At 38.2% G+C, this 60,948-nt stretch overlaps 1 protein-coding gene across 1 annotated transcript; it reads right to left on the reverse strand.

The window, feature by feature from the left end:
• Positions 1-38,647: 38,647 nt before the first annotated feature.
• LOC134744010 (hemolymph lipopolysaccharide-binding protein-like) lies at positions 38,648-60,660 on the reverse strand. Its single transcript, XM_063677642.1, has 7 exons — positions 60,538-60,660; positions 59,738-59,854; positions 41,666-41,803; positions 41,019-41,210; positions 40,303-40,436; positions 39,358-39,484; positions 38,648-39,087 (listed from the first exon to the last, which is right to left on the reverse strand). Exons 1-7 carry the CDS (start codon positions 60,581-60,583, stop codon positions 38,894-38,896), a joined length of 948 nt encoding a protein of 315 aa, XP_063533712.1. The 5' UTR covers positions 60,584-60,660; the 3' UTR covers positions 38,648-38,893.
• Between the last annotated feature and the right edge of the window lie 288 nt (positions 60,661-60,948).

Consider the following 60,948-nt stretch of genomic DNA (forward strand, 5'->3'; position numbering starts at 1 on the left):
CGTCCTTAAGGTTCTAAAGGGATTTCACAGTGACATGTCCCATTCAACTCCGTCCTTCAGGTTCTAAAGGGATTTCACAGTGACATGTCCCATTCAACTCCTTCCTTCAGGTTCTAAAGGGATTTCACAGTAACATGTCCCATTCAACTCCGTCCTTAAGGTTCTAAAGGGATTTCACAGTGACATGTCCCATTCAACTCCTTCCTTCAGGTTCTAAAGGGATTTCACAGTGACATGTCCCATTCAACTCCGTCCTTAAGGTTCTAAAGGGATTTCACAGTAACATGTCCCATTCAACTCCGTCCTTAAGGTTCTAAAGGGATTTCACAGTGACATGTCCCATTCAACTCCGTCCTTAAGGTTCTAAAGGGATTTCACAGTGACATGTCCCATTCAACTCCGTCCTTCAGGTTCTAAAGGGATTCCACAGTGACATGACCCTTTTTTCTTTGCTGCAGCTTTACTGCTGCAATAATAATTAATAAAATATCGTGTAAACATTTACTTATTTAGCCAATTCTAATCATCTCGAAATTGATTTAAAGTCCATGACGATCAAAACTAAATAAACAAGTTATTCCTGACAACAGTGCCAACACACGTGCATGCGGTGACTGGCGGGGAGTCGCATGTGACACCAGTGCCAAGCCTCGTTCATGTTGCACGGCTCCACATTAAACTCTGCATCGATTTTCGCAGAGGTGGACGGATGCGGATTTTGACAGTGATGCGGAAGTTGCGCGGTAGACCAAAATGCGTGCTGTCCCTACTCTGCAAGCAATCACAATGCCGCCCTTGCAGTCTTACGGTGCAGCGTAGTAACTACCCTTGCACTTGCACCCTGCACCCGCACCCGCACCCACCCGCAGAATGCGCTTCCTCAATCTGCGACACCCGCGGTTTAATTTAAATAACATTTATTCAATTACATTTTAATTTCAACGACGCGGGAATCCTGCTTTGATTGCTTTATCGCGACGTAGCGGCGACACTTGACATTTTTTACTTTTGATATCAAGATGCACATTTCCACAACTTTGTGTTGCTCTCTCTTTTTCAATGTAAAATGTAAAATATGCTTGAAAATGCCACGTTTTGATGAAATTGTGAGTCAACATAAATATCACATAAACATATATCACTTTTTCGCACGTGTGCAAAAAAGTGATATTTATGTTTTATTTCTTAATTTGTATACTATACTGATGGCAAACAATTAGTGCAACCCCTGATACCTACCATAATGAACACTTGCAACTTCATAAATATCACTTACTTACCAAACCTGCAAAATATCCAGAAACGACTTCGTGTATTTTATAAAGCTTTTTTGTGTTACTTGTATTGTCTAGTAAAAACCCGTTTTCGCTAAAATAAATTTTTGAACAAGTAGTCAAAATTAGTTTTCACCAAGGTATTTCACTGAGGCGACACGGAAAATTAGTTTTAAATTTATTGTTAAACAGGGCAATCTGTTTCCGATATGATACTGATCTGCCAGTGTCAAACGTGACGTTTTTGATTGGCAAAATGTCACTTTTGACACTGACATATGTAGTTCATATCGTAATATTTGACGTATCTTAAAGTTTGAATCTGGTCGTATAGGTTGTGTTTGTTGTAGAGGAGCTACGTGCGGCGCGGCGTAGGCGCTACACCGTAGGCGCCACGGCGTAGGCGCTACACCGTAGGCGCCACGGCGTAGGCGCTACACCGTAGGCAGGTACTGCGTCAACCTTCTAAAATAGGAGGACTCGTTAATGCGGTTCATTTATTCGATAAATGAACTTATCGGAACACCGGAATCCAATACGCTAACGTAAATTAATTAGAATATTAAAATAAAGGAATTTTTTATGTATAAAAGAGGCAATATTATATCAAGAATTTTTAATTTATTATAGAAGAAGAAAAAGAAGAGGAGGGATTTTTTAAATGGGGCACTGAGGGTAACTACAAGACCACAATGGTCTTAGGTGACCTCTTCCAATACATATTTCATATTAATATTTCATATTACCTACAAATTTTGGAAAAAATGTACAGTCAGCGACAAAATCGTTAATCTTGACACAAAAATTGAGGCCATTTCATTCCTTTGTAGTCCATCGCTCTTGTATTTATGGTCCATCGGCAGATTTCCGATACCACCATTTTATAAAAAAAGCCGTGTGTGAGTCGGACTCGCCCACCGAGGGAAACACAAATTTAACTTTTTTTTTAAATGATGGAATAGTTATAGACAACGCTAACCCAAACACACTGGGAGTGTAATTTTTTTATTTTTTTTTTATTAATTATGAAAAATGCCATATATAAAGAGGGGGCAAAATTTCCAAGTCTAGTTACTAGGTCGAGTGGGATATCATTTGAAAGAGCTCGAATTGAACATAACAAGACAATTTTTATTTGTTTTTCATAGAAATAAAAAATTGACTTATGAAGGAAAATGTGAAACATTATCATAAATATTACAGGAAAAAATAATCACACCTCTATCTTGAAAACTTTTTTTTTTAATTATCATAAAACATTTTCTAATTTAATTTGCAATTTAAGCCCATTTGCGGGTGTATGTTATACTTGAAATATCTATAAGATTACACTAAAACTACCTTCTTTCAAATAAACCAAAAATAGTTGAAATCGGTTCACATGAATAGGAATTAAGTATCCCTGAAAACCCAACATACATACAGGTCGTAAATTGACACAAGTCAACCCGCAGCACTCACTACCTACTCAAACTAAAACACCCTGTGTTTCCCTCGTACTCGTACTTCGCGTTCGAATATTTTTGAATTTGAAATCGGAAATCTGCCGCTGGCCACCATGTATATTGTGCATGATGGATAAAATCAAATCAATATCCAATCATGTTCAGATTTAAAAAGTTCCGCACTCCGTCGTTCCATTCAATTTGCATATAACTTGCGTCCCGGAGCGACGGACTGCAACTGCACGGACTACATTTGGACTGTAATCTACTTGAAAAATCGCAGCGCACAGACCTATTTCTATATACTCGTATATTCTCAACATGCGGTGAAATGTGGGTGAAATAGTGTCACTATGTTGTAAATGGACTACGGGCGGGTCATGTTGCGGGCGCTTTCATTAAAATGCGCTTGCAATGGATTCTTATTATATTATACAACAAGGTAGCTGCAATAGCTAGCATATTTTGCATGTCTGCTCCGGGTTAGGGTATGCAAATATTCGAAACTTACAGGTATTCGAATATTTGTTTTTTATGACGAGTTATTTGAATATTTTACTTAATAGTGTAATAATACCGGGATCCCAGTATTGTCTTTAAAATACCGGTATTGAAAAATGCATTTAAAGCCTTTAATGCATCTCATAACGTCGCTCGATGTCGCTAGTCTAAAAGCGTAAGCGCTTCATTCACAAGGCTGTGTGGTGTGTAGCAGAGGCTGACAAAAAGTTGATTGCCTGTTACGTTAGTCGGTCGGCTAACGTTAGCCGTAGTGACGTGCTTTTGACAACGACCTCTTCGACCCGCGCTCGGCTAGCGGACCTCAATATATCTTTTGAGTTTGAAGACCATTATTCATAAAATTCTTAGTTTTCACGGGGATTCATATTTTAGAACATAAGAAATATATTTTATTATATATATCGTTGTCTAAGTAGTAAGTACCTACAACACCAGCCTTATTGAGCTTACTGTGGGAGTCTCACAGTGGGACTGGGTCAATTTGTGTAATAATGTCCTATAATAATTGAATTGGTATTATGGGTCGCTACCGTCCCACTAATTATCTTGTCTTTTTTTACGCCGACATTTTCACGGTGGACCTGAATTATGAAACCTATCAATCAATCAATCAAACTTTTATTGGCTATAATTATATAAAATAAAATAAAAAATAAAATAAAATATCTTTATTTATCAATTAATACAATTTCATATATTAGAAAACTGTTCCTAATAGGCATGGGATATAAGGATATAATTTTTAGAAGTTTAACCCCTGGGAGGAAGGGCAAATTAACACAAACGGAACCCAAACGGCAAAGCTGTGGGATAAACTAAGTAACTATACGGCCAACCCGCGCCCGCGCCCGCGCCCGCGCCCGCGTCGCCGCCGCCGGGCGAGCTGGAACAACCACACTCCAATACTATACCGCTTCTAAACGATCCATGTTTTGCAGACGTAGCTACTCGTAGTCTCTGTAACAGACCATGTATTTAACTAGACGCCGCAAATAATCGTACTTCGTACTGTATGTATTTTTATAAGCTGATCACTGCTCGGTTGTGCTCCAGTTCTGTTCTTACAATGTGCTGTGATTTGTAAACAGTCTTGTGTAGTAAAGACTGTGAGTTGAATATCGTATTTCATTGAAAGCCCTCGTCATCCACGATTGAAGGTTCTGATGCGCTGCCGATAGTAAGATACGCCCACGATTCCGACATCGGAATCTTCGGAATCGGGTATTTACTAGACAAGACTGTTTACAAATCACAGCACATTACATTTCTTATCCAAAGCAAACCAGTGGATTAGACCTAGGAACCGCCAACGTCGTCATCTCCTCCCGTTCGTGCTCATCTTACAATCACATCATTTTCTTATTTATATGGTCAACGAATACTTTTTGTGGGAAGGCCAATCAACGGGTCCTACCAACCTAATTAGCATTCTAACTGTTTTCCGTTACACGTAGTGTCAAGGTTACCAACATACTTAAAAATAAAAACCCTAGGTACTTCCACAATCGACATATCTAATTGAATTTAATTTATTGTTACTACATTATATTCATGAATATTGTATATTTCAGCCTATATATGGTCCACTGCTGGGCTCTCATGCACGAGAGTCACATATCACGACAAAGTATTTTTATTTATTTATTTTTTGAAATTAGAAATTATTTATTTGCATTGATACAGTATGGGGATTACAATACATTAGGTTTACAGTACATGTATCTAGCTTGCATGCAAGCCTGCAAATTTAATGTCAATGAAATTACATACAATAAATTTAAGTCAATATAAAATGTCAAATAGAAATACTTAATTGAAAAAGAGGCATATCACAATACAATTATAAAACTAAGTACTTATCACTAATTTAAATACTGCTGGTATTCGAGATACGACTTTACGCTATAAAAACAACGCTCCCAGAGCCAGTTTGTCAGACTGCGTTTAAAGGCGTTTCCCTCCAGCTGCTTTAGATCCTCCGGGAGATGATTATATTACATGATCAAACGAACTTCAAAGTGAAGTTCGATCAGTATTATATGAGTAAGCTTCATTCGAAGATATAAAAACCAGGTAGTCCTTTAACCTACTAGGCAACTCATCGCATGTTTAAAGTAGGTAGCAAAAACTTTAACTCAAACAGGTCTATCCCTACTTTTCACCTAGCCTTGATGGAGCGCGCGGCTTGCCGCCATTGCTCATTATTTTTAGAGACTTTACTTTCTAAAGCAAAACTTTATTTCCGGGTATAGGGGAGGGAGGGTAGTTATATCTTCGAATGAAGCTTACTCATATAATACTGATCGAACTTCACTTTGAAGTTCGTTTGATCATGTATTATATTTCTCAAGCTTCATTCTTCAGATATAAAAACCAGGTAGATGTTAAGAGTTGAAAGTTTTGCTGCATTCTTTCCCATTATCAATATTATCATAGCATATTTATTTCTGAAAACATATTTGTAGGAATAATTATCTACCATGTACATATGTGTATGTTATACACAAGTTTACTGTTCCAATTGAGTTATATAAGGCATTGTTAAGAGGCACGGGAAAGTTTAGCAATGCAGGTTCAAAAAGGTATACATATATTAGGTATAGCCAGGTTGTATATATATATATATATACTTTTACGTATTAGGATATTTAAACAAAATCTAATTTGTTCTTCATAAAACCTAATTGACTAAGATTCCATACAATTTGTGGTCAACTTTGCATTAAGTTTAATTCGATTTGAAAAAGTTTAATACGAGTAAACTCATAAGACATATGTCCTTTTGTGAAATGTATTAAAATTCACTAGCAGTGCTTGTCCGCGATACGGAATTTTTGAAGGCTCAGAACAGTACACTATTGATGACAAGATTCAGGCTCGTCTAAGTGTAATTATCTACGAAGATAAGACGTAATTTAGTCTAACGATACAACCCAGCGTTACCTCCATACCGGGTGGGATACGCTGTGGCTGTGATGTCTTTCCCCGCGTCTCGACGCTTATGACGCGTAGGCCGTGTGATGTCTGTCTAACGACGACTCATCCTGTTTACGATGATCTCTGAGCAGACGACGACAATGAGAAAATTCAGTTATTAGGCGTGTGCACGCGCAAATCGGCTTACAGCAGCTCCTGATCAACGAATAGTGACACGACGTGCAATGGACAAAGACTCACGCGGCCTAGCGCGTTTCCGAGAGCTTCAACTTAACAAAAAACATGTATTTGCTCGAAACATGTCTAACGTCGTTTTTAAGTCCTTTGATTTACCCAAGAAGAATTATATTTTGATTTTTATCAAATTAAAAAATCCACCACATTCCTGAAATCTAAAAAATATATGAACGTGCATAAATTATGCTTTCTGTTCAGTTATTAAGCATAAAGCATGTCATATGTGTGGCATCACCAAAGGTATTCTAAACAAAAATAATTTATAAGACTAGCAGTCTACTCAGCTTTCGAAGTAATCTTTCAAATAAGATTGTAATTTACTCAAACTCAAATGTTTATTATTGCGCTCATATTACATATAATGAATGGGCCAAGGTCCATTAATGGTAACAGAATATTTATTTATCATTTAATTATATAAACGTACCTATTGTACATATATTCGAGCTATTAAAATGCATAATAATATCCAGTTAAACCTGAGTAGGTAAAATCAGCGTTTAACAAACATCATTAGGAATTAATTTAGTATACATTTATAAATGGCTGCATGTGACGAGTACCTTTAAATAGAATATATAAATGATATGAACCTTTTTTATTTTATATAAATTACTATTATTGACCGCAAGGCGCGATTGACCATATTTTCACAAATATTGGTGTAGCGGCTTCTATTCTCGCAGCGCGAACGGGACAGCACAGCAATCAACCACGCAATCAATGAAATGAAATGAATATCAATCAACAGAAATTCAGATATTAAGCATCAAATCTAAAAACTTATGCCCTCCATTCAAGTATTCGCTCTGCAAGGAACGAAAGACTGTGCGACGTAATGTTGTATATTTATAAAATGTAAACATTAAAGCCGAAATAATAAAAATAAAAAAATTGCCTTTGCTGTATTGCTACTATGGTTGTATTGAGAGTTCAGAAAACAAATATTATATTAAGTGGATTCATCTTAATATTTTAATCCATGACTTGTGTCATGAATGTGCATGTATTGCAAGTGGTGGGTCCCCACCAACTACAGTTACTAAACTTATAATATCAAGGTACATATATTTTAAACTTGGTAAAACGTATTGCATGGTACCATCGTATTGATGATGGCTGAAAGAGTATCGCGACCGACACATGAGAGTTGAACCATAGGTGCATTCGTCATTTATTGATTTTTACGGTTTCTATTAGCTTCTTAATTATGTATTTATATTTTCATGTGCATAATCTGAGGGTGATCCTTTAAAAGATAATCGGAAGGTAATCGTTTTGCAGTTTTGATACAGGTTAATAGGTATTTACCTAGTTACCCATTATTTACGACCATAAAAAAAAATATTAAATATCTGTGAGAGATGCGAACAAATATATTCGTGCGTGTATTTAGCCAAATTGTACCGAAACCGCTTTATCATTAACTCAGTTAGATGGTACTCTAATGGTCACTTTGTCAGGCTTCGGCATGAACTTGTATTTATGAAGAAATAAGCGTAAAACGTGTTTGCGTTTGTTTCTTAGCTTCAGTTGTAAGTTTAGTTTTTTGCATGCCAGATGCTGGTGAAATATGTGTTACTTATGTATAATATTGTCTGACCACCTTTTGTACCATATTTCATGCAAAATAAAGTTATTTTCTTTCTTTCTTTCTTTCATATTCAGTACTCACAAATTGTTTCATTGGGTTTATTAGATAGATAATGATGAATAAACCCATTTTCCTGTAATTCAATTCAGTTAGGTGTCTTTGTTACAATTGGATGATTCAAATTATTTAATTATTCAATATCACTTAAAAAAGTAAAATCATATTTTTAAACAGACACAAGGTACTTAGGTACTGACATCGCCTATGACTTTAAGCGATCACGGTATTATAAATATATTTATATTTTTATGTATCCCATAACAATATTGGCGTACGTATCCCGATAATTTGTATGGTTATATGCATATATAAACATTCAAAAATCGTCACCAAAATATATGCATTGTGCAGGGTATTACCACTTAGTTTATTCCATTTCATTTGTGGTAAAAGAGATTTTATCCAGCGTAAGTTTAGGAATTTCGATCAGATTCACATCACGTGACGTGATGAAGGTACACCTATTTAGCAATTCCCACTTTTAGAGACAAGTTATACTTATGTGGGTAATATAAAACCAATATAGGTACTATTGTATTGTTTCAATTATAAATTTACGAGGTAGTCTCGTGTTTATTCAAATTCAACCTCTGGGCGGATAAAAGTACCGTACTATGGGTTAGGTGTGAGTAAAATTTATTCTGTCACATATAATTGGATATTAAAAATCCAAATATATTTCATATGTAAGGATTTATTTTAAAAGGCAATGTAGTCTTGTGCCGAACATTTCGGCAGCTAGACCGACGTGTCTCTGACACGCACAAATCAAAACTAAACCGCGGAGCGCTGGTGAAAAAATTTAAAAGAAATATTTTTAATTCGAGGGTAGACTTCGAATGTTTTTCAAAATAAAACCCGTAAGGTTTTAGATTACATAAATAGGCCTACATGAATAAAGTATATTTGAACTCAAAAGATAATTTTTTATTGCACATAGAAAAACTTGAACTTGGTGTTTTAAAATGTGCGTGGTTTTGATCGAGAACCGCTATAGATTTATTAAATTGTGTTATGCATTGCTATCGTGTTGACTCACGGCCAACCCCAAGCAAGTTCTATCTTCGTGACGACTCTAGGCCGCCCCCCAGGTTTATAGTTAACAGTCGTGGACTCACGGCCCGCGCGGTACTAAGTAAATGCAAGGTATTAGATCACAAAGTGTAAGTTTTTTACAAAAATAGTTAAAATAGTTACACTTAAGTAAGTATCTGATTTTTCTTCAGGATCTGAAGAATCTATTATCACTCGGCAATTTTACTCGAGTTTCTTCTGTTGGGCCATCTAAAACCAAATAAAAAGAAAGCCTCCCTCGTCTCTTTAACACAACACAATATGATTATTTAGGGCCCTTTGTTTCGTTGCGCGCTGTCCGATCTTAATTAAACCTTTGGTTGGTTCACGACCAACCCCCGGGCGCAATCGGTGTTCGAAGTACGAACAAACTTTCCATCGTGTTGGTTCACGACCAACCCCCAAGATCATTTTTTCCTTCGTGTTGATTCACGACCAACCCCCAGGATGATTTATTCCTTCGTGTTGATTCACGACCAACCCCCAGGATGATTTATTCCTTCGTGTTAGTTCTCGACTAACCTCCAGGATGATGAACAATTTTAATAACAAATATATTTTATATTGCACAACGAATACGAAACGAATAATCCCACAGCTTACATCTCGTATTCTCGTATAAATCGTATAATGACTGCACTAAGTGCACTACGTATAGGCATTTTAAACGACTTTGAAACAAAATTATGATTTTACGTGCGTTCGTTGCCTCGCAAGAATAAAGAATGAGCAATGGCGGCAAGCCGCGCGCTCCATCAAGGCTAGGTGAAAAGTAGGGATAGACCTGTTTGAGTTAAAGTTTTTGCTACCTACTTTAAACATGCGATGAGTTGCCTAGTAGGTTAAAGGACTACCTGGTTTTTATATCTGAAGAATGAAGCTTGAGAAATATAAACGACGATGCACATATTAAAAACATTTTTCTTGTATATCATCTTGCGACTTTGAGGGTGATATAAACGGATTGATTTATTTTATATATTCAGGGTCCAAAGTACCAAAGGGTAAAAACGGGACCCTATTACTAAGACTCCACTGTCCATCTGTCCGTCTGTGAGTCTGTCTGTCTGTCCGTCTGACTGTCATCAGGCTGTATCTCAATTACTGTGATAGCTAGAACGGAACGGAACGGAACCCTCGGTGGGCGAGTCTGACTCGCACTTGGTCGGTTTTTTTTAAGTTGGTATTCGTAATGATATTCTGAAATTTTGTGAGCCACCCCTACTTCGAAAGTGACTTGATAAAAAGAGCTAATAAGCGCTTTACAGCGCTGGCTTGCTCCAATGTGAACCCGCCTAAATTTCGTTTCTTTCAAAAACACTATATTAGGGCGGTGGCGTCTAGTTCCATATCTGGTCTGTGTTGTAACGTTGGGTGCAGCTTGTAAACAAAGAGCACTGCAGGTGCATGGGAGCGCTGATTGCTCAATTAGCGGTTTCTAAAACAACACGGGCCTTCGTTTCGTTTCGTTTGTTTGACGAAGCTACATAAGCAAGAAGCACTACATGAGCTTGTGGCGTCTAGTTCCATATCTGGTCTGTCTAGTATAAAGTTGGGTGCAGTTTGCATACAAAAAGCACTGCAGGTGGTAGCGCTGATTGCTCAATTAGACGTTTGCTCAAACAACACGAAGGCCCGTTTCGTTTGTTTGTCGAAGCTACATCCACAAGAAGCATTGCATGAGCTTGTGGCGTCTAGTTCCATCTCTGGTCTGTGTTGTAACGTCGGGTGCAGTTGTTGGTATACAAAGGGAAGGGCACTGCAGGTGGATGCGCTGATTGCTCAATTACCCGTTTCTCAACAACACGAAGGCTCGTTTCGTTTGTTTGACGAAGCTACAACCGACGGAAGCATGCAACGGCGGCTTTTGAGCGTGATTTTACCCCTTAAGTACCTAGGTACCTATGCAAACTGAGTGGACTCGCTTGGGTCGGGCGGTGCGTTGTAAATTGAAAATACGTATTCAATTTATAAAATCCATTGTACGAATTGGAACTAAGGTAGAGTCATACATTAATCTCCTTGTGCATTCGTGCGAAACGCCGATAGACTGCCAACTTTCCTACTCCGTATAGTTTAAACGTTCCACCTGCGCTCTCAACTGAACTACGGAGTTCAGTGCCTAGTTCCGAGTGCACACTATGCTAGTGGCACTAGCCTGGTGCTGGGGCACTAAAGGGTCGACTCTTTGGAGTCGGAAGGATCGATTTAGTTGAATTGACTAAATCAATAACTAATTTTCACCACACCAGCTGGTAATAGTATCACTTGATTGTTCAAAATCTGATAAGAAAATTTCCATTTTATTCACATGTGAAGCAAAGTAATCAAATGCTAATTTTGAGGTATTTTCTTATGTTTGCGGGTAGAATTGACTTGTTAATGATGGTTTGAATGACAAATTTAAATATTTGTCATTCAAACCATATTCGTTGAAATACATTCATATTGAATCGACTTGCTTTGATTTTGTTTGATATTTTACAGTATGTATTTTCTTCGCGTTGGTGTGGTGAAAATTTTTGTGTTTCACTCGATGGCAACATTTGTTTAACTCTCGTGTCTTGAAACCCTCGCAACGCTCAACATTCCATTTCTCGCTTCTTCTCGAATCTTTTGCTTGTTCGGGTACCTATCAATATTAGCACGAGAGGTCAAACAACAACTTCGTCCCCTTGTAAAACAAATAACTATTAAACTTGCAAAAACTCGACTTTTAGAAAAGACAAAATTATTACAACAACTTACATTATCTATACGCCGCTTGTATTATATATCCTTCATCCCTATCCCTCCCTTCCCTCCCTTGATCCCTTGATTATTGCACTATAAAATCATTTCTTATGTGAGTTATGTGTACACACACACAAGCTAATTGTTGTCCATAGAAGTATGTAACAACTTTTGTTTTTAAATCTGTGTTTGACCCATTTACTCGCCGTCTGAAGACTGGTAGTTGTAGTCGACTAGTATCGTAGTCAATCAGGCTCCGGCCGTCTAGTGCATCCGATGTATGTGCCTTTAGCCTGCCCTGCTACAGGATAATGGGTAAGCAGTAGGTACCGCAAATGGGGATCAACTTCACCGACAGTTTTGATTAAAAGGAGTATAATCCTCGTAGGTAGATGCTGCCAAACATCTGTTAGACTGATTAAAATATTGAAAATATACCAATTTCTAAGCATTTAACAAAAATACTGCAATAGAAAACCTTTTTTGAACTGCTTGCAATTTATTTGATGCGATTAAGTTCTGATTGTTTTCGATTTATGCTTCAATTTATTAAAGTATTTTTGTTTTTATATGCACTCGTCCAAATTTGACAACCCATAACAGCAGGCATAATGTACTTAGTAAGATTCGTGGCCTTTATTTCCAAGACACGCTTTCGCATACATACATACATATATTCACGCCTATTTCCCGGAGGGGTAGGCAGAGACCACGGATTTCCACTTGCTACGATCCTGACATACCTCTTTCGCTTCCTTCACTTTCATAACATTCCTCATACACGCTCGCCGGTTTAGGGTGCTCTTGACCTGACGCTGACCGATGTCGCATCGTACCACGACACGACGTCTATACTAGAATAGTTACAATCCATCAAACACATATTTACATAACCTAGTCAAAAAAATATTTACATACATATAAATAGCCCTCCGGGAAATAGGCGTCATTATATGTTATATGGAAAAAATATTTAATTGACAAAATATATATATATTTTATTATTATTCCCCTATTCCCCTTAGCGATATAAAACCAATTTACCTTATGTCTTAATTCCAATTTTGGTTCCTGAATATTCCAAAAAAAAATTGTATTAAAATAACAACCTGTCGATAGTGCCGAAATCACCCTAATTATTAATTAATAAAAGTCTGCGTTACCCGTCGTACGTATTTAAAACGTGATTATTTTCCAATATTTGCTGAACGATTTAGCCTTCATTCGCTCGTACTTTGCCCACTTATTGGTCAAATCGTAGTAAATCGAGTGGTGCAAAGAAATTTGCGTCCACCTGTGGCCGACGAGCGACGATCATGCAAATCACTTCCATACAGCTCTCTCTATAGAGGCGCACCACAGGCAAATACGAGCTCGCTGAAACTATAATGTAACTAATTTCGTAATTTCACATATACATATACTGCAGGGAATGTCAAAATATACATTTCTTGCGGCATAATAAAAACGGCCGTATCTGTTTTACGTAACTTAGAAGTTTGATTTTTCAGCTTCAAGGGACTGTAGACCTGATTATATTGATACTTTTAAATTAATGTTTCTTGATATGATTTTTTTTTAAATAGTAGACTACGAATTGAAAAGTTGGAATACTAAGGAAAAATTTGAAATGAAAATGTAGAAAAGTAACTGGGATCTAGATTGTTTAGCAGCTCAAGTATACTTTAAACAAAACGGGGTGCTAATAAGCTCCATGCATGAATTTATTTTTATTTTTGGATCCATAATTTATATCGTTGGAACACCGGAAATGATAAAAATACTTTTGTAAACCTTAACATTATTTATTAAAAAATATTTAAAATGTTGAAAATTTTTGAGCGGTTGAAACGCTCATACTTTTTGGCGCGAATTCGACAGAGCGTCATGACGTCACACGTTGGGCGGCCCAACTGACGTTTGCTACTAATGACACTAATCTGTCGAACGCGTGACGTCACGTGGCGTTTCGAGCGTTTCGCTCACTATCTTTTCGCGGGCAAATTTTTGTACTTTTTATTTATAATTTTAAGTAATTAAATGGTAATTTAAAAACGGAAATGCATTTGTAACATGATATAACGGTAACAAACATCCGAATAAAACATATTTCGTTCAAATATAAACTCCATGCATGAGGCTAATTGTTTTATAACCCTATTGTAAAAGAGCCATGAGTGATGACATTCATCGGTGCAAAGAATATTTCCTCGAGCCTCGACTATACTTATATTACTATTACACGTTACACAGTGTTGCTCCACACTTGCACCAAAAAAGTTATAACTGCGGTGTGGATGCACCTTTACAGCTGTGTTTTGTTTCTAATACTGCAATAAGTTTGTGTGGGCAACATACAATTTAATTTTTAACAAGCAGAAACGTCTGCGATCGATGCTATTAAGCTTAGAATAAATTTAAAAGTGGCAAAATTACTGCCTTGGGTGAGACTTGAACTCACGGCCTCTGGATCGATACTCCAGCGCATGGCTCAGTTGGCAGAGCGCTGGAGTATCGATCCAGAGGCCGTGAGTTCAAGTCTCACCCAAGGCAGTAATTTTTCCACTTTTAAATTTATTCTTTCTTTATTCTTTATTGTATTGCAGTCATGTTCATAATACATTAGGTGTTACAGTTTGAGGATGGTAGGTACATGACACCCTGTCAGGGCACTCAATTTTCTTAAGTCTAGGTAAAATTACATGCATCTCATACAAATAGCAATAAAATCTATATTTATAACTTTATATTTTATCGACGTTTATGCAACGTTAAATGTCAAGTTCGTTTAGAGAATAGTAAAATAATAAAATAATTATGCTAAATATTAAATGTCCAGGTTAATTTATAAATAGATTTATTTATATTATAAATAGATTTATTCTAACATACAATTTCATAATACGCAATTCGGTTTAATAAATAATAACTCAAAACACACACGTACACATGTTATGCAAGCCATATCTAGTTTGTATAGAATGCTTTTTTACTCCCTTCTTTTTTTTTGTGTTTCCACTTAGTTATTGCATGTTAATTGTACTTTTGTGGACATCTGTTATTGGCTATGTTTTCTGTTCACTATGATTTGTATTAATTTTTGTATTGCTGTTGATGCCCCAAATAAATAAAATAAAATAAATAATAAATAAAGAACGCGCACAGTCGTTCTATAGGTACAAAATGATGCAGTATGGCGTCAAATATTAAAGCAACGTTGCGGACATAAACAGACAATGTTGTACACCGTGCACTCTGCTGCCCGTTCAAACTAGTACACGGAGAGCTCGCCCCGGGAAATCTTTAACGGTTTTGAGAGCAACAAAACCTCTACATTTAGTTAACTATACTACACCTGACAATGAACTAGAAGCCTGACTAGACTCAACTGTAGGTACCTACATAACTGCGCGCATGTTGAACGCTAAATATTGTTTTAATGCCGCGCAAACGGTTTGACACACTGAATATTATTTTAGCAAATCAAAACTTTTGTTGCCTAATCACATTTTTTTTCATTAGCAGGGAATTGTGTATTGGGTAATATTCAAAGGTGGGGCGCAGTATATTTATTGAGAAGGGATAACTGCTAGAGTAATGCCTGGACCATTTTCAGATGCTCATTTTGTATGGACAGTTTAGTCTTTATCTATTCAGTCGCAGCACCTGGCAGCTGTTTATCGGGAGGTCAGAGAATGCATGCCACTAGAAGCTTCTGGGTTTAATAGAGTATTGATGGTAATTATGTGTATAATTCGAAAATAACATTGCCAGGTTTTTCTGCGAAAACACGTGCCAAGTGATATCTAACGTTATTCATTGTCATCGCCTACTGTGGTTTTTGTGTTTTTCTAATGTTTTTTTTTATAACTGAGACAACTTCGGCCGTTTTTACATACTACTTTGTCATTATTTTTCCAACTGAAAAGCTGCGAAATAGCTGCGAGACGCTCGAGTTTAGTAATAAGAATTCAAGGATAGTATTACAAACTGACTATTAGACAGGTTTCGTTGCTCTTAAAATTGTTAACCATTTTCCGTGGCCAGCTCTTAGTCTACAACATTGCCCGTAATACCCACGAAACGCAAGAGCTTCTAGAAAGTTATCGTTTTAATTTACTTTTCTTAGAACGACGTGGAAACGTCCAGATGTCTGTGATAATTATCTATTGTTAACTTTGTAGCAATAGAAGTGGGATTTTCTCTGATACTGTGATTGCAACTATACCTACATATACTAGTAGTTTCGTAGTTTTATTTTTCAATGCTATCAGAACGAAATGAGATCAATATCGTTTAATCCGAGAAAATGAAGCGATTGGATTTTTCCCCATGTGATTAAAGGATGACGCACTCTAGAACGGTCCGGGTCCGGTCCGGGTCTAGTCTTTCGACACTATGTTTTTTATGACGGTTGTTCGGTGATCACGTGATGCCTTCTATACAACACAGGGTGCCTAGCCAGGTTGCCAATTGTTTTGCGGTACGACAACGTATCGCTATCTGTCTCTCTCGCACTAATATGTAAAATAAATAAACATCAGGGAACATCTTATGATATTACACAGATCAACCTAGCCCCAAATTAAGCAAAGCTTGTACTATGGCTGCTAGTCGACGATATACATACTTATGTATACATATAGATAAATACATACGTATATACATAGAAAACAACCATTACTCAGGAACAAATATTTTTGTGTTCATCACACAAATAAATGCCCTTACCGGGATTTGAATGAATGAATGAATGAAATTATTTAATACAGAAAATATTTCCATATGAGTTTAAAACATTTGATTTGAACCCAGCTCGATTGGCTAGGCATTAGCTAGGCCCGCTGAAGTGTGTCTTAAACTAAACCTCAATTCAAGCAAACAGCTTAACCACACCTGGACGAATTGGTTTCAAAGTCAGAGAATTCATCCTCGATTCCAGGAAGTGGATTAAGTTTAACTGGTATATTATGTAGTGCTTTTTCTGTGTTCCTACTGGTGAGTAAGGTTTTTAGAGTTTATGAAGATACATATATAGTCTTAGCGGTAAGGGACATAGGGAGAGTTTACAAAGATACATATAGTCTTAGCGGTAAGGGACATAGGGAGAGTTTACAAAGATACATATAGTCTTAGCGGTAAGGGACATAGGGAGAGTTTACAAAGATACATATAGTCTTAGCGGTAAGGGACATAGGGAGAGTTTACAAAGATACATATAGTCTTAGCGGTAAGGGACATAGGGAGAGTTTACAAAGATACATATAGTCTTAGTCTGTCGCTCAAACGGTCCCGGTCTGTAGCATCACTCAAAGTTAATCTGAAAAAGCTTTGGCTTTCCCACGAACTGTGATTTGGTTGAGTGCTAATATATATATATATTATTTATATATTATATATATATATATATATTTATTTAATATTTATTTAGTACTATATATTTATGTATGCTAGTACATATTTATTTTATTGCATAATGCAATTGATGTATTTTAGTTATTCGTAGACGTTAATATTGTAGTTTTCCTTCTTAAATATTATTGTACGTTCTGTAAGTTTGTCTATCTATCTAATTCGAATTTTCCACTCATTTACTCTAAGGTTAGCTGGAAGAAATCCCTTATAGGGATAAGCTCGCCTTTGTACCTAAATTTATATGAATTTCATGTTATCAATTTTTGTTTTGTACAATAAAGTGATTTACTACTACTACTACTACTACTTAGCGGTAAGGGACATAGGGAGAGTTTACAAAGATACATATAGTCTTAGCGGTAAGGGACATAGGGAGAGTTTACAAAGATACATATAGTCTTAGCGGTAAGGGACATAGGGAGAGTTTACAAAGATACATATAGTCTTAGCGGTAAGGGACTTAGGGAGAGTTTACAAAGATACATATAGTCTTAGCGGTAAGGGACATAGGGAGAGTTTACGAAGAGAGGTTACAAAGATACATAATAGTCTTAGCGGTAAGGGACATAGGGAGAGTTTACAAAGATACATAGTCTGACGACCGGTCTGGCCTAGTGGGTAGTGACCCTGCCTGTGAAGCCGATGGTCCTGGGTTCGAATCCCGGTAAGGGCATTTATTTGTGTGATGAGCACAGATATTTGCTCCTGAGTCATGGGTGTTTTGTATGTATTTAAGTATTTATATATTATATATATCGTTGTCTGAGTACCCATAACACAAGCCTCCTTGGGCTTACCGTGGGACTTAGTCAATCTGTGTAAGAATGTCCTATAATATTTATTTATTTATATTCTTAGCGGTAAGGGGCATAGGGAGAGTTTACGAAGAGAGGTTACCAAGATACATAATAGTCTTAGCGGTAAGGGACATAGGGAGAGTTTACAAAGATACATAGTCTTAGCGGTAAGGGGCATAGGGAGAGTTTACGAAGAGAGGTTACAAGGATACATAATAGTCTTAGCGGTAAGGGGCATAGGGAGAGTTTACAAAGATACATATAGTCTTAGCGGTAAGGGACATAGGGAGAGTTTACAAAGATACATATAGTCTTAGCGGTAAGGGACATAGGGAGAATTTACGAAGATATACATAGTCTTAGCGGTAAGGGACGTACATAATACATCTTCGAACAGTGAATCTTTGTTTGCCATTTTAAGTGTGGTCAGTAAAAATGTCGCTGTTAGTTAACGTGCTTTAGAAATCGCTATTGACGAGCCTTCATAGACTGCGGTGACCACTTGATATTCGATTACCATTACCGTTTAATACATATAAATGTAAGGTAATTACATGTAGATACGTTTGCCTAGAAATAATAGGAATTAAAATAGCAACACACACACTTGACCAATTCCAATCCTTTAAATCCAGTTGCAATAAGAGTCTTTATCCACTGCCAAAAAACCGCTCCCATACAATTAAAGTTACTCCCTCATTTTAAAATAAATAATTTTAAATAGAGCGAGTAAATATAAGTTTTACATACTGTAAAACAATAGATGTTTTAGATATTCTAAAACAATAGATGTTTTAGATATTCTAAAACAATAGAAGTTTTACATACCTACTTATCTAAAATAATTCTACCCGCTCTATTTTCTTTGTATAACAATTTTTAGCAGCGAAAACTAGTACCAGGCATATTAGATACATGTCGGTATAGTATAGGTGTGTTACTTACGTAAATGTTCGTATTGTTTCAAAACGTCGTTATAAAATGTATTATGTCGTAAGTTTTCCGAATGGTCAATATACTGTCGGCGTTACACTGTTAGTTTATAGAACTAAAAACAATCCTGTACAGGACAAATACAGCATGAGCTGATGATCTACCTGAGACTCTATAGGAGTAGGATTAAGGTTCAGTTTACATTGACAAAATAAGCCCTGTATTTATTGACACGCAATAAAAATGCTCCGAACGGACAATCAACTTCGCAATTAGCGCCTTGAATATTAAAACTATATTTCATTCGCTGTAATTTGAATAATAGCTTTTGTTTTTGTAGTTCAGGAGCCCGATTCGGATTGAACAATTTGTCACGGTTTTGATACGATTCCATTTGAAACGATCATTTATTGATTAAAAATAATTTTCCATGTCATCTCTTAACACTAGCATTTAAAATTTCGTTAACTAAGTGAAAGTGGTGCGTGAGATGCGCGTGCGCGCCAATCACCAAGACGAACGTCAAGGTCGTGTCAAAACAAAAGTACATACTTTAAAATTGGTAAATTAGAATTGAGAGACGATGGAACGAATAGCAAACACAATTCACTTACTATTGGCGGACTTTATTCCCTTGTGATACTCGTAAGGTCAACACTTGCGACAAGATAAAGGATCTTAGCCTAGTCGGTAGTGACCCTGCCTGCGAAGCGGGAGGTCCCGGGTTCGAATCCTCGTAAGAGCATTTATTTGTGTGTTTATCACAAATATTTGTTCCTGAGTTATGGATGTTTTTATGAATATATGTATATTATTAGTATATATTGTCGTCCAGGCTCACAGCAGAAGCCTTCCTGAGCTTACTGTGGGACTAGTTCGATCTGTGTAAAATTGTCCTATAATATCTATTTATTTATTTAAGATCTATTATTCAGTTAAATGTGTCATCGTTGGTAGGTTAGTGGCGAAATTATAGTGTTGCATAACACTACGAAAACATACTGGTGTTCGTAAAGTTTTTATTCTTACTGTATATTAGAGCGCATAAAATTGTTTTACGTTCTAGCGCATAAAGTAGTATATTAGTTCCTGTAGTTGAGAAGTTTATGAGAAGAAAATATGTGTTTTAACTAAGATTAAAATTATTTAGTGAAAATTAAGCTAAATTAGTATCTTCAATGTAGTATTAATAACGATTAGGTTTTTGTGTAAATGTTCAAACTGCTGTAGTGACGGTCAAGAAGAGCATGCGTACAATTATTAACCCGGTTAGCTTGTAACGATGCTAACTACACAACAACACTTACTTACACACAACTAGGGCTGAAAATTCCGGAAAAAATCAAATGTTTTTTCGGGAATTTTACAAAATTTCGTTTTTTTTCGGTTTTTTCCCAGTTCTATTCGTAAAATTAAATGCGTCACACACAATGCCACTGATGAGTGATGACAGTGTCAATGCCATAAACAAACACATTAGACACGCAACCTTAACCTACCTGTTTAAATTCCTAATTAAGTATATTGATAAATATATTGTTTTTTTCGAAAGAAACTTGAAAAAACGAGCCGTTTTGAGATTTTCCCGAAATTTTTCCGGTTTTTTCAACGCTTGTTACGGTTTTGATCATATTTTGATACGACCTTGTACATCGCTCGCGCTGATTGGTGCATGCCAAATGTAGTGAAATTCCTGCTTGAGATGCGCGCGAATCACGTCGTATCAAAACCATGACAAGTTTTTAAATCAGAAATATCTGAATCGGGCTCCTGACTAGTCACAATTTACCAATTTAGCTCAGTTTCCCAACACAAAAGCCTAATTAACAAGCTTCTAATTCTCTGTAGCATGAGCCAAGCCAAATTGTTATGATTATGAAAATTACAAGCAGTTTTCTCTACTAACGTAGTAAAGGCCTTTTAAATAGTGACACCTATCTCATGTCTCTCCTATGTTTACCTGTATGTGGATTCCATTCATTCATCATTCATTCCTTTCGCATCTCTTTAAATTGCGAGACCCATACGCGGCTCTGAGCTTGGCGATATGAAATTCCGCTGTAGATGTCACACCTCTACTAAAAACTAGTATTTTCCCGCTTGGATTGCGTGGGGCACTCGCCTCTCTGATAGGTATTTAGAGTTAAGGTTACATTCTTGTTGCGACTGCAGCAGTTACTAAATAAATAAAAATAAAATAAAATAAAAATCATTTAATTCGGACGATAGTACAATCCATATTTTGTTAGTTACAATTATACTTAAATTACTATGTTAGTACCTAAACTAAGATTTTGGGAGGTCCAGTGCCTAATAAGTGCACTGTCCCATCTCCCTGCCACGACGGCCAGGAGACTGTGGCGGCTGTCGCGCACCCTTCGGAGCGTCGCGGCGCAGCGCTTGCGCAGCGTCGCGTGGAAACCATCCACATGCGCGTCGGCGAACATGCCCGACGCGCTGCAGAATCGCGGCAGACGCAACAGTACCCTGAACGCGTCGTTGTACTGTACACGCATGGCATTCATAGGACGCTGCGTGTACCTCGTCCAGAGGCTGCAGGCGTACAGCGAAGTACAGTACGCTCGAAAAAGTGTTATTTTAACTTGCGCTGTACACCCGCTGAACCTACGGGCGATCATATTAGCCCTAATAGCTAATGCCCTACGTTCGCGTTCAATGTCCGCGTCGTCACGCAAATCGTCGGTGATCAAGTGCCCAAGATATTTGAATGAATATACCCTCCTCAGCTGCTCGCCATTCAAACGAATGGGTGGGACGTATGATGGGCACCTGCTCCCCGCCTTGAAAACCATGTACTCACTTTTCGCGACATTATATCGTAAGTTATGTTTTTGGGCATAAGACTCGCACTTCTCAATTAGTATTCTTATACCGCCGACCGATGGGCTCAGCAGTACCATGTCATCGGCATAACTTATGTTATTAAAGCACACCCTATCTACATGACAACCGACATGAGTACTGCTGAGCTCACCGATCAGGGCATCCATATACAGATTGAACAGCTTGGGGGAGGTCAACCCCCCCTGCCTTACCCCGCACTCGAGTCCGTACTCGTCGGACATCACGTCACCTCAACGCACACTAGTTACTGCTGAAGCATTACTGGGTAATATCTCTGTCAATTTCCTTGAAAAACGGAATTGCTGACGTTGCTGCATTGCTGTCGCGATCAAGTATAAATTCAACTCCGTCACGCAACTTATCTAGGAGGTGGATAGTGACATCATCCATTTTCAACATCGCGCTAGCGACGCTGCAGCAGTAACACTGAAGCAGGAACACTGATGCAGTTGCAATCTGAATATAACCTTTACGAGTTACACCGCTGACTTTGTTTTATTGACTGTAACTTTGTTTTATAGTCGTTCTAAAAAATATACGAGTATTAGCACTCGCGATCGTGCTGATATATTTTAGCATGCCCTACCGACTGCGCCAGATAGTAACTAGCTAACTATTATACCTAAATGGGGTATATTTTAAATAAACACAAGCCCATATTAGACAACTAATTGATTTCAAAACGTTATAGCAATCATAGCCTTAAAAAAATAACATCCGATGTTAATTATAAAATGATATTCTTCTTATGTGCGCAACAGAACCAATTCGGATATTTTTATTTTCACAATAAGTTTTTTACTGCAACAATCTGAGTGTTTCATATAAGGCTCTAAATAAGGGGGGGAAATATACAACCATATACATAAAAGAAAACACTAGCAGTAGGCGTATTCTGCTATTCACGTGATAAAATTAGTGTCACTTTTTAACACCGCGCTTTAAAAGAGACAGACTATAATTATCACGCTGTAGCAGCCCCACGTAAACAACTATGACCATCATCGAAATTAAACCTTCGTGAGACATATTTTAAAATATTTAGACCACAACGGTTACACTCACTTGAATTTTTAGTCGCTATTAGAATAGAATAGAATACTTTATTCGTAAACACACACAGACAATAGACATACATTAAAAAAACATGAAAATAAAGTGTCACGAAATGGCCCCATCTCAGCATGCTGCTGGCGACTTCCAGCGCTGATCTTCCGATGAGACCATCAGGTGAGAATCACGGAAGGTAACAGACAAAAAGAAAGCAACATAAAAGAAAGAGACATAAAATATGGCGAAAAATAAAATTACACATCGTTTACACAAACTAATACAAAAAGAGATACAATATGACGACATAAGAACATAACTATTGGCACTAAACCACCATATTACAGTGTTGCGAGCTCTAGGAAGTATTATAACATACACCGTACGGTGCTGCTTTAACGCCATCTACATGGTTAATGCACTCGCCGTCACTCGCCGTGATGGTGACACATGATCCATTAGCTGTAATGGACGTGGCCGTATGATGGCCACACGTGCTTGATGTGTGTAGATACTTACACGGTAACACGTGTGATGGATTATGCATACGTTACGTGATTAGTTAATACTTACATGACGCAACGCATATTGACACTGGAAATGTATATTTTAAATATTATTGGGGTAACTAGAATAATTTAAAACAGAAAACCACAGACTATCTCAGACACTTTACTCGCACAGTTAAACTATGGAATGCACTGTCGCCCGTGGTATTTACAGACAGTGATATCTCGATGTAATATAACGTTTTCGAAAAAGGAATGTGATATAGCATTACTTTTTGAAGCACTTTTCGTGCATGTCTATGTATGGCTACACATGATCCATTGGCTGTGACGGCCACGCACACATGCTTCATGTGTACTTACACGGTGCAACACATACACATGTAGCAGTAATAAATGACTGTAAGCGGCGGCGGCGGCGGCGGCGGGTGGACTCTATTGGGAAGCTCCGGTAGAGTCCGTCTAAGCTAACTTTGCAGCAACTCGAACAGAACAAAGTGAGGGAGTGTCATTATAAACGACATATTTTCATAGAAATTTGACATTAATGACATTGCCATTGCACTTTGTCATTGCAAATTCCATGCAGAGTTAGCTTGGTCCGACTCTATATTACTTTTAACTTATTAAATATATTAAACCAAGTCACTCACGTATATAAAGTAACGATATAGTATATATTTATTATGTCAGTGTCTCATGGAAGTTTTGTTATTAAAATAACTTTTCCTACTGACTGCGCAGATAAGTAACACTTATAGAAGTACCTATATAGGAACCTAATATGTATTGTTATTAATAAAATCAGCCGACTGGCGAGCACCAGCCTATGATGAGTTTGATGTTGACATTTTTAATTTAACGGGTATATCATGATTCTAGTATTCTCCCATACGAGGAAAAATATAGCTCATAAAACTCTGGTACTACAAGATTTAACGTCACCCAGATAGGTAATGCACTCGCTGTCATTCACCAACACTTCGTAACGGTAAAACCTGATCCATTAGCTGTAATGGACGTAGCTGTGTGACGGATATCACACACACTTGCCTAACGTGCATATATATGCTGCAACACACATACAGAGGTAACAAATGACTACAAGCGCGGCGGCGAGTAGATCGTGAGCTTTGATAAATGTATACATTTCGAACACGAAGCCTGTGAGTTCGGGGCCTGAGGAAACAATACGGTGTGCACTGAGGTTATGTATCTGATAGTCTGCTTACTCGGACCGTCTTTGAAATGTATATAACCTCGTAAGGCCAAATGTGCATTACAATGTATACTCTTTCAATCTAATTAGAACCTGTTATTTATAAACCAAGTAGCATTTCTTTTGTTGAACTGGTTTCTTAGGCAAATGGAATTCATTCCAATTTTTGTAAGTTTAAAGTTAAAGTATAAGTTTATCAAACATATTTTAGATACTTTACGACCTATAGTAATTTTTTTTAAATTAACTTTCCTAAATTGAATAATATAAGACGTTGACCTTATCTGGCGCAGTCGGTAAGATACGCTTAACCTCGTATTCTTTCTTCTTGCTTCTTTGTCCAGCCCATTTCCCAGGTTAGCTGGGGTCGGGCCTCCTCGTACGCTTAACCTCGTATTGTTCACAAAAAAAAAATATTTGACATATTTTTACCCCGCTTTAAATTTACGCTTTAAGGTTACCCTTAACCTCATAACGCTCATTTTACTATTTTTTTATCTAAGTATATTCAATTTTAATTTTAGGTTAAGCGTATGCTACCAACTGGGCCAGATAAGGTCAACATTTTTTATTATCAATTTAAACAAATTAATTTCTAAATTGTTACCATGGTTCATAAAGTATGTGTCTAAAATATGTTTGATAAACTTGTACGTAAGCCTGTCTGTGTGTGTTAGTTTAGTTTAGTGTCGCAACAACTCGACTTTACAGCGTCTACATTTAAATAATTAAACTTTAATTTGCGAAACTACTACTACGAATCATAAATTGAGTTCTCTCTTGAATTTTATTGAAGGTTCCCTAAGAAAACTCCGTCATCTATTGAACTATCCACGTAAATGAGATGAGAGAAAATTTAAATCTCAAACTAAAAATCTTAAAATGATCTGGAATAGAATTGTCACTTCTTGGCTTTATTCATAAATGTTTGTCAAATCTAATAAACTGTTGACAATAATTTGTTCCTATTAGTAATTTTGTCTGTTTACTGAGTTTCATGAATATGGGGGTATGTAAGTCTGTACAGAAGACTCAAGTATTATGCAAGTATAAATGAACATGCTTTAGCGTATAAACTGAGTCTTGTCATAAAGGTGGAATTAAAGATAAACACTGGAATCATTACCAACACCCCGTTCCCACAAGTTCGCGTGTGGTACACGGCGATACCGGTACGTGGTACACGTGTACCGGAATGGTTTATAATTGAACCGTAATGGCTGCCGCGGGAAACATTTGCCAACCAACCAATTAACATACGTGGCGAATATTAGGGGGTAATAACAGTTTCGTCATATTAAGCGACGTACATACAGCGCAGGTACAGCATAGTAGTCTCATCCGCTACTACTAGTTAATATTGTCCTTTGCAATGTTTTATAATGGTTTAAAGATAAAAACAAATTTATGTTTTATCTTTTAAGCTTAAAATATACAAATTGAACTGCAAACTGCAACAAACATTGTATTTAATGATCCTTTGTCATGCTAGTATAATTTAAAATAAAATATGGACGAGTCGGCAGGCGGCCGGCCGGGTGCCGGCGCTGAATCCCGGCTAACTCGATTGTGAATTCGATTCCACGCTCGTTTCAATATTCCCTCCCCTCTCCCCTCTCCCCGGGCTCTGTTCTTATTCCTGTTGATAGTAAAAGCGCGGGCATGTCGAGTTTTTGGTGGGACCTTTCTGATAGTAAGTACTACCACGCCCCACCGAAGGCCTATTTACTGCGAATATTGAAAAACGAAATTACCTTCTCTGCCTCTCCATCGCTCGAATGTGCAATACGTAACGAAATTCCGACGAACGAAGTTCGCCGTATGCCCCCTGTAATGATTTGTCCTTATAATTCATACACTGATACCCTTGCTATGTTAGTAATAGGAATGACTATGTATCCAGTGTAGTAGGGGCAAAGTATCTTACCTTCAACTAAACGTTCTAAACTAAGTATATGACTAATTGTTAAACGTATGTCACGTCACAATATCAACCTCTGTGCATTCCGACCATGTGATGTGATGTGATGTGATGTGATGTGATATCTATTGGTAAATATTTACATTTACAAGTCATTACTAAAATAAAGCATTACAAAACATATTGCAATTATTAAAAATATTTTTTTATATTCCTATATAATTTAGTAGGTACGCGATTGAGCCAATGACCCGTGGCCATCGATGAACTCAGCAATAAGCCATTTCTAATAGTACGGCTTTTAGATTTACATTTCTCAATAATAACTATCGACTCATGATCAAAGTACTGCACGGAGTTCGTGGATTGTGTCTTGATTTAATAAAGTCCTCGTTACACACAACTTGCTTATGTAGCCTCAGGCACGTGCTCGACTGATCACATTTACCTACATTTGACCACAAACTGTTATATTTAACATGCAAATTATTGTGACAGCGGTTGTGCGGATTTCACAGAATATGTAATGCATACTCATATACTTGTATACCTAAGTATATGCCTGCCTATACCATTCGACCATTCCTTGGTAAACTTTAACTCTTACGTATCTATTTTATGAATTAAAAACTGTAATAGATGTCATATATTAAAGAAAAAGTGACGAAGCCCTCTAGTGATGAAGGCCACTTTTTCTTTAATATATGACATCTATTACAGTTTTTAATTTATATATACCTATAGTAGTGTGACTACTTAAAAAAACACAAATCAAAATATTTAATAAAATAATTTTGATTTGTTCCCAAACTTGTTTATTTTATGAATGTTTGTAGTTATTGCTAAATTGTGATTTATCTTGTATAGATTAAGTTTTTATTTTTATATAATACTTTAAGCTATATGTATTACCTAGTATTAGCACAATGTCAAAACTTCAGCGTAGGACGATGGTAATTAAAAATTGGAATTGTCTCAACTGACTCCACAAGACAGGCCTAGCCTAGTGTGGAGATCATAGGTTAATAAAACAATGTATAATTTTTTGGTAAATAAACTATTTTTTTTTTAAATACTTTATGACATTTTAGTCTTAAGTTTATCACGAATAAAACATTTGATTCTGATTCTGATTCTACTTCTGATTCTATGAAAATGCGCGGGTTCGAATCCCGGTAAAAGCATTTATTTGTGATGAGCTGATAGCCTGATGAGCACAGATATTTGTTCCTGAATCATGGGTGTTTGCAGTGTACATTTATAATACCTTTATTTTGTGAAACCACTAAATTTAAAAGGCTATCTTAGAAAAAAGATGTAGTTACCTGACTGGAGATGTTTCGAGAGATTTTAAACAACACTAACAACAGTAACAACTAGAAAGCTTTGTAGAACAAAATAAAACCTTGTAAAAGTTTCTCTTTTGTCAACCTACACAGAGGCAACTGTTCGACTTGGCACAAGTGATCGTAATGTAAAAAAAATGGATCATTTGTTACCTGACAAAAAATAAATTTATATTTGTATAGGCAATTATTGTAGCTACTAGGAGACTCAGTTAAAATAATAAAATAAATAAAAATAAAATATCTTTATTTCAGAACATTCAAAATTCCATACAATATTGTTAGTACCATCGTTATACCTATGTGTTAGTAAATACATTAAAAATAAAAACAAAATAAAAATAAAAATAAAAATAAAAAATAAAAATAAAAACAAAAACAAAAATAAAAACCAATTTAAAACCAATTATCATCTTCCTAGCGTTTGTCCCGTACTGTGACGGGGCCCGCTTTCCTGCTTTTCTCCTTCCACGTCGCTTTATCCTGGAGATCGTCTTCAGCTAACCCACAAGCATTTAAATCTTTGGCGAAGACCTTGCGCCATCGCTGTCTTGGTTTGTCCTTTTCTGCTTGGGCCTGACAAAGCAATGCTAACGACTCTATTACCAAACTCATTTAAAACATTAAACTGTATATAATAAATGTTACTATCTACCAACATAGGCTAGTTTAGTTGGTTTTTAGGAAAAAAAATATATTTTCGGGAATACTTTTCGCCATATAAGCGAGGCACGGTAGCTTTTACATGTAGGGGTGACGTTCTACAATCCGCATTGGGCGACTGTGAATATTTTTGCCAAACCGCAATGGAACGTAAGACGTCACTTAAATTAAGATAACTATTATGTACTAAACCCTCGTATGAGAATATTACCCGCATATGTTACCGTATTTCATAATCTACGTCATATTCATATATTCAGCGTATTAAGCTCTGCATGGTTTCCTAGGATAACGCGGTGGCGTCATATAGCGGCCGTCTCCATACAGAATAATACGGCTAAATATGGGTGACTAAGTATATTGTAAGGAGACGGCCGCTATGTGACGGCACCGGTATCCTAGGAAACTAGAGCATTAGAGACGTCACAGCAGAGCTGTATTTTGAGCTATAGGAGTAGATCGCTCAGGTGATGTCGCTCACGGGCCACGGCACGCCTCCGGCGCGCGTGGACTTTTTCCGAACTTCCCTTTTAATCTCAGGGATCGCGGCCTTGTGTCCTTTTCATTGGTATTGGCATTTAAATTGTTATCTATAAGCGTCAATCATTACGTGGAAAAAACTGATGATTTCTATGCTATTTGGCGTAAGCGAATAGTCTCTGTTGTGTCGGGTTCGGAGCAATCACAACGTATACTCAAGGTCATAGCAGACAGGGTGGATTCTACATGTACCTTCCTGAAATTTTGGATTGAACTAAATGTAAATAAATAAATAATGTAGCAGTAGTTAAGTAACTAACGTAGTCATAAGTCAAACTAACAATTCTATGGATAAAAGCTATCTGAAATAAAGAATTAATAATAATAATTACTATATTACTATACGTAAACGATACATTGGTATGTACCATGAGCCGCTAAAGTGCATGGCGACTTTATCAATGAATTTATTCATAATTACTCCATAAAATTTTGTAGCTCACTGTACCAATTAGTAAGAAGTGGTGTCATCGCTAAAAAGCGGTCTCATTTACATAACCGCTGAAGGAATCAAGAAATTTGAGCATGTGCTTAAATTTTTCCACTGATAAAGACATAAAGTTGCAAAGTAGGAGATCCTCCATGTACCCGCGATATCTAAAACGATAATAACCCAGCCTTATCCCCAAAATATGCAAATATAGCTATTAAGTTAATTGTAAATAACAAATACGGCAACAGAGTGGCATTATCCGGAATGAGCGGAGCGTCAGGCGTCAGGCTCTTATTGCCCATCATGTTATCATATGATAGTGATATTATGATGAGCCCGCGGTGACGACGTGATGGCTTCTATATTTACAGAGACTTATTTTCGCCCGCGACGTTTCCCGTGCTGCGGGCTTAACCTAAGAGCGTTTGTTTTCACATTGTCCAATCCGATATCGGATGTCAGAAGGAAGTAAAATGTTAGATATATGTGTTTCTCTGTATTTATGTATGCATTTAATAAATCATTATTATACAAAAAAAACGATAAATAACGCAAAAAAGGCGGACTAAATGCCAATGGCATATTCTCATGCAGCTGTTTCTGTCATAGGCGCCTTCCGACATCCGATATCGGAAAGGCGTTTCCGATAAATTTATATAGCCATGTCGGAGCCCCCCGTCAGCTGTCGGACCGATAATATTTGTTTGTGTGCGTATGTGTAGGCATAATGCTTATTGTATAGTGTGCGTGACCGCTAAAGACGGCACCCGCGCGCTCCCGCGGCCTCACTACGCGGATGTCGGATCCTACATCCGATATCGGATCGGAAAATGTGAAAACGCTCTAGACGGCAGTAACTAGTATCACGCGAATAAGGTGACAAATGATAAATGATTGTTTAAACGACAGTTTTCATCTATAGGTACTTTATCGTTCCTACTACGACGGTTGTAGACGATAAGACGGAGCCTCCTACATGTGACTTACCTGTGAGGTATTTATTCGCTTCATCTTAAAAGATAACATGCAAAAGGGTTGGGTGTTAAAATAAATATCATCCACAGAGCTTTAAGTTCGTATTGGCCTTAAGCTAGTTAAAAGTTAACATCGTCAGTTTTAGACGATGTTTAACGTGACTTGGCTCTATTAAGTTAAGAATAAGAATAAGAATAAGAATAAGAATAAGAATAAGAATAAGAATAAGAATAAGAATAAGAATAAGAATAAGAATAAGAATAAGAATAAGAATAAGAATAAGAATAAGAATAAGAATAAGAATAAGAATAAGAATAAGAATAAGAATAAGAATAAGAATAAGAATAAGAATAAGAATAAGAATAAGAATAAGAATAAGAATAAGAATAAGAATAAGAATAAGAATAAGAATAAGAATAAGAATAAGAATAAGAATAAGAATAAGAATAAGAATAAGAATAAGAATAAGAATAAGAATAAGAATAAGAATAAGAATAAGAATAAGAATAAGAATAAGAATAAGAATAAGAATAAGAATAAGAATAAGAATAAGAATAAGAATAAGAATAAGAATAAGAATAAGAATAAGAATAAGAATAAGAATAAGAATAAGAATAAGAATAAGAATAAGAATAAGAATAAGAATAAGAATAAGAATAAGAATAAGAATAAGAATAAGAATAAGAATAAGAATAAGAATAAGAATAAGAATAAGAATAAGAATAAGAATAAGAATAAGAATAAGAATAAGAATAAGAATAAGAATAAGAATAAGAATAAGAATAAGAATAAGAATAAGAATAAGAATAAGAATAAGAATAAGAATAAGAATAAGAATAAGAATAAGAATAAGAATAAGAATAAGAATAAGAATAAGAATAAGAATAAGAATAAGAATAAGAATAAGAATAAGAATAAGAATAAGAATAAGAATAAGAATAAGAATAAGAATAAGAATAAGAATAAGAATAAGAATAAGAATAAGAATAAGAATAAGAATAAGAATAAGAATAAGAATAAGAATAAGAATAAGAATAAGAATAAGAATAAGAATAAGAATAAGAATAAGAATAAGAAAACATTTAATGCCACACAACAGAAGAGAAATTACAGGAAACGAATAACATAAAAAATTGGCATGCGCGACAAAAGGAGCGGGCTCAGCATATGCTGCGCCAGCCACTTCACCGGGAATTGACCGCACAGCGCTGATTTTCAGTCCGCCCCCTTACTGAACCACATTGATATGTGCGCGGGATATTATTTTTACAGATATATATATTGTATATGTTAACTAAACTAGGGCCAAATTAAAGTTACCCTGTTTTGGTGTGGGTAAAACTTGGAAGCGAGTTGAGTAACGGTACATGGTACAAGTCAACTAACAGAGTACGCCGCAGTCGTTATTCTACTACAGGGTGGCTCAAAAATACGTTGACAAGGATTTTTTTGGAATATTGTTTTTTTCTTACTTACGGTCTTTTGGTTTAGCATTTATTGATCGAGCGTCTCCGAAGGTCTCCGTTTCAGATTGCAAAATACGTTGGCAAGGATTTTTTTGGAATATTGTTTTTTTCTTACGGTCTTTTACAGAACTGTAAAAGTGAGTCATCCTTTACTTTAGCATTTATTGATCGAGCGTCTCCGAAGGTCTCCGTTTCAGATTGCACAAACACGCTTTCGTATGTCCAGATGTTCTCCTCCGGGCTTAGCACGGTAGCATTTTTATCGCCTGCCACTATGCCTGACACGTTCTAACAGCGAGAGTGGCAGGCATAGTGACAGGTGATAAAAATGCAACCATGCTGACACAGCAGGTCGTGAAGAAGAAAGAATTGTGAATTCGTTTTGATAATGACTTAGCGAAGTAAGTATTATTATAATTTTTTGAGCTTATCGTTCATAGAGCCACTAAAAATAGTAAGCAACGAAAGCTTAAATAAAACTTTTAGTTAGTTACCGTGGACCTAAGGTTATTTGTAGTATAAGGCTGTGCATCAGAACTAAGCTAGCAGCAGTATATAAAGGCGACAGGTGTCGCTTGCAGCCCGCTATATTCATTACACTGATTGCCACCGCTTGCCGACCATGCAGTGAGTCATACTTACCAATCTTCTTCTTCACCAAGCATGCCCACAGTTGAGCACACATTTCTGATATTGTCATCCGGGTAGCCCTATTTGCTGTCCCTATCCCTACTTATGGGTCGCATAGGTACCTATCGAAGAGTATGCGAAGTAACGAAGAAAAAGTTGGAAAGCTGGGCTATAACCACGGAAATCAAAGTTCGCAAATTGCTAGCATTTTTCTCTATTACTCCAGATAAGCCTTAATTAGAGTGATAAAGAAAGATTCCCCCAATTTGCGAACTTCAGTGTTCGCGGTAGGCCCTCTGAAACTAGGCTCCGATGTAATATCAAGGCACATAATTAGGCCGATTGTTATGAAGTAGGTCAAATGTCCAGTTATAGTGGTGAAAAACTCAAGAGTAAAGACGAAACGCCTTGTGAATATAGTCAAGAGAGCCCGCTGTACTCGTAATAAGGACGACGTTCGGCCGACCAGCCCGGTGCAGCCTAAGAAATAGCAACTTACTTAATTAAACCACTGCTAATATTAATTAAGTTCATTCAGTTCTGAACTCAGCTTTAAATCAGTACTGCTGCGTTCTTTAAGGTTTGCATCGATATATTATACTTGTTTTTATTTATTATACTTGTTTTTATTTATTATACTCAGGATGTTTCCTGTCAAGAAATTCAGTTATCTTATCGTTTTGAAGTTATTTCTCTGGAAGTATCAATAAAATTCTCCCTCCCTGTATACATAAATAAATATAATAGGACATTCTGATACAAATTAACTAAGCCCCAAAGTAAGCTCAATAAGGCTTGTGTTGTGGGTACTTAGACAAATATATATAACAAATAAACGTTTATCAATACCTAGATAGAAAACACCCACGTGGTAAATATCTCGCCGGCAAATTGTAGGTGAAAATCCGCCGTTTACAAACGGCGTCATCATTTTACAAAAGATAGTTTATAAAATGACGACGCGGTTTGTAAAATTGCCGAAGGCAAATTGTAAAAAGTCAGCATTTTGTAAAATACGAGTATCTTATCACATTAACAGCGCCGTTTGAAATCTGCCGCGGCATTTTGGTCGAATTAGTTCTTTAATTTACCACGCGTAGTGCTGCTCTCCCTCCCGCGCCTCCGACTTCTTAATTGCTCTCTAGGGGTAGGACAGACAAGACCACGTGGATAGTGGGGTGCTATGATTCGGTTTTGGGTGACCTTGTGAATTCGGTGGCCGTGAGGATGGTGGTGTGGTATAAAAGTTAATATAAATTGATAAAACAGCAAACCATGATCAGTGGTCACCCTCTGACAACCATCACGTTTACGTTGACCCTATTGAGCGCACTAACAATTTGCCTTCGGCAAGTTGTAAACGTTTGTAAAATGACGACGCCGTTAGGAAAATGCCGAATCTTACAGTTTGCCTGCGACATCTATAAGTAAGAAGATCGTGTTGCCACGACACCGGATGCCACAGCTCACGAAGCGGCGACACGGCACTTGCCCCTCCGCTTGTCTCAGAACGGAAATCTAACACAGCTTTGTTGAGGAAAACGTTTTTAAACTAAACAGGGTATTTTATAGGTTTTTTTAGACGGATGGTAGGGCAGGTACTAAAAAAGTCAGAATAGTTAGTATTACTACTATCTTATTTAAAAAATACCAGTCCATGCTATAGGTAATATTAACCTAGGTACCTACCTACTCGTATTCATACTTTAACATTATAATTCGGTGTGCGTAAGGTCTACATTGACGGAAAAATTGCGCCAATAGTCACATTTCAACCCTTTCACAAACTACGCTGCAACCAGTAATAACATATACTCTAATCTATGCCTGCAACTAATAGCTATTTAATTTGAAGGCAAGAACATGTCTGGTCACTTTTTTCGGAAAATGAGATTTTCATTTCAAAATGTAGAGCTTTTAATGAATTATTAGTTATCTTTTGCTACCACTGTAAACACAACTTTTTTTTAGCTAAAAAAGACCGGTCTCGGAATTACCATATATTTTGACATAGTTCCAAATGTTAAAACCGCGATTACTCAAAATGTTACTAAAGTGACTATATAGACATGTTCTTTCCGTGTACCCTTCATTTATAAAGCGCCGACCAAAGCTCGAGGCAATTGGTGAGTGACTTCTCTCAGCCGAAGTGGGCCGGGCAAATACCACGTATGACATACTACAGACTTCTCGCAGATACTGCATTAAGAAGCGTTTACATAGAGCACGGTCACCACACCGAGTATAGGTGCAATTTTACCTTAAGCCGTCCGTACCGGTTAGGTTAGGTTAGTATACTTTGCAAATGCTAATATAAGACATGATTTCAATACGAAAATATGTATTAACCAAGTTATTTATTAAGCTAAGTTGATCGCATTTGTTATTATTTTACATTATTTAAATTTGTTTTGGAGTCTAATTATTGATTAAAATTCCTGGCATTATCGTAATCCGGCTGCATTCCTGACGAACAGCCGAAATTCCTGACATGTCAGGAAAATTCCTGACGTCTGGTAACCCTACTCGATGAAAAATATCACGAAAACATGTTTAATTTTAATTTATTATTAGTTGTATTATTGTATATCGTTAAAGAAAGTATCTGAACTTTCTTGTTACAAGTTTATATTTTACTTGCCCTGTTAGTTAGTGTGGGTCAAATCTGGGAAGCTAAATTTGACCTACTTTCCGATTTCCGATTGAGCTGAAATTGTGTACATATGTAAACCGGATGACAAGGCAATATTATGATGACCGTGGAAAGTACAGTCATCGATAAAAGCTTGTACCAAAAATCAAATTTTTGCCAAAAACTTATTTCTATAGTTAACTACGGGAAGGGACTATAGATTTTAAATTTATGTAAGATGTTTTGCTTCGAACATAGAGTAACTTATACTAGAGCGGTACTGTCATAGTAAATTTTGTAACCCCAGTAAATTCACTGCCATCTGTCGACACACTTTAAAGCTAAAAATGAAGATTTATAAAAATACGATAATGTATTTAAATATATATAAATGTGTTTTTTTTATTTACATTAATTATTTTTTATGATTTTGACCCATTTTCTTTCACTGATATGCGTTAAAATTGTTAAATAACAAACGAAACCGTCAACGCCATCTATACGACTGTAGACCAAAACTAGTAGCGCCCTCTGAACGAGAATAAAATTTTCTTGATTTTCGAGGCACGTTTTTTCCTTAGACTGTATCCATCTATTACGGAGTTATATCTATCTTTGCTTCGAATAATACTACCTGCGCCGAAAATGAAATGTTTTTCCCAGGAATTTAACTAACAATATTAAAAAGTTACTAGTAACTATCGCGGTAACAAGACAATATTAATATTTTAAAGGTCAGGATACTATTGCCACCGAAATGCAACAAATAAACCGAATAAAAATATACCAACGACTTGAAATTCGCCGCGGCATTGTTGCCTCCTGCCCTGCAGTGCTGCGCACTACGCACAAAAATCGTAAAAGCCTTTCGGAGACTCATTCCAATCTCTATTTTATTCCCTGGCAATAAATTCCAAATTCAAACTGCTTTATCAATAGCTGGTATAGGTATACATACCTACGCGAGGCGGAAGTCGTAGTGGAAATATGCAGCAGTATTAAAATTGCATCTCCGCGCGGGTGCAAATACTTGCAGCGTCTTCGCTTGTGACGGCTCATTTTAAATATTCAGGACATTGTGCCGAAATTCACTAGCGTTTTGAAATATTGCTATTCGGAACGGAAATGTGGAGTGTTTACAAAATACAGGTAGGACGCGCTAGGTATTTTGCCTTCTGCAATATTGCTTGACGTTCTTATAACATACCCTATTAAATTGGTTTTTAAACGGGAAAAGTTGTTGTTTGTAAAATTTAATCACGAGCGTAGCGAGTAGATCGAAAAGTGAAATATTAACGTTGCGAGGGTTTAAGGCCCAAGGGTTAAACAAACTTTGCCACTGAGTGGGGGTTTTGGCCCTGAAACACGACATTTTTCATCATACTAGTTAAGCGTAAAGCGACTGCCATTGGCCGTACTGGCCTTTCAACCTCATCAACTAAAAGAAGTTTAGACATGTTAAAAGTAGCTTTCTAACTTAGGTCTGTGCTTAGTTAGGTCAAAGATTAATAAATATCAAGAGGTATAACCAGACATAATAATTATGTGAGTTTAATTCCCGATTTTTCCTTACAAAGCATTTTCTCAGTTTTATAGCAACCGATTGAGTCAAAACGTATTGTTAACCGGAAGACCGTTAAGTTAGATATTATCTTCCGGCGCCGGAACCGGCGCGCCGGAAGATCCGATTACACTTAAAACAGGGCGAAACTGAACGCTCAGCTCTATTTACGGCCATCTTCACTGTATACAGGATGTTTTAACTTTTACTCATATTTTGAAGTGAATACAGTATGTGAACGAATTTTACCCAATGAATGGCGATCGGAGTCAGCGTTGAGCGGACTCGAAGCGTGCGTTTCATGCACAGTCGTGCAATTGCGGAAACTTTCAAAAATTTGGAAAAGTTCTCGGAAATTTGAGAATTAGAAATTAAGGAAACTTTCATTTTGGAAAGGAAACATTTCGATCCTAATACAAAAAATATGAGAATTTTGTTTTTCAAAGTGGCAGTTTCGCAATTTTGGGAACTTTCCGACGGCACATCAGTAGTTTCGTGGCTGAGGCATCTCGGAAAGCACATAGGGATTTTAAAACAACTTGTATGTATTATGTATCAAAACTTAGACATAAGATGTAGGCAACTAATTATAATTTAGCTTAAATTCTCTCACACTGCAGTAAGTCCAAAACCGAGCTGGCTTCGTTATTGAACACCCCTGGTTGCGATTGCCGTTAATAACTGCAACGGAACGATTCTACTGCACGCTGCACCGCTGCACTAACTCACTGCCTTCCGAACATCTTATTTACAGAATTTGTAGCTAGTTGAGTTAATAATGAATCGGTTAGTAACGTTTTAAATTAATTGACAGAACGAGCGCGAAGTCTTCGTTTTAGGGCCAGACAATCGTTTATGGAAAACGCGACGCCAAGAAATTTATAAATAATTAAAATAATGTATGGAAAATGTCACGTGACTTTTCGTAGCATCTGTCATACCCGAATACATTTTTATATTTCGTTCAGCGTGTATCATTTTGGCTCGGCGCCGTTTATTCGACAAGTTGCAAATGGATAGCGAGCTAAATAACAGCTTTCCAATCTACATCGGAAAGCTTATTTATTGTTTTTAAATTAAAAATGATTATTTAATTTTTTTCTGGTATTTACAACCCATATATCTGTTTTAACTAGCTTATAGTTCCTAACCAGTTAATAAAAAAAAAACTAATACTTACGTCTAAATAAAACAATTTTCGGAACGAAACCGAAATAAATATGGGAAAACTTTCTGTTCAAATAAAAACAAGTATAATAATCACATTTCCGAAACAAATAATAGTTGAAATAAATCCTGAACTCTCTTGTGTCGTGTTTACAAAACTTTAAAAGTATTTGATGACGGCGTGAAAATGCGATTAAAAGTTTTTAACGGGCTGAGGTTATACCTATGAATATAACACTTAACTTTATCCAGAGCACAAAGCACTAATGAGAATAATGCAACCACAAAAGTATAAATGTGTAAAGGTAAGCCCACGAGGCTTGGACAAAGGGATTTGCATACGTTAACATTTGAAGTAAATGTTTCGCCATTCTGTGTTTTTAATGCAGTTTAGTTGCAGCTCTGGGCCTTTTGTTACAGTGCTTACCTACGCTCAGCGTTATTTAAAACAATCAAATACGAATATGAAGGTTGGAAACTTGTAGAAAATAACCAAACCTATTACATTAGGAAATTTATTACTGTGAAAAAATGTTACAATATCAAATGGACAGTCAACAACAGAAGCATGAGTCGACGTTAACGCGGAGAGGTCTTCAAAATGACCTACACACACACTTACTCTCTTAACAAAGAAAGTTATATTATTATGTAATGTATTGATCTTTTTAAACATCTTGCCCATTTTGCTTTTCTGTTAAGCAGCGACTGTGTCAATTTTATAAAAAAGTTAAATAAAAATAAAATAAAATAGAATCCGAGTTCTCTTGCGGAGAAGACATAAAGGACTTCGACTCGTGTTATTGCGTTGGTTTTACTGTTCATCGCACAGAAAGCTGTCGGGTGCCTTCTCAAGATGAAGTGATGTGGAGGTAGTGCTTGTTTTGTGTTGGTTCTATTGTTCATCCGACAGCAGACTGTCAGGGGCCTTCTCACAGATGAAATGATACGGCAACCCACACCACAGATCATCCAGCTGAGCAGAGCGGAAGATCCCGCCGCAGAACTGCCCGCGGTGCTCGTTGCTGGTCGAGTTATCTGGCTGCCCGCCCGACCAGCGCGCGTAGCCCGCCTGCTCTAGAGTTTGCCCTGCAAGATCAAATCAAATAGCAAATTTAAATATTATTTTCGGAATTTGTATGCTGTCGGGAGGTTTTAGAGTTAGACAAAGATAAGTCTGTAACGATTTTGATAACACACGCAGTGCAAGTGTTATTTATACGTCATATTTTCATAAAAGTATAACGTTTGAAATAACACTTGCTCTGCGTGTGCTATCAAAATTGTTGCAGACTTATCTTGGACTAACTCTACGAATTCTTGATCGATGATATATAGGTAAATATTTTATGAATTGACCTTGGACGGTGAGCCATTCTCCATGCTCGTTCCAGTCATGGAAGCCAATAAAGACGATGTCCTTGCCAAACGGCGCTCGGGACTGTAGCTTGCCGACCGGGTTCTTCGCGAACAGCTCCTCCAGGACCTGAAACATAAAATTGGATAAGAAATAAACACAAAAGAGAAAGCAATGTAAGTAAATAAAATAAATAATAATAATAATATTTGGGGACAATCTTACACACAGATCGACCTAGCCCCAAACAAAAAACAACCCTGCAACCCCGCTGCCCTGCTGCCCTGCTGCCCTGCCTGCTGCTATATTATTTTCGTTCGACATCATGTCATAATATTTTTTTTATACCACGTTGGTGGCAATCAAGCATACAGCCCACCTAATGGTAAGCAGTTACCGTAGCCTATGAACGCCTGCAACACCGGAGATATTACACGCGCGTTGCCGACCCTTTAAAAACCTGTACACTCCTTTTCGGGAAAACCTCGAAAATTAGTGCATGATCCATCTCTTCTTGATTATATTTGTATGCCAAATGGCAAAACATAGTGAAACATAAATTATTGTATAAGATCTATATTTAACCTATGTTTACAAATAAATACATTGATTTTGATTTCTGCTGCTGTTGTTAAATAAGAAACGGGATGGAAATTCTAGTGTAAGAGTCGCATGCGCCCGTAACGGACAGAACAAACACCACGAAATAAAAATTTAAAACACATTTTAAAATTGCTGACAACAAATTGTCGGGTTTGTTGTTAAACAAGCTTCGGCAGGGAACCAGACGCACGTGACACCTATGACGTTTTAGTATTTAGTAGGCAAAATGAAACGACTATAACCAAGACAAACGACCATAGCGTTTTCTCTGCTACTCCTTTTGAAAGTTCCATCAGAATAATATGAAAAAAACCCGGTTCGGACTTGGTATTGTATGTTGGTACCTTGGCTTCGGCGCCGCTGTTGATGACGGCTAAATGGCCGCCCTCCGCCGTGCAGGCCATGTGCGCGCGCGACCACGTGCGCGGCACCAGGTGGAACTTGTAGCAGCTGCCCGTGCGCGCGTCAAGCTGGTACTCTGTTGAAGTAACATTGATTAAGATACAGAGGAATAATCGTGAAAAGCGATTTCAATAGAGGGTATGTTAAATAGATATAGAGTGCGGATTATGTAAGTAAGTAGACCAAACACAAATAAAAAATAGTTATTAAAACAATTTGATTTGTTCCCAAAGTTCTGTATTCCGTAAGGAATTCGTATAGGAGGTGCAAGCGCGTACCTCGCCCTTAGAGTTGGTCAAAGACGCCTAGTCTTGGTAAGATGGCATATAGTCGAGAAATTGGAACCGGTTCCGCCGTGGCGGGGTAAAGACGCCAGTTCAAATTCGGCCTTCACCACTGGAGGGCTTCGTCATTTTTTTTTTAATATAAGGCATCTATTTCAGTTTGTTTCATTTAAATTTAACACTGGAAGAAGTTGGGATTTTTCTTGCTAAGCCATGCATATTTAGCACGCTGCATGGTTTAAAACTTTTCTACTTTTTTCCTGCAATCCATCCACAAGTAGCTAGTAAAGAGAGTCGAGATAAGAGAAGAGAAAAAAATGTTTCTGTCGTGACAAAGTTTAGGGCAAAATCTGAAAGATTCCAAAATAACTCACCATTGTCAAAAGTGCCGCAGGCGTTTGTCATCTGGTTGGTGTACTTGCGATAGCAGATGTACGGGTAAGTTTCATTACACCTGACATCAGCCAGCGAACCATCCTTCAGCTGCAGGATGCACTGCTCCGAATCCTGGTCATTGTCAGGCTCACCAGAAGCCCAGTGGTGAGGGATCCTCTCCAAGGGGACTCCTGGAAAGTAGGATTTATATTTATATGTAGGCAGGTATGTGCAGGAGAAAGCCGGAGCCATCCTAAAACTGCAAAATGCACTGCTTCGACTCGTAGTTACGGTATTAGAGGGGCTACCGCAAAAACCAAAATTCGCAAATTGCGGGGATCTTTCTCTTTTACTCCAATGAAGGCGTAGTAACAGAGAAAAATTCCCGCAATTTGCAAACTTCGATTTTCGCGGTTATAGCCCAGCAGCCCAGCAGCATATGATCCTGACCACAAACTAGGACGAAATTTACCGAAATGCCACAGCTCGTTGTCTTCCACTATACCAGCTAAGCGATCACCATGCCTGTAAAAGGAAGCAAGTCGCCTCTGGAAAATGTGGTATGGGTGCCGGTGAAGTCGCAACTAAGCTGGATAAGTTCCAAAATCTCCTTCAATAGAGTGTCTTTGTACAGCAATGAACATACCCTCAATGGATGCGAAGTCTCCTCTAGAGAAGGTGGCGTGGATGCCGGTGAAGATGCCGCAGCCGAGTACGTTGTCTTCCACGAAGCTTTTTAACACATCGGACATCTTTTGAGTCAGCGGAGACGCCAGGGTGCCTCCTGTAAGCAGAACAATTGTATCCTTTAGTTTACAGTTACTATTCTACTCGTATAGAGTCTGTTCGGAAAGGGAACAGTCGTGGCATGTATTGGGCACCAAACATTTCACGACTCTTCTCTTTCCGCACAGACTAGTGTTTACAAATAATAAATAGATTGAAGATTAAATACAAAATATCATACATAGGCTGTTAAGAAAGCTTGTTGGCTCTCCTCAAAATTTCCAAATTACGAGTATATTAAGAATGTTATTATTTTACTTTGGGCATATATTATTTAGGTAAATATTGAATTTTATTTGTATATTGATTTGAACCTCTTTAGTTGACGATTTACGATAACAGTAGGTATTGTTCTTATTTGAAAAATATTTTTTGCATAGGTACTGTCATCGTGTCAAAGGTGACATTCGAAACGATCTCCAAAGTCTCCGGAAATGCTATAGATTATCAAATAAAATACAATAATCTAGGAAAATGGGAGCCTTGTAAGTATTAATTTTTAAATTTATTCGTCATTTTAATGTGTTCATAGTGTTTCGTAGCCAAAATATGGAACTGATCGTTTCGTCATGTTTTCATCCACAATTATTGTGTGACTTTGGTTTATTGACTTCTGTAGGAGGGTAATAATTTTTGTGTAAGTGTGTATATTAGTGTTTAGTTCCTTGGGGCGCTCTACAACCTAAAGAACTTATAAGATTTTAATATCGCTACATTTGTAAAATTATCTGTTGTTGAATTAATTAGGTATTGAAAGCAAGACGGAAGATATATAGGTGCCTCCACGCAACTTACCTATTACTTACTGTTGCACAATGTTGCTCCACAGATGCTCCACAAGGGTTTGTTCCTTGCGGTGTGGATGGCTAATGGGTACGATTGTAGCAGTTTAAATTGTGTGTATGTGGGTACCTTGTTTGTATCGTATGTTCCGTCGAAATCACTACTGGCCGATTTTGGTAGTTACGGTTTAATCGATTAATTTTTATGACGTTGAAGGGAAAGGGTTAAACAAGGTCTCGTTCTAAAACACCATCACTCGTTCCTGTTATAACTAACCACCACTCGTTCCTGTTATAACTAACCACTACTGGTTCCTGTTATAACTAACCACTACTGGTTCCTGTTATATTATAACTAACTTGGCTTTTATCTCTTTACAGATTCGCGCTATTGTGAGTAAACATTTTTATACGTCGCTTTTTTAGCATTAGAAAAAGGTAAACAATCTTGACTTGTCTTTTTATTAAAAAACACCTTTGAAAACTAAATTACAGCAAATAATTTTAAAGCAAAGATATACATTTAGGACATTCTTTTGGTTTCATAAGTAATAGTTAAGCATTTTTTTTTTAACGTTTTTCAATAAAAAGACGTCAAAATTTTACCATTTATCATTTTTCTAAAAAAACAAGGCATCAATTAAATGTATTTTTTGCACCAAAAATGTACATTTATCTTTGACGTTCACTGTATTTGTAATAATTATTAATGTATTTTTTAGTTGTCTAAGTGAATATTTGTACGCCTAACTAAGGTCAAAACATAACTGGAGTACTGACTTGTTACCGGTTTTGAACTGGTTTGGTTACGACCTTGACTTTCTTGTTGGCGACTTTTACTTTATTTGACATGCCCCAAACAACGTGAGTGATCTTCAAGGCCGTAACGAAATCATAAAAAGTTGTTTAATCTGAATCGAGCCCCTGGACATTAAGGGTCCGCAGCGAGCTCGGTTCTCCATACACGTAGTTACGCTCTCATTTTAAAATTACTAGCTAGATTGCTCTAAAACTTTGTACTTACAAATATTTGTGAACACGTTGGCCGCTCTGATATCTAAGCGTGTGCTAGACGGTCGCTGACAAGCCTTCAGACCGTCTGACGTTGGTCTGACCTTGGTAATGTTTGTATGAAATCTTGTTGGACACAACTGTCTACACGGTCCGGGTCCGTCCAGACCAAGGCCACGCGGTCCGAGGGGCTTGTCGGCGACCGTCTAGAAAGGGCTTAACAGCGAGCGCCTAGCGCCTGCACAAACTGCAACATTATCGTTATATGCACAGCCGGGGGAAGGACGAGCGGGCGCCCGCGCGCTTCTGCGGCAGGATCCTGAATATTATCAAAAACAACTGGAGGGGGTGCTTCTCCTTCGTCCTAACTATCATCATTCTCATCGTGCTATGCCAACCGATTATGGTAATCAACGTTTATATTAATAACAAAACTTCCGCAAGACAGAGATAATAGACATATTAAATATATTAAAAACAGGTCACTCACGGGTCTGCGCCGGTCCGCTAACGCGAGCTCCTGATGACACTCCTCGGTACGGAGTGAACATGTCGAGTGTTTTTCGACGTGAGTGACCCGTCTTTGATATATTTAATATGTTTATATTGTTAACTGATTAAGTTTACCTACATCTAATTCAACCGACCGATCAAATACCGCATTGCTTAGAGGATATAACCAAATGGAGACGCCTTGTGATGTCTTATTTACGTAAAGAATATGTATAAAATTTCCTACAAATTTTACAATCCCTTTTTATAGTTTTTTGTAAATAATTTAAACGGTGGCCCATAGCAAAAAACGTTCTATACATAAAATTTTCTACAAATAGATATTACACTTCTTCGCTAGGATCAATACTTCAAAATATATTAAAGTGGGAAAGTTACTTATGCTTAATATGTTCTACATCGTTTTTTTTTTGTTTTTGGTAAATAACTCGTAAACGGTAGCCCATAGCAAAAAATTGTCTTATTTACGTCAAAAATATGTATAAAATTTCCTACAAAATAGATATAATATATAGCATCTCCCAAAAATATCACGTCATACTGACACCGGAGGTAGGACACCCTAGTAGTAGAAATTAAACGAAAAAACAGCCTGCATACCTCGTGAATCTTAACTCTCAAATTTACTTTGAGTTGAGGGCTTTCCAAGTGAATACTGGCACCGTCGGTGATAAAAAAGAGCAAAATTAATAAAAACCTAAATCGGTTAAATATAATGCCTCGAAAAACGTGCAACTTTTACTGAGGTCATGTTAAGCTGGTTTGGATGATCATTTTAGGATGTCCTACCTCCAGTGTCATTTAGACGTGCTATTTTTCGACAACCTGTATATCTATTTTGTAGGAAATTTTATACAGATTTAGACTATGACAATTTTTTGGTATGGGCCACCGTTTACGAGTTATTTACGAAAAATTATTAAAAGAAACCTAACCCCTCGAACGCCCGTGTCAAAAATTTGCTTCTGAATTAATAATCTTGTAATTGTAAATTAAAGTTCAAATTGTTTGTCACGTATACGGGACGTTTAGCTAGAACCCCAAATAGCTCATCAATCACGGAGCGTGACTGAAATTTTATAAAATATCCGGGATCTTTTCAAGTTTTTGGAAACTTTCCGTAACTTCCGCATCTTTAGGTGCATGATGGGTTGAAACAATTAATCTGAAAATATCCACACGTGCATTATCCACACTTTTCATTAAAAAAATGCCCCATTTAGGGTTTATTATTGTAGTAAAATGTTTGCAGGAAGGCAAAAACACGTTGATAGCAATATGGCTGTCGATGTTCGTGTTCATGCTGATCCGGCCCATGGCGGTGGGCGCGAGCGCGCTGTTGCCCATCTTCGCCTGTCCCATGCTGGCGGTGCTGTCCAGTGACGACTGCTGCGGCGCTCTTACTAACGTAACAATCTTATTTAGAACTATAGCCTTTATTAATGTATAGGTAGTTCGGACCATGGCAGTGGGCGCGAGCGCGCTGTTGCCCATCTTCGCCTGTCCCATGCTGGCGGTGCTGTCCAGTGACGACTGCTGCGGCGCTCTTACTAACGTAACAATCTTATTTAGAACTATAGCCTTTATTAATGTAGTTCGGACCATGGCGGTGGGCGCGAGCGCGCTGTTGCCCATCTTCGTCTGTCCCATGCTGGCGGTGCTGTCCAGTGACGACTGCTGCGGCGCTCTTACTAACGTAACCATCTTATTTAGAACTATAGCCTTTATTAATGTAGTTCGGACCATGGCGGTGGGCGTGAGCGCGCTGTTGCCCATCTTCGCCTGTCCCATGCTGGCGGTGCTGTCCAGTGACGACTGCTGCGGCGCTCTTACTAACGTAACAATCTTATTTAGAACTATAGCCTTTATTAATGTAGTTCGGACCATGGCGGTGGGCGCGAGCGCGCTGTTGCCCATCTTCGCCTGTCCCATGCTGGCGGTGCTGTCCAGTGACGACTGCTGCGGCGCTCTTACTAACGTAACAATCTTATTTAGAACTAAGCCTTTATTAATGTAGTTCGGACCATGGCGGTGGGCGCGAGCGCGCTGTTGCCCATCTTCGCCTGTCCCATGCTGGCGGTGCAGTTTTGTCTAGTAACGAGTTAACGACTGCTGTGGCTGTCTTATTAACCTAACTACTTACTCTATTTTAAACTAGCCTTCGTTAGCGAATCTATTCAAGTTTTCGTCACTTTGAAATCAATAGTTGCATTAAAAAAATCATTTCTTAAAAGAACAATATCCCCAAAATTAAAAAAAAAGAAAAATGGTAAAATTCACCGATTCAGGCAAAGTTCGACCTTGCAATCATTTGGAACACCGATCCAATAGCTCTTAACTAACCCACCTACACTGAAGCAAACCAAAAGTGTGCGAATCATTCCATTCCTTCCTTTTGTTTACACGCCTCTAACGTGGGGTGGTTGTAATATCGTTGTAGAGGTATCTGCTTGATAAAAAACAACTAGGTATATCCGTTTCACACCATTTCCGCTGGCCTTTTGATCATAAAAATGCCACGCGTCGCTCGGCCATGTAAATCACGCTCAGCCGTCAATTTCCTATTTCCCGGCATGTATTATTATGTTTCCAGGAGAACATAATGTTGTTCTTTCTCGGCGGATGGCTACTTTTATTGCTGAACAACTGCGGCATGGACAAGAGGATTGCCTGCCTGTTTCTGTCTGCCGGAGATAAGAACACGTTTACGCCGCTTAAGTAAGTTACTTCAACACATGGTGGTCAATATGAACTTTCTCGGCGGATGGCTGTGCTAAACATATGGTGCTAAACAACTGCGCTGCGGCATGGACGAGAGGATTGCCTGCCTGATTATGTCTGCTGGAGATAAGAACACGTATACGCCGCTTAAGTAAGTTACTTCGAGTCATAAATGGTGGTCAATATGAACATTATGTACTAAACAACTGCGGTATGAACGGGAAGATTGCTTGCTTGTTCATGGCTTCAGGAGATCAGGACAAGTATATGCTGCTTAACTAAGTTACATCGAGTCATAAATGGTGGTCAATATGAACATTATGTACTAAACAACTGCGGCATGAATGGGAAGATTGCTTGCTTGTTCATGGCTTCAGGAGATCAGGACAAGTATATGCTGCTTAACTAAGTTACATCGAGTCATAAATGGTGGTCAATATGAACATTATGTACTAAACAACTGCGGCATGAACGAGAAGATTGCTTGCTTGTTCATGCGGCTTGAGGAGATCAGGACAAGTATATGCTGCTTAAGTAAGTTACATCTAGTCATAAATGGTGGTCAATATGAACATTCTCGGCGAATGGCTGTGCTGTGCTAAACAACTGCGGCATGGACAAGAGGATTGCCTGCCTATTTCTGTCTGCAGGAGATAAGGACAAGTACTTACATGCTGTTTAAGAAAGTTGCCGTAAAACCACCCAGCTATAGTCCATAAGCTCCCAACTTGGATCCAAAATTAACTCAAATATTTTCGTTCAGGTGTCACTTAGTATTATTTGAATGTCGGGGTTCTAAGGTAAAAATATTTGTACCGAAAGTAGAAGAAAATACTCAGACATACCAAAAAAATATATTTGTACCCATTGATACTTAACCTTTTGAATGCCATCAAGAACACCCAAACTCGTAACAATTAGTGCCAACGATTGTTAAAAGTTTATTTTCAGATTGCTCTTAAAGTCCTGTATGGCTGCTTTCTGCATTTCGGCGATTGCTGAAAGGGATTTAACAACACAAGCAATAATGACCTATGTTATAGAGGCTCTAGAACCTCTTAAGGTATGTGCGTGGAATTTGCCGGCCGAAGTATTTTACAGATGGTGCCAGCATAGCTTTTACCTGACAGTCCTACGAACAAAACCATAGAAACAGCCTAAACCTATGCTGGCGCCATCTATACAAACCTTTGACAGTGGCCAATCCGATTTGGTCAATCACAACAAGACTAAAAGCTTCTACGATAGATAATTGCTGGCTAAGTAGGAGCAACGTATTCAATCGATCGACCAATGCGATTATCGGTTATGTTTAGAGATGAAAAGGCCATAAGAACTGCATTTATTGACTGGTTAAAGCTTATTTTTGTATTAAGACCTTGCTGGACACGAGAATCTCATTATTCTTTATATTGAGTCTGGCGTACCTAGTGTTTAACATAGTGTTAAAAGTTAGTAAGTTTTATACAGGTTTGTATTAACACCCTTGGTGGACACTAGACGCCTGTAGGCGTAATCCCATTGTTCTTTTTATTGTGTCTGGCGTACCTAGTGTCCAGCATAGTGTGATTGTGTCTGGCGTGCCTATACTGTCCAGCATACTGTTAAGTTAGTGAGTTTTATACAAAGTTTTTAATGCGGTTTAAGAAGCACTCATCGTAAACAATGAAACCGTCACGTTCGGTTATTTATTTATTTTATTATTGCGTTATACTTGTTTTATTCTTAACTATATCAAATATTAAATTGTTGTTGTAGGGAGTGAAAAATGAAGTTAATTACGTGGAGTTAACGAACATTTTGTGCAACTCTGTAGCTATATCTTCCCTTCTCGGTAAGTCATTTCATTATAAAGTCGATTAACTTTGCCGTATAGATAAGTACATAAGGAAACTAAATGGCATAGTTAATTTTTGTAATTTTTTTTCATTGATTCAAACAAACAATTGAAAACGATTTATGATATACACACACAACCATGAAAGTTTAATCAGTTTTTTTTTACTTTTAGGTAGTATGTGCATGGTGCATGCATCTCTTACAACGTTACAGCTTAGGTCACTGTATGCCGAGTAAGTTATTTTTACTCGTAATGTAAATATATCTATGTAGGTATAGTCTAGAAATCAGAAATCAGAAACATTTATTGTTCAAACTGTGTAGGTACAAGAAGTATAGCTAGGTACATTTTTTTATGGGTATCAACAGTTTTACCCTTTTCGGGCATACAATTTGTTTTATCTTAAACTAAGTAATCTTAAACTAAATTTTAATACATTTAGGTTTACAGAGTTATAAAATTATTTTAGGTTATAGAAGACTTTGTCTATTAAAAAGTTTTTTAAGCATCTTTTAAACATATTTAAAAAAGAATAAATAAGTGTGATAGACCTAGACTACGTACTAGATGAAAATTAAGAAAAGGGCTAACGCAAGATACAAGTTTTTACACGTTTCAATCAAAGGCAAACCATGAAAAGTTCAGATGGAAACTAGTTGGACCATGTTTGCAAGGGCAGACAGACTCAAATGTTAGTTATGTACAGTAATACCCCACTCTACGAGACTCCGTTATGCTCGGTTTCGCTTTAATGCGAATTTCAAACGCGGGTTTCTGAGGTAAGCCATTTTCGCCAGTTAAAAAAAGCGGAAAGTTTATAAAATGTAGGCGCGAAGGAGTTCCTTAGAAAATTTGAATTTCGCGCCTTTTTCTTTGGTTGCGGAAATCCCCGCTTTCTCTGACCATTCTGTTTAGAAAAATTACAGAGTTGGGGATTCCCCGTCAATCCCGATATGTTTCCTTTTATATGTTTTACTATTTTTTATAATTTTTTTGAAATCGACAGCCTGCCGCTGGATCTGTAGGACGTGTCCACTCTTTACTTGTAACTTTCAGACCTACAGTAAAGGACACGGAGTTTCCCGACGTGTTTAACTTTCTCAACTACAGCGCCTACGCCGTCCCTACCGTTCTTGTCATGTTCATACTTAACACAATATATGAGGCAGTCTTAGTCAAGCAGTAAGTATTCCTTAAGATTCGAGGCATTTTTGATCTGCAAGTATGTGACAACTACAGCGCCTACGCCTAACCTACCGTTCTTGTCATGTTCATACTTAACACAATATATGAGACAGTCTTGGTCAAGCAGTAAGTATTCCTTAAGATTCGAGGCATTTTTGATCTGCAAGTATGTGACAACTACAGCGCCTACGCCTAACCTACCGTTCTTGTCATGTTCATACTTAACACAATATATGAGGCAGTCTTGGTCAAGCAGTAAGTATTCCTTAAGATTCGAGGCATTTTTGGTCTGCAAGTATGTGAGACGTACGCCTAACCTACCGTTCTTGTCATGCAATAAATGAGGCAGTTTTGGTCAAGCAGTAAGTATTATTTTAGAGGCATTTCCGTTCTCGAACTCTCTGGTCTGCTGGTAATTATCAACTACACCGCCTATGCCGTCCGTCCGTGATGAATTAAATAATATTTGATGATTGATCTTTAGTAGTTATGGTTTTCCCTATTCTTACTGAGTGCTACTATATTGCACACAGCTGAAACTTTGCTTATAAGTAACGAGTATTTTTTTCTGTTAGGTTGGCGGCAAAGAAACCAATGAGTCCTTTAAGTAGAGAAAAATTACAAAAAGCTTTCGCCAAAAATAAAAAGGATCTTGGACCTTGGACTACACATCAAATGGTAATTCCTTGAAACTATTTTAAGGTGGGCACTGGGAGCCCCACTTAAATATTTATTTTATTCTGTTTTTAGTAATTTGTTGTTATAGCGGCCACAGAAATACATCGTCTGTGAAAATTTCAACTGTCTAGCTATCACGGTTCATGTGATACAGCCTGGTGACAGACGGACAGACAGACAGACAGACAGCAAAGTCTTAGTAATAGGGTCCCGTTTTTACCGTTTGCGTACGGAACCCTAATAAAAAATGACCCACATACTTGACATAGCGCTTGGCATGAAAATGTAAGCATGGTCCGACACTGATACATTTTGGGGTTTCTTGATTGCAGGTTTCCACGTTTTTCCTGGTTCTTATCTTGGCCTGTTTCTTCACCCGCTGGTCTCCTTGGCTGAAAATGGGCTGGGCCACCTTCCGTCAGTACGGCGGTGAAGCCCCAGATTTGTGCGGGTAAGATCTTTATCTCTGGTTAAAGAAAGTTAAGAAGTCCCCAGTTGGCTTGGCTGAGGTTGGGATGAGCGCGAAGTTAAGAGATGGCGCCCGGAAGTCAGCCAATAGCAATGGTTGTTTTTACTAAATTAATCGTATGGCATATTAACATAAACATTTCAAATGTGGCATAGTTATAGTTTAGTATAGGCATAGAGTAACTTATACTAGAGCGGTACTGTCATAGTAAATTTTGTAACCCCAGTAAATTCACTGCCATCTGTCGACACACTTTAAAACTAAAAATGAAGATTTATAAAAATACGATATTTAAATATAAATAAATGATTTTTTTTATTTGCATTAATTATTTTTTTGATTTTGACCCATGTTCTTTCACTGATATGCGTTAAAATTGTTAAATAACAAACGAAACCGTCAACGCCATCTATACGACTGTAGGCCAAAACTAGTAGCGCCCTCTGAACGAGAATCAAATTTTCTTGATTTTCGAGGCACGTTTTTTCCTTAAACTGTATCTATCTATTACGGAGTTATATCTATCTTTGGTATTGTGGGAGGCCGAATTTGCAAGTTTGACTCGAGTCCTCACTAGGTGGCGTTAGTAGTAGCTGTTTTGGAAATTTTTCGTTTTTTTTGGTTCACAATTAACGCTTATATCCTTAAAATCTGAAATAACGTTTTTTGTCACATTTGAGTAATTTGGTATTAGTTTCTAAAGTTTGCGTCATGTGCGGAAGTTTGCATTATGTAAAACCTAAAGATTATTTTTGTTTTTATTCTTGCCCTTGCTTTGGCTTATCAGGCCATTTTTTAATCAATTTTTTTATTCCAGGGTAAAGGATGCCACTACAGCAGCTATATTCGTTGTTATTTTACATTTTCTGCCAAAGTCGCTTAATTTCTTAAAAGTATGGATGGTCAAAAGTAAGTGTTATTTAAGAATACAGCGGAGGTATCATGGTCGCATTTTTATCACCTGTCATGTCATGCGTCACTTTTGCACTTGCATACTTATTAGAACGTGAAAGGCATGATGACAGATGATAAAAAACCGTCCACAAATATTTGTTCTCGATTATGGATGTATAAGGTCAATGTGGGTCAGTTTTTCAGACTTTACAGGTGAAAGCTCGAGTCCTTTTTACTTGTTAGAGACCCGAGTCCTCTGTAGAGTCCTTTTCAGATATACTCTTAATTTATTTACATAAATATTCAAAATTTAATTAGTCTTCATATAAAACTTAATGTGTAAGATACGTACACAGATCATACAATAACGCCTTTACTGTGAATAAGAGAAACACCTATAAGAATAAGTCCATATTCGGCGGCTTGAGTCTTTTTGAGTTGCACTTAAAATATACTTTTATTGAGTCTTTTTAATAATTAGACTCTGAGCCTAGTAAAAACGAGTAGAGTTTTACAAATTTAGACTTAAAAGACAACATCAACTGTAACTACAGCATCAGAACAATTAGGGTCTCAAAAGTATGCATCAGGGAAACTAATATCCGTATTAACTATAGACACAAAATAAATTTAATCATGTGATCAATTATATTATATAACTAAAGATAGGTTATACTCATACATAACGAGCACAAAAATACTTTCATATTTATTTCTATAACACCTATGAAGAAATCTGTTATTTTAGATTAATTTTCACATTTCCTTCATCTTTGTTTTTTGCTTTTCAGTTTTTTTGGCGGTAATTTTTTTTTTTAGTTTTTAGTATTTTTTAGGTATAATATCGTTGGATGGGATAAGATAAATATTTATATCCTTTTTCAGGGCACGGAGATTTGCCACAGATGAAAGTAGAGTCTGGAATATTGTTCTGGAAGTTTGTGGATAAGAATACCGATTATTCGCTGTTCCTAGTTTACGGTGTGTTTTTATCTTTTTATCGATCGATGTACCTATATGTCGGTAGCTGATTGTAATACCAGATCACGAACTTCCTAGGCATATCGTGAAATTTGAAAATCATTGCAATGTCTCGTTCTCTTAGTCAACGAGGCCCCGCTAGGCGGGGCTCCTATTTCTGGGTAATTTACCCTTCGGACATCTGAAGCAACCTAATGAATCTATCTTCCCTATCTATTGGTTTAATGTGACTACCGTCAAAACATTATACAGCAATTTCAGGACGATTTTACGATCGGGCGCCGACATACATGTATGGCATATACATTTTTACCAAACTGCCAAAGGAGGAGGGTAATGTTTTTAGGTTAGGGGTCTGAAATCATAAAAATTTAGTCTTCATACTATTGTTGATTTGAACTTTAGTATAACATCTGACTTTTTTGTCATTTCAGGGTAAAGTTGTGCCGTTCTCGAGAACGTTCTCCGGTATTTACTATGGAAAATATTCTCGAGCGACAACATTTTCCATACAAAACTGAGAGCGTGCTCGAGAACGGCACAACTTTATTTCAGGGTTGCTCTTATAACAAAAGTTGCTCAAATTAATCATAACCTGTTATATTTATTTATACTCATGGACAAATTTAGAGGAACGCAAAAAAAAGGTTTAATTAGTAATTACCTACTAACATTAAATCATTCAATCATTAAATCAGTAATAACTAGATTAAATACAGCACCTAAAGTATATTCAAAACATCAAACATCATTTAACATTTTTTTTGCGTTCCTTTAAATTTGTCCATGAGTGTATCTATCTATGTATCTTTAATTAATTGCAAATTTTTAAATAAAAAATTGTTTTTACAGGCGCCGGTTCCATAATTTATAAAGCCATCTTCAAGACGGGCCTCGCCGACGGCATACCCAACAGTGGCGGTAATTCCATCACGGGCATGCCCTGGTACGGGGGCATCTTCATCGTGGTGCTCGTGTCTGTGGTCTTCGGGAGTATTATGACGGGCATGGCGGCGCAGGCTTGCCTCATGCCTCTTATGCTGGCTATGGTAAGGTGAAGCCGTCGTACATGGGCTGGTGCGGGGGGGGGGGGGGGGGAATCTTCTTTGTCCCGGTGTTTGTGGTCTTTGGGAGCATCGTGACGGGCATGGCGGCGCAGGCTTGCCTCAAGTCTCTTATGCTGGCTATGGTAAGGTGAAGCACTCCGACATGGGCTGGTACGGGGGGATCTTCATTGTCCCGGTGTCTGTGGTCTTTGGGAGCATCGTGACGGGCATGGCGGCGCAGGCTTGCCTCAAGTCTCTTATGCTGGCTATGGTAAGGTGAAGCACTCGTACGTGGGCTGGTACGGGGGGATCTTCATTGTCCCGGTGTCTGTAGTCTTTGGGAGCATCGTGACGGGCATGGCGGCGCAGGCTTGCCTCAAGTCTCTTATGCTGGCTATGGTAAGGTGAAGCACTCCGACATGGGCTGGTACGGGGGGATCTTCATTGTCCCGGTGTCTGTGGTCTTTGGGAGCATCGTGACGGGCATGGCGGCGCAGGCTTGCCTCAAGTCTCTTATGCTGGCTATGGTAAGGTGAAGCACTCGTACGTGGGCTGGTACGGGGGGATCTTCATTGTCCCGGTGTCTGTAGTCTTTGGGAGCATCGTGACGGGCATGGCGGCGCAGGCTTGCCTCAAGTCTCTTATGCTGGCTATGGTAAGGTGAAGCACTCCGACATGGGCTGGTACGGGGGGATCTTCATTGTCCCGGTGTCTGTGGTCTTTGGGAGCATCGTGACGGGCATGGCGGCGCAGGCTTGCCTCAAGTCTCTTATGCTGGCTATGGTAAGGTGAAGCACTCGTATCTACATGGGCTGGTACGGGGGGATCTTCATTGTCCCGGTGTCTGTGGACTTTGAGAGCATCATGACGGGCACGGCGGCGCAGGCTTGCCTCATGCTGGCTATGGTAAGGCGAAGCTATCGTACATGGGCTGGTGCGGGACATCTTCATCATCGTCCTGGTGTCTGTGGTGTTTGGGAGCATCATAACGGGCATGGCGGCGCAGGCTTGCCTCATGCTAGCTATGGTAAGGTGAAGCCATCGTACATGGACTGGTACGGGAGGGATCTTCATTGTCCTGGTGTCTGTGATGTTTGAGAGCATCATGACGGGCATGGCGGCGTAGGCTTGCCTCAGGCCTCTTATTTTGGCTATGGTGAGGTGAAGCCATCGTGGTAAGTAGGTACCAAACAGTGTGTCTCCGTTAAAACTTTCTCTAAATATAAGTAAGGGAAATTTCATAGATCAGAGCTGTGCTTAGTGCAACTGGCCTTTTGGCTTTCTTCTAGCATGCCTTTAGGGCCGGTACAGATGGACTGCAACCCGACTGCAACTTGTATGGGAACTTGGACGCCGACGTTGCAGTTGACGTGCAGTCGGCGCCGGCGTGCAGTTCTCATACAAATTGCAGTCAGGTTGCAGCCCGGCCGCAGCGGCCCTTAGCCGCCGCCGCCAGCCGGAGGCGGTATAGCCAAATAGTTGTAATTTAGATTGAAATTATTGCATAGATTACAGGGTATCTGAAGGAGTCCAAACTTGGTATGTTTTGAAAATTATTTTTATTTTAATTTAAAACACGTGACTGAAATGTAATGATGTGATATGTTTTTAGAACCGGCTCAGGATGTCCTTTCATTTAGTATCACACACGATAGGTTTCTAAACTAAAATATATTTTTATCCATACAAAAAAAGATGACGTCATAACTCCTCTCCTTTTTATTTAATTTTTTAGTGCTTCGGGTCAAATTGATTTATATGGACTAAAGATCAATCGTGCCGATTTTCATAGCTTTAACACCATTTGCAGCCTTTTTTGGCGAACCGCTATCACTATTAGAAATAAATACATTTGCCGGTTGATTTTTCCTTTTGTTAATACGTTAATGTCTGTACATGAATACTGCAGATTCTGCCATCTGCAGTATTCATGTACAGTCGAAGGCAAAAATATCGATCGAGACAAATGGCTCAAAAATATGTGAACACGACTTTATTGTCTAATTAAGGTATAAGAGCTTAGGTACAGATATTTTTGAAACTGGGAATGTATATATATTTATGCCCTTGACTACTTAATGGTCTGTTACAGGCGATGACGGGGCAGGGCAAGTGGCCCGGACGGCGGAACCTGGTGGCGCTGGGCGTAGGGCTGGGCACGGGGCTGGGCTTCTGCCTGCCGTTTGAGCACACGCCCAGCGCCTTGGTCAGCAAGACGGCTAAGGTGGAGCTTAAGAAGCAGGTGACTTTGAAAATATTCGAGTTAATCGACATTAAAAACATACAATCACAAATTTTCACAAGCATCTGCCGAGAAAATCGAGAAATGTGACGCTTCTCTTTGTGTCTCCCTATCGCTCTTCCATATTAGTGTGACAGTGACAGTTGCGTTTCAGTTGGTTATGCCATACATGAAACCCCTGGTCGCTCGGTTTTATGTCTGTAACTACTTGTATATACTATGTCTATGGGTTATCACAATAAAAACAACCATCGTATATCTTGTAAAAATCAACCTTATTTATGTATGAATATGGTTCATTGTGGCTATTAACTTGTGATAGTAATTGCCCGTGTGGTGCCGGGTAAGAATAGCACCCCCCCCCCCCCTCTCTTTCCGTGAGTGTCGTAAGAGGCGACTTAAGGAAAATCCGGTGGATGGGCAGCAGCGTCCTCCGAGAACTACCTCCATCAAACTGCGGTCGCCAACCCGCCTACCAAGCGTGGCGACTACGGCAATCCCCCCCAAGGGATAAAAACAAAAATGCAGACACAAATAAAACCCAGACCCCTAGTCCCCGGCAGCCCCGCTATTCCTGGCTCCGGTAGCGGCCAGGGTAATGGCGGGGCAGGGGGTGCTACAGTGAATCACCGGCAGAGGCCCGGCTACCATAACCGACGACCCTTGGCCCTGGCAACATACAACTGCCGTACGCTGCGGACCGACGAAAAGTTATTAGAACTGGAGGAAGAATTAAGCAGGTTACGTTGGGGAATCATAGGGTTATCGGTAGGTCTCCAACGAGGTGGAGCGACGACCTGGTGAAGGTCGCAGGAATTCGGTGGATGCGAGCGGCACAGGATCGGTCGGAGTGGCGAGCCTTGGGGGAGGCCTATGTCCAGCAGTGGACGTCTATCGGCTGACATGATGATGAGGATGATGAGTAATTAGCGAGTTTTGGTTGACACCTGACGATTTGTCAAATGCTGACAAAATCTGTCACATTTGTTTCATTTCATTTTGTTTGTTTTCATTTGTTTGTTTTAAGTCATTGAACCTCACTTTACGAAAGCAAGTTTGCTCAAACTGAAACGGATACCCTTCGCACTCGTTCAATCTATTATCATAGTAATATTGTTACAGATAATGTACTCCATCGCGAGCTCAATAATCTGCATGATCGTGCTCTGGCTGAGCCTCTGTTTCTACGCGCCCGTGCTGTGGGACCCTGAGGACAAGGGCATCTTGTCCCAGGTTGTTCCTGGAGGCGCCACCACTGAGGCGACAGGTGGCGAGGAGGCACCCAGCATTTAAGACAATTGAAGTGTATAGACTCCAAAGGTTTCGTCACACTGCACGGCTGTTAAAGCGCGTCGCGCGCTTAAACTCCGCGTGGACTACAGGGTGCCTAGCCAACGTGACAAATCGCTTGCGCTACGAAAACGAAACTGTGTCTATCATTCTTCCATATTAGTGCGACAGTGACAGTTGCATTTCGTTCGCCACGGAGTGTAAAAAACGATTGGCATGTTGGCTACGCATCCAGATGTGAAATTGCAGCTAGTTTCCTAAAAATTCAGAAAAGTTCTCGGTAATTTGAAGATAATTTTACAGGAAACAAATGATTTTTTTATCCCGGATATGGACAATTTAGATACAAAAATATGAGGTCCGAAAATTTTCCAAGTGAAAATTTACAATTTGGAAACTTTCCGATGGCACATCAGGATGCCTAGCCAAGATATCAATCGTTTGCGCCTTAGCGCACGATACGATCATCTCTATCTATCACTCTTCCATATTAGTGCGACAGAAACATTGGTGTGATGACAGAGCGTAAACGATTAGCATCTTGGCTAGGCACTCAGTAGCGTGGACGCATCCGCGCCTGAAAGCAAGTATTCTATAGATACGACAAGGTAATATTAACTATGCCAAGTCTCGGAATGTTCTTATGGAACTTATAGTAGTAGTAGCAAAGAAAGCGTTATTAATGTTATTATCTTTTCGTCCTTATCACAGTTTAACTTTTGCTGTTTGCCTTTCTAAAAAGTCTTGTGCCACGTCAAAATGGTATAGGTACAGACGCCATCAGATATATAGGAACTGCTAAGGTGCTCACAAATATCTGAACACGCCTCTATTCTCAAGGCGTTAGAGTGCGTGTTCAGAATGTTCAGATATTGTGAACACCTCGGCCGCTCCGATATATCTGATGGCGACTGTACGTCTTGTTGTTCCCAAAGCTTGGTAGGCAACAATGAACCCGACTAAATTACCTACGTAATCGAATTTAAACTGTTGTGAGACATACTAATATTAAATCATTTTACGGTTTAGACTCACTTGTTTTAGTCACTCGCGCGACATGTTTCGGAGAGCCTAGGTCTCCTTTCTCAAACACTAATAGTGCGAGCAGCGTTCACGACGACCATGTGTTGCGTACTGCCGCTGCGCGCGCGCCGAGAAAACCGGTTGGGGGAGGTCTTGCGCTATCGTTGTAGGCGGGCACAGTGGTGTGTTTGGGTTTGGGCTACAAGTGTTAGGTGACTGCGAATGCGACTATTACATTTATCCCGGTAAACCTTAGTTATATTTTTTTATTTATATATGGAGGGAGTCAAATGATCAGGGGCGTAGCTAGAGGAAATGGCGCCCGGGGCAGACACCAAATTTGCGACCCCCCAAACGTAGCCTGTAGACCCCCGTTCGACGCAGCGGGAACATTCAATGTTTTTGAAAATATTTTTTTATTTTTCGCCCGTTTTGGCGCCCCCCCTTGGACAGCGCCCGGGGCACGTGCCCCCCCCCCCCCCCAGCCCCCCTAGTTACGCCACTGCAAATGAAGCGTAGGTTACTAGTTTAATTGGTTATTGCATTAAAATATGTACCTAATTAAAATTACGCGTTTCTATTTTTCTATTTATAACATTTATAAGGCAGTTCTATAGAAATACTTAGGGACAGTCAGCAGCAGAAGTTGCGAAGTGGGCGAGGTGTTCAAAATGATCTTGACGCGACTTTATTGATTGTTAAGAGAATAAGAGCGTGTCAAGACTGTCAAGGTAATTATGAACACCTCGCCCGCTTAGCAATTTCTGCTGCCTCAGACGGTACTGAAAGCAAAGCTGTCTCCTGTCTCTGTCGCGTAATATACGTTCTAGCGGTGACATGGAACGTACGGAATCCACTCGCGTCAAAAAATGTACGAGGAATTTACGAAATTGTACGATTACGAGAAAACGATGATCAATCTGTCACCGCTATTTAACTGTTGTAGTCGAATTTTCAACTGTCTTGTGAATCACGCTATGTTGTTAATTAACGTACAATTTCGTACATTTCTCGTACATCTGATTCACAAGAAAGTTGAAAACTACTACAACACAACATACTGAAATAGATAGCGCCCGCCAGAAAGCATGCTTCCTAGCGGTGATATATTTTTTTAGCGTACAATTTCGTACATTTATCCTACCGTCTCGTATGTACTTGATGTGAATTTGAATTCCGTACGATACCATGTCATCGCTAGAGACTAGAGTTATAGAGAGAGATTTAACTACGCCACGCTACAGACTACAGACTTACCTTCGAGATGGCACCGTAGACGGGCGTCATTCCAGTTAGCAGGTATACGGTGCAGCTTGAGCCAGCCGCCGGCGTCCGGGTAGTCCACGTAGTCACTGCGGTACCGCTTGCATTCTACTGCAATAGACAACCCAGTTAGTTAACTTAGCTTGTGCTTAACACACATAAAGTTAATACATAACACTACGGGACCAACCCCGAAATCGTGAAAAATATGCTAGCCCATAGATAAGTTTTTGGGAAAAATTTCATTTTCGGTACATGCTTTTATCGAGACAATTCTAAATACCCCAAACACAGGTTTGAGTCATTTTCAATTTAGAGCAGTTCAAAGTCAACTGTGCATTGTCAAATTTATGAACGTTTTCTAATAATTTGTTAGACCACTCACAAAGCCCTTTCATTTGGTACCCGACAGGGTATGTTTTAAAGAAAATAAAAATAAAAGTTTGTACTGCCGACTTTATGACGTCACAGCCATTACCCCCACTATTTTCGCGCTTATAATCTCATATATTTGTGTTCAGGCTATTACACTGAATGCATCGATACCATATTTCCCCATATGACCCATATCTGAGATGACATGAGCGAAATGTACGTAACCTCAAACCAGTTCGGCCACTACTTGTAAAAACAGCGACAACTGATAGACGTTGTGTGAAACAATTGGAATTTAAAGCTATATTTATTGTAATTCGTTCAGGATGATCTACCTAATCACCACACCCTCTTACTAATTATAATAGAAATACAGCATTTAATAATTATTAAACCAATACTATCAGTTCATTACTCACCTAGAGAAGTTGCAGCCACCAGCAGAAACAATGCTGTCACCTTCATTTTAACACTTCAATAACATTCACAACCGTATTGCACTCAAACCACTTCAAAACTTTGTTAAATACAGAAATACAGAGTGGAGCCTGAAACGATCAAAAATTTTACGACGGGTGGTTCCTTAGTAGTACCTATCTCCTCGTTTTGCTCAGTATTTTCAACAGAATATTTTTTTTCCTATCTGGAACATCCGAAACCAAAAGTATCTTTGAACATTGGGCACTTGGGCAGAATACGGAAGTTCAATCAACGATATTTCCAGTTATCTTATAAAGGTTTATGATTTTAATTGGCCAATACGGATAAAATACTAAAATACGATTGATATTTTGTGTACTATTATTTATTACGAATGTTGATATTACAAT

Source organism: Cydia strobilella, chromosome 9 (assembly GCF_947568885.1).
Source record: "Cydia strobilella chromosome 9, ilCydStro3.1, whole genome shotgun sequence".
NCBI lineage: Eukaryota > Metazoa > Arthropoda > Insecta > Lepidoptera > Tortricidae > Cydia > Cydia strobilella.

Coding starts and splice junctions, on each gene's coding strand:
- LOC134744010 (XM_063677642.1), bottom strand. CDS start 60,583: ATGAAGGTGACAGCATTGTTTCTGCTGGTGGCTGCAACTTCTCTAG. Junction 40,437..41,018: donor CTGCGGCACTTTTGACAATG/GTGAGTTATTTT, acceptor TTACTTCAACAG/AGTACCAGCTTGACGCGCGC. Junction 39,485..40,302: donor ACAGCGGCGCCGAAGCCAAG/GTACCAACATAC, acceptor TTTATGTTTCAG/GTCCTGGAGGAGCTGTTCGC.